Source organism: Meriones unguiculatus, chromosome 1 (assembly GCF_030254825.1).
Source record: "Meriones unguiculatus strain TT.TT164.6M chromosome 1, Bangor_MerUng_6.1, whole genome shotgun sequence".
Lineage (NCBI taxonomy): Eukaryota > Metazoa > Chordata > Mammalia > Rodentia > Muridae > Meriones > Meriones unguiculatus.
In genome coordinates this window covers 185,664,102-185,736,190 of record NC_083349.1, presented here as the reverse complement: position 1 = coordinate 185,736,190, position 72,089 = coordinate 185,664,102, and the positions used below count along the sequence as shown (strand labels likewise).

The 72,089-nt window shown below is 43.8% G+C and overlaps 1 pseudogene; it reads right to left on the bottom strand.

The window, feature by feature from the left end:
- Positions 1-16,662: 16,662 nt before the first annotated feature.
- On the bottom strand, positions 16,663-51,009 carry LOC132654591 (uncharacterized; annotated as a pseudogene).
- Between the last annotated feature and the right edge of the window lie 21,080 nt (positions 51,010-72,089).

Genomic DNA, 72,089 nt, shown 5'->3' with positions numbered 1-72,089 from the left:
CACTCAGGTACTCCTAAAGAGGCTGGACAGTGTCCTTAAGCTTTAATGAAGCATCTTCCTCTGAACCCTGCCTGCCACAGATTTTTATAGTTTATTTTTAGACAATTGTCTTCCATTCCAGAATCCCCAAGAATAGAAACTAACTGTAGGTCTTACAGGTAGTGGGAGTTACGTATCTATTTGTTGGTTGACTTGAATGAATGAGTCCTACCCTAGGGACAGCAAGAATTTTGGTGACCTCTTTGAAGTCTGGTTCTGCATGCAGTTGGAACAGGCCATCCAGAGATGTGAGCACCTGGCAGGTAGATATGTTGCCTGTTGAAGATGATGACATCGCACTGCCCTGTGTCAGTCACAGGACGACGCTTGCTAATACAGCCCTAGTCTCTAGTTGGTGTTTTCCAGGAGCCTGCATAAGGATTCGAGCTAACTCTTTAGACACTGAAAACCATCAGGACAGGAGACAGAGCAATAAAAGGGTTAGAAAATGCTAGGATGGTGGAGATGATAGAAATATCAGATTTTTGGGAGTCAATATGATGTCTTGGGAAGCCATTCAGTAGACTTTTGCTAAGCATCTAGGGAATACCAAGGCGTGTTAAAAACAGGAGTGAGGGCTGAGTTAGATAGTTCCCAACTTCTAGTGAGTGTAGCTGTGTATAGAAGACAATGACTTTATACTTACAATGTACTTTAAAAGAAGCCAATGAGGTGTTACCAGGGACTATAGGAGGGAAGCCATAAATCCTGAGTTGGGAAGGAGAAAGACACATCTAAGTTAAAGAATGGAGTGAGGGTTGTCCAGGGGAAAGGAAATGTTATGAGCTGGCTGTGTCTCCTCAAGTTCATATGTTAACCTTGAAGGTGGAGACTTTAGGAAAGGGATGAGGCCATGAGCAAACGGCTCTCTTAAAAAAATCAGTGTCTTCATGAAAGAGGCTTCAAGGAGTTAAGCAGTCCTTTCACATGGTTGGATCCAGCAAGAAGCTTCTCAAAACCAAGGAACAGGTTCCCATCAGGCTTTGATCTGGGAAACATCATTGATCAGGAGCTTCCCAGAGGTCTAGTCAACTGCGAGAAACACAAGTTTGATTTTACAGTTCACCCAGTTTTTGTAACAGTGTCTGAACTAATGAAGACAGGAAGCAAGTAGCTTCAGGTGCAGAAGGAAAACATCTGGCTTATTAATGGATGTGAAATCAGCTCTCTGTGAGGATGGGAAGGAAGGGTGAAATGAGTTTGGCAAGGTAATTAGGGACCAGGTCTTGTAGGACCATGCAGCCAGGAACAGGATTTAGACTGCCTCAATCCAATTTGAACCAAGCAGAAGCCCATGTGGAATAGCTTCTGTGTAGGGCTGCTTCTGGAAGTGGGGGGTCCGTACACCAGAAGGCAGTTCAGATCTCTACCTGGATCATTGCAGGATCACAACCCTAGGTAATGCTTCTCAGAAATCCTGGTTTATCTCCCCTGCCTCGCTTCCCACAGTTCTTAGGAGAGCGTGTATTGATCAATTCACAAGAAAAGTGATGTGATGAGAGGCTCATGGGACCCTAATCTGAATTTCCCCTACGAGCCATCACTCATTTGCTAATTCAGCATTCGTGGAAACACTACGGAATACAACTTCCACATTTACCAGTGTAGGAATGTATTAAGCAATCGATAGGAACTCTGACTCCCCGGAACTGTCTGCAGGCTCAAATATGGAGACGGTATCCATGGTAAAAGGTGAACCCCTGAACAGCAGGCTTAACATATCTCAAAAGGGCCTTGCCCGCAAAATTGCCTTGCTCTCACAGCCCAGTTCTGCTGTGTTCAGATCTGCATATCGCAGTGTAAAACCCAAGACTCCACAGAGAGTTTTGTCTAGAAGGGGGAAGGTTACAGGTAAAAGATGAAAGTAGGAAAGGGTAGCACTGAGCTTGATAAGACAACTTTAGCTTGGTGGTCTGTAATTGAGAGAAAAAAAAAAAGCAGGTCTTGGTAGACAGCCTGCTAGCTGAGGGTCCCATGGTTATATTTTTCAATTCTCCACATAGAGAAAAACAGAGGCAAAAAGGTATGAAGGAGAAATGAATGGGGGAGGGAAAAGAAGGAGGCCTTCCAAGGGGTAGAGATTAGGGAGCGTGGCAGATCATCAGCTGCATTCTCCCTATTGGCCCACTGCAAGCCATTATGGACCCTTTCCAGGGAGGTCCCAGCACCCGCTCTTTCCTCTGTCTCTCGAAGGTTTATTTGTACTCCTAATCAGCTTTTTCTGGAATGTTGTGTGGAAGATTAGGCTCCCAGGAAATCCAGAATGTTATTGGAATGTTGTAGGAAAAAATCAGGTTCCCAGAAACCAGTTCCTGTCCTCAGCAGATATTCAGGAAGCAGTGTTTGTAAGAGGCTTCCCAAGGACATTCAGTACTGGAGATGCCCTGCAGAGGGCCAGGGAAAGAAGCCTTGGGATGTGTGGAACAGACAGCATGGCCAGGCCAACCATAAAGAGGTTTGGATAATGCACCTCCACCTGTCTTGCCAGTTCAAAGGACCGGATCCTGAGATCATGTTCCGGAGGCTCTGATTAGCTAGGGAAACTCTGAGAGGTCCTCTGGAGAGGAAAGAAATCTGTCGAGAAGGCTGTCTGCTGCACCTTCTCATGCTGCAAGCCAGCCCTTATGTGGGGCTAGCAGCTGGCTTCCTACTTGGCAACACATCATGCACAGATAAATCTAGGTGTTGATTGTGGCCTCTGATCATGCAGTGAGCATTCCAGCCTCTCCAGTCTGCTCTGCATCCTCTTGTCAGACCCAGAAAGAGCTGGGTCAGACAGGCAGAGGTTTCCTGGAGTTTATCTCATGAGTGTAGCAAGATGAAGTAAATGTCTCTTAGAATAATGGATTCTGCAAAAATGATTCATTTACCCAGGTGAAGTACAGGGTGAGGCACTCAAGAGGCGGATTGGACAAATGATGCTTGCATGATGCCTTTTAAGGGGGGGATTCCAGTCCAAGAGGAGGGATATTCATGGTGGGGGCCGGAATGATAGCTAATGTGATAGGGTTGTCAATTCAACAGAATATTATCACCTGGAGGTGTTCCTCTGAGCTTGCTCATGGAGGATTATCTTGATCACATTACTTGATGCAGGAGGACTCATCTTCATTGTGGGTGGGACCAGATCTTGTGCAGGAGTTGGGGAGCTGAAGACATGAAGGACGTGAGCCGAGGACCAGCATACACTCACCACTTTCTGTTTCCTGGTTGTGGGTGTGGTGTGAGCAGTTGCTCCAATCTTCTGTCATCTCGTCTTCCTGCTCTGATGTATTGCACCTTGAACTGTGAGACAGAACAAACCCGTTCTCTCTTACGTTTTGTCTGTCAGACTATTTTATCACAGGAACAGGAAAAGAAGCTAGGATACTCAGGGAGGTTGCGTGCTCATACTCTTTTCTCTTCCTTCCTCCCCTTTGGTACTCCTCAAGCCTAGCTGCTCTTTCTATGGCCATGAGGTATCTAGCCTATAGCTCTTTTTTTATTACATAATTTTTACATGAGTAGTGGCCATAACTTTTACATGAGCAGTGGCCAGCCTCTTCTCTGCCCACATCAGGGGGTGGAGTTCTCTCTCCTATGACATCAGTGCAGGGTTCCTATGGGCAAGCCCAGCCCCATGGATTGGTCCCACCTACCTGCCATGGATTCTTTCTCATAGACTGGAAGTAGAGTTTGGTGGATTCTGGTTTTTTAGTTTTGGGTGGTGCTAACCCCTCCTGGGTTTTTTGACCTTTAGACTCCTGAATAGTTTTACACACTGGCAAATCTTTTTCATTTGAAGAAGATTCAGTTTTTCTTCCATGAGGGATTCTACGCTGGCTATGAGTTATAGAACCTTCCAGAAATAATCCTCTATTAGTCTTTCTGGAATACGCAGACGTGAGCATAGGAAAATTGGGCTGTGAGGGCAAGGCATTTTTGTGGGTAAGAGATTCTTCAAACCTGCCAGCAGGTGGGTCACCATTTACTCAGGATACCATCTCCCCATTTGAGCCTGGAGACAACGCTGAAGCCAGCATTTGTTTTTATTGGTTGAATCCTGGTGAATTAGCAAATAGTGATAGCTCCTAGGGGAAAGTCAAGGTAGGATCCTGTGAGCCCCTGGATATATCACTTGTGCTGTAAGCTGACCAGTACACAATGGCTTCGTGTTATGCATGTGCTTTTAGTAGACTCAACAGATTTCCATCTCTTGATACAACACTGAGACAAACAACCTGACTCATAGTTTCAGAGATTTCATTCAGCCCATGATCATTTGCATTTGTGATAGCATATTTCATCATGGTGGAGAGGAGAAAGAGAAAGGAAGGGGCCAGTGTCCTAACATTGTCTCCTGGAGCACGCTCCCCATTGGCCTAACTTCCTCCCATCAGGTCCCACCACTCATAGGTTCTATCACCTCCTGGTAGAGTTGCTGGCTGGGACAAATCCTTTAGCATATGGGTCTTTGGGGGACACTTAAGATCCAAGCCATAATACTACACTGCTGATTCATTCGAATTAAACTTATAGCCAATGGCACAGCACTGCATGCCCGAACGGAGTGAGCACAGCACACTATTTCTCTGTAAGCACATCTCAGCCTTGGGAATAAAAGAGATTCCTTCAGTGCTACACTTGGGGCCCATTTTAGACAGAAAAATAGCCTCCCCAAAGGCACAAAACTACATGTGCTAAATAGACCACAAAGAAGACCGCATTTGCAGTGAGAGGCCTGAAGCCAGAAAGAGTGTCTCCTCCAGGCTGGCTCTCAGGTAGAAAGAGTGTCTCCTCCAGGCTGGCTCCCAGGTAGGCCATGCACATCTCTCTGTGGAATGTGCACTGCTCTGCATAAGCCCCGAGCAAGTGTTGGTGATGTCAAAGTAGAAGCTTACAAGGAACAAAGTCGGATTTTCTGCCCCAGGGATATCTGGAGAGGTGAGGAATGAGGCCGTCCTTGTTCTTGCAGGGTCCCTATCTGACTTCCTGGGAGCAACTCAGGACATAAGGCCTGCAGACAGTCCTCTGCCCTCTCAGCTTGGGTTCCAAATGAAACATTTTCATGAGTCCAGCTCCTTGGCAGGTGGAGGAGTGACCTTCAGCAAGGTTCATCTTAATACTGAAGGCACAGAACACTGGTGGCAGCTATGTTTGTATTGTGAGAAGATCGGCCCCTTGTACTTTGGTTCTTTTTGAACAGTTGCTAATAATTTTGCACTCAATTTCCATTTAAATGGAAACATTAACCTCTGGGGCCTACAGAGGAGCCTAGAAGGGGCTCATAAGTACAGCTCTTATCTCCATGGCTCAGGGTGTCCCGGGAGTCAATGCAAACATACTTCTAAATCACTCTTTCCTCAGAGAGATGGGGGTGGGGGCATCTAATTTCTGTTTCCAAAGATCTTCGTCTTTATCCTAAAGAGTAAAGTTCCATTTCTCATTTTCTCAACTGCTCCAATGTCAGGAAGTTCTTCTTTAAGTCTTACCTGCAGTCCTTCTGGTGGCATGTATGCCTTCTTTTGCCTGGCTCATTTGTTAAGGAAGAAAATTAAATTTACTACCTGAGCAGAGAGCCGTGCCTCCAACGGATGGCTGGAACAAAGCCCAGAATCATCCAAAATGGTGGTTTTGTTGACAACAAAAAGAAGAAGCCAAGTGATAGCATGTAAAACAAACAAAAATCCATATCTTTATTCCTCCATTTTATTCTACATTTTTTTTTTTTTTTTTTTTTTTTTTTTTTTTTTTTTTTTTGGTGATGAAGAAATCCCACTCAGTGTCAGATTCCATCAGTGAGGAACCTGAGCATGGTACCCCATCTTCATTGTCAGCTTGGCCGGACGTGGCATCAGTAGGAAACATACTGCTAGGGGCATCCTTGAGGGCATTTCTAGAGAGTTTTAACAGAGGAGGAAAGGCACACTCTGAGCGTGTCTGGCACCATTCTGTGGACTGCTACCCAGGGCTAAATGCAAAGAAGAAAGCCAGCTGAGCATCAGGCCCTCTCCTCTCTGCTTCCTGATGCCTGATGCAATGTGCTCAGACACCTCTTACGCCCGATGCCATCTTTTTCCTACCACAGTAGACCCGTGGCCCAAATCATAGGCAAAAAAACCACTTCCTTCCTTGATTTGCTTTTTTTCAGGGCATTGAGAAAACTAACTAACGTACTGGGAAATAAAGTTACCTCAAATCAATTAGGAACTTATAGGGATGGAGCCCTGGAGCTGTTGGTCTTCTCTCTGCAATGAGTAGGAAGTTCCAGGAGCTTCACTGTTGGTGATGGTAGTGATGATGGTGGTGATGGTGATGATGGTGGTGGTGGTGGTGGCAGTGGCGAGTATGGTGGTGATGGTAGTGATGGTGATAATGATGTCATTTAGAATTTAGCTACTTACAGTGGAGCCTAAATCCTCTAGTTCTTATTTGAAGATTTCAATTTTCACTGGCATTTGCTGAGTCTTCAAAGATGATACAAAAGGCAGCTGGCTTACTTTGAGTTTTAAGTCCTAGGTTCTCCCTTACTTTTGTTCTTCTTAATTGGAGATGTATCTCCACCCAGGCAGAGTACAAGCCGAGGTGGACTGCCTTGTGCATGCACATAGGTGGGCAGTGGGGACTGCACAAGCACACGCTGTGGGGAGGGTGGAAAACGGTGGTGTTTCATCATGTAAAGTGGGGACCCTGAGGTGCTCTGTCCAACCAGAGGGGTTTTCCTATTCATTTGCTATTGTGGGTGTCTTCCTCTCTTTGCACAAAGGTACTTTGTAGTCTAAAGCTATCTTCCAGGAGCATACTCGTGGTCACCAGATATTCCCAAGTGCACGGCAGGGGTGCCAAACCAGTTAGCTGACCCTGCCTGGTCTGCAGTGCCTTCCTCTCTCCCAGTGTCCAGGTCCTGCAAAGGGAGAGGAGACAGGTGTGTGTGGGGATTGGTGTGAGTGCATAGATGAGGGGGAAGATTGAGAGAATAGGCAGAGACGCTGTTAGCATCTCATGGAGCACGTGGCCTCCCTCTTTCCAGTTTTCCAGTCGCCCTCTCCCACCTCCTTCCCCTTCTTCCAATAATGAAGGAAACAAGTGGTTCTTTGGTCAGCTTTCCATTTTTTTAAAGAGGCTCATTCTTCTCTCTCTCTCTTTTTCTACTTTCTGTCTGGGTTCTAAAAATAGCTCCAATTAGGGGAGTCTGCCCATCATCCCTGGACTTTCTTTTTCTCATCTTCATTTAAATTCTGTTGGTTCTATCTCTTGTAATTTCTGGCTGAGTTAGAGGAGCCTCTGCAGATGGTGAGAAAATATGTGACTCTCTCTCTCTCTCTGTGTGAGCATGTGTGCAATTGTGCAAATTAACAGGTGCCTCTGTAAATGCAGGTTCACATGTGGATATGCTCACAGCATGTGTACATGCAAACCCATGTAAGTGCATGTAGGTTTCCTTTTCTTACATTTTCATGTGCAGATATGTCCGTGTCTGTGATGTGTATATCTGTGCGTTCTTGTGTAGATGTATGCATGCCTGTTGCATAGGTGTAGTGTTCACGTATTCTTTGTGTTATGTGGCACACACACACATTACAGCTGTGCATGGGATTTTGAGAACAGAGAAAGGCATAAGAGTGTGGACCAGGTGTCTGCACCTTTGTACTCACTCATCGATCCTCCCAGAATCTCTGAATGCAGAGGGCCCTACTTCTAGGTGGGTGAGTATGTCAGATTTGCTCTCCATCCTTCTTTGTGGGCTCTTACTATCAGGAAGCAACTGATGAGCACAGCAGTAGGTCTCCTGTACATTGGCTTTTCACTGAGCGTGGTAGGTGGTGGGGAAGCATGGTTGATGGAAGAAAGGCCGGGGTGTTCACATCCCGCCCCACTCACACAGCGCACCATGGCTGACACATTCCTTGACCACGATATTTCCAAACTGACCCTGTCTAACAGCTGTAATTTTAGCACTTCGGTCACTGTCTCTTCCTCTCTCCCTCTAGGTCACTGCATTTACCCTTAACTGCTGTGCCCCACTCATGTGCTTGTAAACCGTCTTGGTTAAACTTCCTCTACTAACCTGAATGTAAGTGTGCTGTGTGTTTTCTGCTGGCGTCCTGACTGATGCAGGGTTACCCAGTCACTTCACCTCTAATTTCTGTGGAAAAAAACAAAACAGTCCTCCTCTTTCTTTTCTGGATCATATATCGTAGCATCTATGGAATGAATGATGATTAAGATTATCGTCCCCAAATAACCCCTCCCAGGTCTTAGGTGGGGAAGTCTACTTTACTATCCTGTAAGAGCAATGGGACCTTAAGAAGGCGTTTCGTCATAATAGTCATTTTGTGTTACCTTGGGTAGGCCATGGTGCTCAGACATTTTGTCAAAAACTAACCTGAATGTTGTGAAGGTAGCTTTCAGATGTGACATTTAAACTGTTCGATCATGTGACTGGGTCCTCTTTAACTATCCCTGGACCTTGAGGACAAAGACTAGTGTTTTCAGAAGTGGCCATTAGAACTCAGGACTGCATAATGAATAAACGTTCTGGTTTTTCAGCCTCCTCCTGCCCTGAGCAATATGCATTTGAGCAGAATGTCCTATTTCTACTTGCGTCTCAGTGTAAAAGGGAGTACACCCTCCCCCCAAACCTCCTGATTTGGGATTTTGTCCTTCATTGTATATAAAAGAAAGTCAACATTGTTGAAAAAAAAAATCTCCATTTGATTCTTAGCAAATCTCAGTGCATGGTTCTCAAAGAAGGATACAGTTAGCTTGAGACACAGCCCTTGGGTAAGCTGAGGCTGGGAAAGATCTGTAAGAAAGATGCTTCACGTGGTCCCATCAAATCCACTTGAACTGGTGCAGAGTTCATGGATGTCCAACAAGCAACTGAAACAGTGTGGTAAACTTGTTAGTGTTCAGTGTTTGCAGAGGCAATGTTCAAGCTCTGGTGAGGAGAGTGGGAGGAAGTGGAGACAAGAGCAGCTGTTGGGGCTCATCTGGAGCTACTATGTATAAAAAAAATTACTTCAACCCCACTCCACCCCAAAGGTGTAAAACTTGCCTCCCAAATTCTTCCTGATTGGCAAATAAATTTACGTACACCTGGGCTGGATAGGAGAGAGGTAAGCGGAGCCTAGATGCCCAAAAGAGACCATGAGGAAGAGAGAGAGGAAGGAAGAAGAAAGGAGTAAGTCACCATAAGCTAGCATAATCAGGAGGAGTACTTGGCCAAGAGCAGCTTGTTCTGAGGATCAGCCTGATGGAGCAGAAGCTGATCAAGTGGAACACGTACAAGTATTTATGGGAATTTTGGCTAGGGAGTAGACAAGATAGCTTAGAGGGTTAATATCTGCCCAGCCCCAGTACATTAAGGTTTATTAAAAAAGAATCTAAGTTTTCCATATCTTTTATTTATAAAGTAGCAGGTTAAAAGTAACTGCTCCCTTAATAATTATATGACTCAATATTAAATATTAATCATTCTGCAATCAGCCATTTGTGTGTCATGTGTACTTTGGCCTGGTCTACACTTGCACTCCCCAATTCTGTTCATAATGAGTTTGACTTGAGACCATCATCTACATACATTTGACCCATGACATTTTACTTTCTTTCCCCTTTCTTGGGAAAAGAGCAAAGCACTAATATTATAAATTACCTCAAAGAATCCATTTCTCCACCTACACTGTACCAGGTAGGTATTAGCAAATGTTTAATGCAATACATGAAGGGAAAAATGGATAAGCAAGAGGGAAAATTGTCAGTTCTGCAGTCCAGCAGCACAGAAAGATTCTTCTTCAGACACTACAATACTCTTATCAAACCAAAGCTTTATGTAAAATCTGGTGCACAGAAACAGCAAACCTTCAGTTGCTCTGATCCAGGGAGGTAAGAGGAAACATTGAACCCTGGGAATTCCCAGATTTGAGTCTTTTTTTTTTTTTTTTTTTTCTGAATCTTCTCCTTTCCTGTCCTCTAAGTATTTAACAAATGGATCTGGGGCCAGGGAGGGATGCTTCACAACATTTTTGGATTGCTTATTGATTTCAAGGTGCTGATGTGAAGCTGGGCCTATAGCTCAGAATAATGCACCCTAATACGACACTGTCACCATAAACCAAACATGGGATGCCAAACAAACAAACAAACAAAAAAACCCTTGTGAACATTGGTAAGAGTAAAATATAGTAAAATAACCAAATGATAAGTCCTAAATACTCATGACTTCATTTAAAAAAATATAATCTATTTACTTCTTACTAATGGTTTTCAATAACAACAGGGGAGCACAATTCCCAAAGCATTGGTGATGGTGCTTTCAGATTTCTCCCTAGCTTCTCTAGTTTGTCACCACTGCTAGAACACCTCCTTTGAAACCTAGGGCACCAACGCACTTTGCACGATGAGTCTGTAATTTCTCTATTTCCAGAAGAGACCTGAGAAATTTATGAATGACTTCCCCCGGGTTGGAGAGCTGGAGTGTCCTCTGACCCACTTCCTCTGTGAAATAGAACCTGCCCATCTCATCTTCAGAGACACACAACTAACCTTTATTCCACAACTTCCTTTGTGCCTAGATGAAGCACATGACTAACTCTGCAAACACAGTGTGGATTTAAATGATGTGGCCACTTCTAGTCCTTCAAGATTTCCCTCAACTTGCCCTTCCGCATGCTTGTGTGTGGTCTGTCCTTTCGTTCTCAGCCACGTGGCAAGAAAAGAATGTTCTATGGGACCCTAGAAGTTGGAAGAGTTACATTTAAGAAGGAACGCAGTTACTTAAATTACTGCATAAGAGCCAACTAAAGACAATGCCTAAGCAGAAACACTCATACTGGAATTTTGAAAAAATTAGAAATAAGCTATTTTTGCAGCATCATTGGAATTTGGGGTTGGATGCTATAGCAGCTAATAACAGTGCTTGACTGAATAACATATATTGGAAGTAAATGGTACAAAACAGTGCTACTTATTCGTGGGGTAATATTTTAAAGGGAAATAAGCAAAGGGTGATGAGGGTAGGTGGATAGGGAATAAGTTATCTGTAGGAGGGAAGGTTCGGGGAAGTTTGATGCCAGAGTGCAGAAAAGTAATGAGGTGAGTGAGTCCTCAGGACCATGGCGTGACTATGAACATGACTGATAATAAGTGAGATGAACACTGATAACTGGTTTAGTCAGAACTCCTCAGGTGCAAGTAACAGGCCACAACAGAACTCTTAGGCTGCTACATGAGCCAGCTTAGTCTCAGAAAAGGGACTTTACACAAGAATATCTTTTTTAAAAAAATTATTTATTACCTACACAGTGTTCTTCCTGTCTGTACACCTGCATACCAGGAGGGAACTGACAGTTGTGAGCCATCAGTTGCTAGGAATTGAACTCAGGACCTCTAGATGCTCTAGAAGCACAGCCAGCACTCTTAACCTCTGAGCCACTCTTAACCTTGCCAGTCTCCAAATTTATTTATTTTTATGTATATCAGTGTTTTGCCTGTACGTATTTCTGTATAAGGGCGTCATATCCCCCAGAGCAGGAGTTACAGACAGTTGTGAACTGCCATGTGGGTGCTGGGAATTGAACCCAGGTACGGTGGAAGAGCAACCAGTGCTCTTAACTGCTAAGCCATTTCTCCAGCACACAAAGAATATCTTATGGAGGTCAAAGTCAATAACTTTCAAGGAGCCTGGAACCACAGGGCCATTGTCACCATCTCTTGTTTCTATACCCTTATATGTCTGCTTTGTGACAGGTATTGACAAAAGAAAAACTCTCACCTCAAAGGAACAAAAGAGATGGTTTATTATGGAGCCAAATATGTGTGCCCATGGCCCAGGACACAGACTCAGGTATTTCCCAAATATCACACTCCAATGAGAGCGCCTCATGTAGTGTTTATAGAAAAACAGGTCAACACAGTTTTCAAATATATTGGTTTTAGTCAGTGTTCTACTGTTGTGAAGAGACGTCATGATTACAGCAACTCTTATAAAGGGAAACATTTAATTGGGACTGGCTTACAGTTTCAGAGGTTTAGTCTATTATCACTGTGGAGGGACGTGGCGGCATGCAGGCAGACATGGTGCTGGAGAAGGAGCTGAGAGTTCTACATCTTGATCTGCAGGCAGCAGAAGGAGACTGTGTGCCACAATGGGCATAGCTGGAGCATATGAGACCTCAATGCCCATCTCCATGTTTACATACTTCCTTCATCAAAGTCACACATTCACCAACAAGGTCATACCTCCTAATAGCACCACTCCCTGTGGGCCTAAGGGGGCCAATTGCATTCAAACTACCACAGTGGGTATATCATTTAGGTAAGCTGGTTACAGAGAAACCAGGAATACTGTACTATAGGCCTTCCTTGCTTTTTGATTTGTAGGAAGTAGGGGTCTATTTGTATATGCTGAAGGATTTATCTGATCAGCAGAAGACAGCAAACAGCTATTGAGGCAGCTAAAGGCAGCCCAAGATAATTTGGCCCCAGAATTACAACTCTCCAACTTCTCTATATGCATAGCTTCTTTCTAGGCACTGTGTTTGGACAGACCACCTAAGTCTGTAGTAGTGGGTGAAAGGTAATTATTTCCCAGGTCTTGGATTCACTGTAACAAGTCCAGCAGCAGAGGCTGAGATGTCTCTCTCCTTATCCTGATTGTACACAGCCCAAATCAGCTCTCCTTGGATTAGAACACCAACACCCCAAAGGATAGGCCTGACACTGGTTAGCATCCACTCGTGTCTGTTCTGCTATAACTAGAGGTGAAGCTGTACAGTAGGAGTATGGCAGCCAGGGAGGGACCTTCCCTTCTCCAGACAGTTGGAGGCCATTCTCTGGGAAAGCAACGTGATCATTGACTCTAAGGCTCCTGGGCGTTTCCCCAAGGACAAAGGACCTATTAGAGGCAGGTAGGAAGGGTGTGTCTATATATGCACTTATATCTCTTAATCCACTAATTAGGCGACTCGCTTCAGTTTCCTGAGAAGTAAGGGACAGCTGGCAGAGAGGGTGGGGTGTTGGCCTGGAAGTCTTCCTCTGTCTCAAGGGGACCTTAATAAGGGAGACAGGCAAGTTCTACTTTTTTTTTTTTTTTCAAGTTCTACTTTCTAACGAGAGTATGGGACGTGCCAACTCAGTGCTTGATGGTTAGGTGGCTCAGGTAATTTCTTCCCCATTTTCCTCCCGTGTTCTCGCATCCTAACTCTTATTTTGTCGTCTTCAAAAACAGTACCACATCAGAACCTGAGGCAAAAAGAAAACAAAAACAAAAACAAAACAATACTGGCCCCATCTTTGCTTTTCATGAATTCAATTATTAATTTTGGCTCTAAAAATATTTCGTATTTTAACATTCTTCATTCTGTTTATGATTTTGAGTCCTCATGTTTGAGGTAATTGGCTTCACTCTGCCCTGGTACTGGCCTTCCCTGTCAGAAGCAGTTAAAAAGTATTTAGAGATATACCTCCTTCTTCAGCAGCCAGCTCTTCCTGACTTTAGGTTAAGATTTAATTTAAAGCTGTTTTGAAAAATGAAAAGGATTTTTCCACTTAGGCTTATCCATGCAGACATCATTGCTGAAGAGTTACCTAAGAAACTAATAATGGATGCTGCTTCTGAGAAGGTGAAGTAGGTTTCAGAGGGAGGAAGGGAAGACGATTCACCTAAAGAATATTTTAAACTAATTAATCCTTTGCAGAACTGGGTTCAAACTGCAGGTCTTGCATAAGCTACACCAGTTCTCTACTGCTGAGCTATATTCCCAGCCGATTCTTATTTAAGAAAAATAAGGAATAAAATTTCCTGTTTACAAAAGTGTTACTTCACTGCTGAAATATTTGAAAATACAGACAAAGTAGGAAACAGAAACAATATACATTCCCAATCTTACCATACTTTCAGATCCTGTGAACTTATTGTTCTCATTACATATGTAGATTTCACAAAGATACAATGTATTCAAAAGTTTTTTTTTTTTTTTTTTTTGTGTGTGTGTGTGTGTGTGGACTTTTCTCATTTAAAGATTGTGAACCAATTTCTAAGCAAACACATTTGTTTTTGGTGGTGGCCTACCATCCATCATGTGGATGTGTCACAACTCGTTTGACAATTCTGATGACCAGTTCTTGTTTTTAAATCTTACTTATATAGTCTCTCATATATTACATCCCAACTGCATGTCCCCTTCCTCCTTTCCTACCCTCCTCCATCTACTCCTCTTCTGTTTCTCTTCAGAAAAGGGCAAGCCTCCCCTGGATATCAACCAAACATGGCATACTAAGTTACAGCAAGACCAGGCACCTCCTTTTGTATTAAGGCCAGACGAGGCGATGTAGTATAAGGACAAAAGTCCTGAAAGCAGGCAAAAGAGTCAGAGGCAGCCCTTGCTCCCACTGTTTTGAGTCTCACAAGAAGTCCAGGCTGCTCAGTGGTAACATATATACAGACTGTCTAGGTTATACCCATGCAGCTTCCTTGGTTGTTGGTTCAGGCTCTGAGCCCCTCTGAGGCCAGGTTACTTGATTCTGCAGCTTTCTTGTGGTGTCCTTGATGCCTCTGGCTCCTACAATTCTTCCTCCCCCTTCTCTGAAGGATTCCCCAAGCTCCTCCTCTAATGACCAGTTCTTAATGGTTTTTAAATGGAGACATAACCATGCCCTCTTCTGTATGTACCATTGCTTTAGTAGAATAAGTGTGGACCAGTGCATGCTGGGCCCAAGGGAACACACACACACACACACACACACACACACACACACACACACACACACGGTCTTTTTAAATATAAACTGCCAAGGTACCTTTAAAAAGCCTATACATGTTTATACTCCCACTGTGTGTCTGAGTCCTATTGATAATTTTAAAACTTAATCTTGGTGGGCTGAAGAGAAAAATGAGTCGGATACAGAAAAATCCACATGACCAGAAAATGAGTTGTTCTCATATTATGGTAAAAAAAATCTTGTTCCTCATAATGCCTGTCCTGGAACATTGGAGACAGCATTGATGAACACCTCTAAGCTAAAATCTGGACCATAAAACCAGGAACTCAGAAATAAAGGTACAAAAATGACAGTGACCCCTCCCCCCCTTCGCCTCCCTTTGGCAGTGGCAACATTGAGCTCTGATGGACTGGGTGAACCAACAAATCTCTTGTAGTTATTTTTCGAGTTGCTACGATAAAATACCCCGACAAAATCAGCTGAAGGGAGAAAGGGCTTCTTTTGGCTCACAGTTTTTGGGCACAGTCCACCGTGGTGGGGAAAGCAAGGCAGCAGCAGGTTGGGGCAGCTGGCCAGCTTGCATCTGTTGTCAGGAAGCAGAGGAGGAGTGCAGGCACTTAGCCAGCTTTCCCTTTTCCATGCATTCCAGAACCCAAGCCTAGGGAATGGCTCTGCCTACTATTCGGGCAGAACTTCTGATTTTAATCACCTAGTCAGTACAAACCAGGGGCTAGCATGATCTAAATAGTCCCTCATAGGTATACCTGGAGGCTTTTTTCTTAGGAGATTCTCGATTCTGTCAAGTTGGACATCAACAGTAGCCATCAAAATCCTCCCTATTTACACTATATCTTATATATAAAGTTTGTTCTAGATTCCTGCCCTTCTCATGACGTTTAAACACTCACAATCCTTGGCTCCTCAGGATTATCTAGACAATACAAAACATCAAGTAGTCTTTCTCGCTTTCTTTCTCTCCTTCTGGGTGTTGAAGAAGACATTCTTTCCAAAGCTTCAGCCTCCTACTTTTCCAAGCCTCAGTTGTAAACTCCACGAATGGTGATCATCTTTACTAGGAAACTCACTGCTGAGGAAGAAACATTGCAGACTATTGCCTTTTCTCTCACAGATTCCCAGGGTTCCACTTGCCTGTTGTCTCTATTAATGATTCTCCAGGTTTTCTTTCTCAGGGGAGAGGATGTACTTTAGGCCTCTCATAACTGTTTTGTGGTTATCTTAATTTGGGGGTAATGGGAACAAGGCACAGGTTTCACCTTGGGCATTCTCCTCAGGGAGTTCTCTTCTCTAGGGATTCCCCTCAGGAAAAGACAGGCGTGAAGGCTTTATCATGGTTCACAGTTTTAATAAGGTGCCAGAGGAGTGTGATGGGCGACTTCATGGGACTGAGAGACAACCAGCAGATTAGTCAAGTACAGAACTGGCAAGATCGCAAGGGCTCTGACCTAATGAATGCATGAAGCCCTTGATGGACTAATAATGATGATGATGATGATGATGATGATTGATGATGTGGGGAAGTGATGAAAAGTAGGAGGTAAGGCCTTGTTCCAGGAAGCTGATTGCTGGGAGGAGAGATTTTAGTGTGTGCGTGTACATGTGTGTGTGTCTATGTCTTGCCCTAAACATTCCCTGTGCCTCCTGAACACTACGTTGTGGGCTGCTGCTCTCTGCTGCAGTCTCCCCACCCTAGTGGACTGACATTTCTGAAACAGTGAGCCAAGAGACACCCTCCTCTCCTTAGGTTATACCAGCCATTCCGTCACAGGAACACTAAAAGCAACTACTACAGGCACTTGAGGTCCAAACAGTCCTGCACAGCCCTTCTTTCCAGCACAAGCTCGCTCTGGTTTACTGAGCATCTTCGGCAGTAGACTGTAACTGAAACTTGTGGAAGGGACTTGACTAAAAGCCTTGGGTGCTGTTCACCCTTGGATTGCTTGACTTGTTCTGGTGGTACATAGCCCCCGCAAAGCACAGGCTGTGTATTTCACGCTTCTCCTCTGACATCCTACAATCTCTTGCCTCAGGTTGCTTACAGGCCTGATCTGGGCCTAGAAGAGAAAACAGAAAACAGAGGATGGGAGGTGGAAGCTTCTGTTTCTTCCTCCTGTTCACACATTAGTACAATAAGAAGGTGTCTTCTTTCTTTTTTTTAAAATTGCTTCATGTTACAGGTGTTCAGCTCAGATAAGCCATTTGAGTGAACCAAGGAGAATAGAAACAGGCTGGGGATGACTGACATTAGTCCCCTGGTGTCATTTCCCAGCATCCTCTGATTGTCCTTGGAAGGAAGATGTGTCTTTTTGGCTCCTTATTACCTCACTGTTTTTCAAGCACATCCTTATCTTTCACTTTAAAAAATGTTGAAATCATCAGTTAAAAGAAAGAAAGAAGTCAGGTGTAAAAAAAAAAATCAACCAAGGTGAAAACACTTGGGCAATTCCTTGCAAGTTCTCATTTGATCTATATAGAATTGTAAATGGGTCCACTCTGCTCTTGCTATTTTCTTTTATGGCTAGGTCCTTTTTGTGGGGACCCCTTGTCCTTTTTTTTCCTAGGTCAGACTCTCCCATCCAGCTCTTCCAGCACTCCTTACTGTCATAGCTCTGGAAATACATAACGGATGGTTCAGGAATATACTTTTTTCAAGAGAAAAATAAGCAATGTAGGGTAGGTGCCTTTTCCTAGTATATGGAAAGCATTAAGTTAATGGATAGAATTTCCCCCACCTTAAAATTTATTCTCTTAAGCCTTTGACACTAGCTACTCCATTTATCTAAAATACAGTCTAGTTTTAGATGGTGTCTGTTACTGCAAACATTTTATGTTGGGCCAGATCGTGTTTCATAGGTCTGTGTCTTAGGAAGCATTATGAGAAGCACAGCCATAAAGGGCATGTTCAAGTGAGACAGGAAAGAGCATGTGTAGAGTTCTTAATACAAGTGAGGCACTTACATCTAGGGAGGATGGTAGGTCTGTGTCAAGTATAGACTTATCTAAACCTCCCATTTCCCTCTAAGCAAGCATAAGCAAACTTGCAGAAGAGCGGTCCATTTAGTACTCACTATCTCAGTTCCTGGCTGTATCCCAGTCAGTCATCTCTTCTTTTGTTCCTCCCTGGTCCTGACCATGCAATGACAAGCAAACTTTGGACTTACCATCATTACAAATGACACAATTTCCCAAGTCTAATATCTTGTTTTCTAACCTACCTATTGCTCTGTGTCTTGGCCACTCACCCCTTCTGTTATTAATGTTCAGATTCAGGGCTAGAGGGATGGATCAGTGGTTAGGAGTGGACACTGTTCTTGCAGAGGACATGAGTTCAGTTCCCAGCACCCATGTCAGATGGATCACAGCTACCTGTAGCTCCAGATCCTGAGGATATGATGCCCTCTACTGGCATCCATGGCACCTACACACACACACACACACACACACACACACACACTAAAATATTAAACATAAACATCAGATTCACAGAGCCACTTTATATGGTTTAAACGTGACTGTCCCCTTGTCCTCATATAGGAGTTCAAGACCTAAAGTATATGCTAATGGTAACAAGTTGGTAGAAAGTTAGTCTTGCTGTGGTATTCAAGGGTAAAGTCTTTGGGAAGTGATTAGATTTGGTCAGTTTATTGGAATAGATTCTCCATGGATAAATTTTTATGGCATTAGAAGAGGGAGAAAGGCCCACATTGACATGGAGATGTCTGTATGATCCTGACTTGATATGGAAAGCTTATGGCATGTTGCTTAGCCTCCAAAACTGTGTTCTGGGTAAATCAGTTCTCTTGATAAGGGAGCATGCCTTGAACATTTAGTTACAATAATGAAAGCCCTATTGATATAACCACCTTTTCCTTTCTCATCCATTTTTTACCAACACCTTCTGCTTTCTTTCTTTCCTAGGCCAGATTAAATTCTACCATCTACCTGTATGCTGCTATCACTACTACTTTCCACTCTTTGTTCTCCCACAGGCCAGCTTGTTGTAAAACTCCTTTGGGGGCTTCTAGGTGATGCTTTTCTTCTCCAGGTGGCTCCTGAGCAGCTGAGCATCATCAAGGGGAAATGTCACAGGATAAACCACCTTTTAAGTTAAGTATGGTGATGATACACTTCAGGATGTCACCTACCACTTCCTGGCAGCTCTTCTGTGTTCTGCTTCAGTCACTCTTCAATCATTTCTCAGATTTCCCTCTCCCTATGAGGTCCTCATCCCCTTACTAACACTCACTCTCAGCTGATGACCTCCACCATTTTCAGAGGAACAGAAGCTCTTTGGTGCTCACTCCCCACAGAAGCTTCAACTCTATTGGCATTAGCAACAACTCATCTCTCTCTCTCTCTCCCTCCATCCTTCTCTTCCTCTTTCCCTCTCTTCTCTCCTTCCTTCCTATTACAATGGAAAAAGAATTTCTTGTGTATGAATGGGCAATTTTTACATCTCAAAGACTGTATCTGTCTCTGGGTCTATCAATAACTTTTCCCACTATGGGAAAAGTTATCCCACTATGGGGATATAAAAGTTATCCCACTAACTTATCCCACTATGGCCAGGTGTTTGATGAAAAGCAACTGAAAGAAAGAAAGGAAAGAAAAGAAAAGAAAAGAAAAAAGAAAATAAAAGAGAGAGAGAGAGAGAGAGAGAGAGAAAGAAAGAATAAAGGTTTGTTTTGGCTCATGGTTTCAGGGACACAGGGAGGAGGAGGTGACTGATCATATTGTGCTCAGAGGCAAGGATGGTGGGAGGGGGTGATGCTCAACTGACTTCCTCCTTTTCCCTTCTTAACCAGCCCAGTACCCTGTCCTCTGTCCTGGACTACCCTCAGCACATTCTGGGTCAGTCTTTGTCTTCAGTTAAACCTCTATGGAAACACCCTTAAATACCATCAAGAGCAATCAATTAGGATAACTCACCACCTTCAGACCAGCCAGTGTTGGTAGCACATGCCTTTCATCTTAGCACTTGGAGTCAGAATCAGGTGGATCTTTTTGAGTTCGGGGCCAGGACAGTCAGGGCTGTTAAACTTAGCAACTCTGTCTTGAAACAAACAAACAAACACCATCAAGATCTATATCTCCTTGATGAGTCTAAATTCAGTCAAGTTGACAATACATATTAACCATCACCTTGGAAATCATTAATTTTTCTCACTCTGCTGAATCATTCTCTTTAGGCAAGCATGCTCTGTTACGGCCCAAAGTACAAAGAACCAATATACAATTGAATGCAGCCCATCTACTGTCTACATTGGCAGGTGGGAAAAGGAGTTGTTTTAATCTCCAACCTCATGTTTATCCCTCAGCCCTCTCTCCTCTGGCTGCTCTTTCCATATACCACTAGACTGTGTTCTCAAGGTTGCTGCCAGCATTTTGGGGGCCCAGATGGTATTCATCTTGATTTCTCAGCAGAATCTGACACTACTGATTACATTTCTGTCTTGAAACATGAAACTCTTTGTGGAGCCTGTGACCTTTTGGTCGCTAGTTTTCGTTCTACCCCACCATCTTCTCTCCATTTCCTTTGTTAGACTGCCTGACTCTAAATGCAGGGCCTCTTTGAGGTTGGATCACAAATCTCTTCTTCCTCTTCCCTATGTTCTTCTCCATAGCCATGCACTCTAACCATCGTAGCTTTACTTCTCCAGCCCAGCTCTGTTTCCTGAAGTTGCCATATCTCCCATCTCCTCCCTAATGTTCCACTGACACCCAAATGTTCATCTGACTGAGACCCTTTCACTTCCACAGCTCTACTTGAAACCGTCCTTGCCTCATCTGCTCTGTCTCAGTAAATATCACTTGCAGTCATCTAATTACCTACACTGGAATTCTAGCCCTGTTCTTCATTCTTTTCTCCAGCCACAACCTATCCAGTGCAATAAAAAACTGTCAATTCTATCTTCTAACAGATTCTGAACTCACTGGTCTCTTCCCACTGCCTTCCCCAATCCTCACACCCCTTACTTCCCAATGAAATAACTGAAAAGCCCTTCAAATGGGCCTCCTTTGTTCTACACCTGAATTCTCCACACAGCAATTCCAGCACCATTTAAAACCGTGTTATGTCATGTCACATATTGTCATGAAACCCTTCAGTGAGGTGTCACTAAATCCTGCTACTTCCTTCAGCTAACACACATTCTGTGAGTGGCACATACTTCTTTCCCTTATGCTGGATTACATCACTGCCTTTCTGTTCCAGGAACCTATCTGCACTTAAATACACCACAGGGGGCTGGCGTGAGGGTGGCTGCCTACAGTCTAAGCATTAAGGAGCCAGAGGTGGGAGGATTTTGAAGGCTGTTTGGAATATTGTGGCAAGTTCCATGGCAACTTGAGGTATGTAGAGAAAAATGCTGCATAAACAAAAGCAAATAGAGAAACAAACAAACAAAAACCCTTCCATAGATGCTTCCAAATATCAGCAAGGTCATCTGCTCAGATGATCTTACGTGGTTTCCTCATAGGGCTTCTCAGTTTTGCAATGAGACTGTATTAGTTCTCTTTCTTACTACTATGCCTAAACACCCATCAAGGAGCTACTTGAGGGGACAGTCCAGCATAGTGTGGAGATATGACAGCCAAAAGGTGAAATGACTGGTTTCAGGGCATCTGTAATCAGGAAGCAGAGACAAGTGAATCCTGCAGTTCTTCAGGCTTTCTTCATTTCTCCTTTATTCAGTCCAGTCCCACAGCCTATTGGATGGTGCTAGCTGCATTCAGGGTGGGTCTCCTCTTCTCAGTCAAACCCTTCCAGACACATCTCCACAGGCACTAGGTGTCTGCTCGTGGTGAGGAATCCAGTCAAGCTGACAGTGAAGATTAGCCATGCCTGTCTCCAGTTCAATGTCTTCTTTAACTAGTTTTCTAAAGAACACACACTCTTTCCCCCATGATCTACCTTAGTTAGTCTTTCATGGTTTTGTTTCATCGTGTTTAGTAAAATGCAGAGGGCCCTTTAACTCTTGGTATTGTTTAGTTTATTTTCTGTAATATTTCCTAGGATTAAAATTCTATGAGGCCAGAAGCCCTTGTCATCTGTGTTCCTTATCATGTCCCTATGCCTGGCATAGTGCTTGACTTCCAGGAACATTTGTAGAATGGATTGATGAATAAATAATAAATGTTAATGAAGGTGCACATTGTATCCAGCCCATTCAGTGCATTTAGTGGATCTCAGCTCATCCTCAGAGCTGAGCCTCTTTCTTTGTGACCCACCCAGGAAGTATTTAACTCTGTCTCCACTGTGAGATTGGAGTGCTCTTAAAGTAGCCAGTTGAGGTTCTTAGTCTCAGGTTGTGTATTGCTTTCTCCAAATCCGAAAGTCACTGTAAAGCAGATAACATGGCTTATTTGAGAAACAAAGGTTATGAAGAGAGACATCCTGGGTTACACTGCTGCCCTCAGATGTGCACCAGTGGGCAAAATAAGACCTCCCCGGGTCCTTGACTTCTCTGTGTTGTAAAATCAGCAGCGCAGAATCAGCTTAATCTGCTTTCGAGGGCTTGAGTTAGACTTTTTGCTGTTGTGACAAGCACCTGAGAACTACAGTCTGGTGGAGAAGGACTCATTTAGCTCATAGCCTCAGAGGCTGTAGTCCACAGGCCTGGGCTAGCAACAGGATAAACCCTTCAACAGCATAGTTCCAGCAATTCACTCCCTTCACCTCGGCCCCACCTTCCATGGCTATCCACTTCTCAATAGTCCATTCAAAATTTGGAGCCAGCAACTGACCAAGACATTGAGATCAGCGCCTTTGTGATCTAATCCCTGGAAAAGCCTTTGCAGACACATCCAGAGGTAAAAGCTTCACAGATATCCTAGCTGTCTCCCAGTCCAATCAAGTTAGCAATCAATACTAACTACTACAGAGCCATGGTGGCAACTGAGTGAGATAAATGAGTGGAAGATGTTTGTAATCATAAAATGTTGACCAAACGGTTTCCAGAAGCGTCACTGAACAATTCTTGCCAGGAAATGATAACTTGGTTTTCTCCCAGAATTGACTTAAAGCATGACTGTCTATGGCTCCTGGCTGCTTCTAGGCCTGGATTTCCTTCCTGGACCCCCAAGGTGCCCCTTCCTTCGCCTCTATAGTGAACACATGAGATACCTTTGCTCCCTAAGACACACTTCTGTCTGAGGGACTGATGGAGTTTGGGGCTCAGCAGCCACTGGGTGAGAAGCGTGGTCTTGGTTCACCTGGTGGTACTTCCTCTTGCGGGGGTTGGGGGGAAAGCCCAGGGTCTTTGAACAACATGCCACACCTCTGTTAAGCATACAGCTACCACCTTTGGCCCTTACTGAAGGGGATTTGGAGCCATGAAAGTTCAGGCCCTGCCTCCATCAGCCTGGCCATTTAACAGGGTAGTTGGAAGCTTTGATTATCTGGCCTTAACTCCTAGAAGAGTGTTGCAGTTCTTCTAGAATACCTGCCCAAAGCCCAGTGTTCAGGGAGGAGTAGATTATGGCGCCTTACACAGATGTCCCCTTACACACCGACCCAGAAGATTTTGGTCCCCAGGCTATAATGTAGTAACCTCAGCAGTGGTATCTAGGAGCCTTCATGACTGTGGTCATTTCCAGCCTGGCCCGGGCTCAGTGCTTCAGTTGTGTCACACTCTTGCTCCTTCAGCCCAACTCACTCCTGCCACCGTCCCTTTGCCTATCATTCTTTCTCCAAACCACCTACTGACCAGAAGATAGGAGGTCTTAACAAATCTCTTTATACACTGAGTCCTCTCATTAGAACTCACACCTGAAACAGCAGGAGCGCTTAGTGCAAGTGGTTCGTGTTGAGAAGTTCCGTCCTTCCAGGTGGGAGGAGCATTCTGCTCCACACACCATAATGCTTCTTGACCTCAGTGGTCTCTCCAGCGGGAAAGCTATTTCTCCACAGTGACCACAGGATCAAGTTTACATCCCATGACCCAGCATTAAAGGTCCTTTACACTGTATCTCGGCATTCTCTAGGCATTTTGCCTTCCACACTGTAGGTCCTTAGTCATTGTTCACTAAGTGTATCTCCTTTTCTGCCTCAGTCTCTCCATCCTCCAAGAAGCCCTTAGGATGCCCGTCTTCATTTATTTGGCCCAGGCTGTTCTAGCCCAGACAATTGCCACCTACACTGCACACCATTGTGTCTTCTTTACTGTTTTTCTTCACTATCCTAGTTGGTGTGTGTGTGTGTGTGTGTGTGTGTGTGTGTGTGTGTGTGTAAGGGAGGGAGGTCCTTTCATTTTTTTCCCCCAATTCAACTAGACTTTAGGACCCTTGAAAAGAGGACTGGATTTTTGCATAAACACTTGAGAATATGTTTGGGGACCAAGACAAAATTGATCTCAAAATTTATAATTATCAATGACAGGTTACAGCGTCTTGATCAAGTTGTTTCTTTCCTCTGGGTTTCAGTTTCTTCACTTATAAAGTAGAGATCGTAACTGATATCCTCCCTTAAGACATGGAAAGAAAACATATGCAGTGTGATTAGCAGAATGCCTAGCTTATAATGAGTGTCCAAACAAGATACGAGTAATAGTTATACTTAAAGCCTTCCTTATTCTACACCATACATCCGAGAGAAGACGTGTAGATATTCATTATCTAGCAATTTATGTAGAGTCACACCAAGAGTTTTGTGTAAGGGGCCTAGATGCATAGTATGGTTGGAGCCAGTGTTCAGGTCTCCTGGAGCTAGCTGGGTGTGCTGTGTGCTCTCCTTTCCCTATGCTGTAGGTTAGATTAAGGAAGACCTTTTGGGAAGAGGAAGGAAAGAAGAGGGAGGAAAAAGTAAAGTACACTGAAATAAATTTAATAATACATACGTCCTTAGCACTAGTTTCCTCTCCTAAGTTTGTCCAACCCTTTGACATTCAATTTGATTTTGTCAATTGGGTCACATTCATGGCTATCTTGGGTTGCTTTTGACTGAGGCTACAGCTTGGATATACTTGGATGATAATAAAAATGATGAAATCCACAGGAAGATAGATATTTAAAAAAACTTAATAGAAGGAAAGCTATTTAAACAATTAGATCCACCTAAAGGGTAGCACGGATTACCCCATAATGGCCCTTGATCTCTAGCCATGAAAGAACTCTAATCTAGCCAAATGGCTATTTGCTAGGGTAATTATGGAGCAATATTTTAAATTAGATAGGAGACTAGGTCAGGTGACATCTGATTCCTTCCAACACTATCAGTCTAGTGTCAGAAGGCAATATAAAAGCTGACATGTCCCTGTGGCATCAGATCCTGCCACAGTTTTCTACCCAACCCTGCCACCGACCAAAACCTTCTCACAGTCAAAGGCTCCTACTGCAGGAGTCTAGGAGACTGGACAATGTCCTAAGATTTTTTTTTTAAAAAGAATATTTAGTGTAATGGACTATGTCAGTTATCCCTGGCTTGGGCCGGAAGTTCTAGGACCTGTTTTAGTTGCCACCCCCAGAATGGCCAGCATTATTTCACCAGCATTAATTATACCTATATCACAGTTCCTAAATCACATTTTTGGCTGGTGGAATCTCCCACCTTCATCCTTTTGGCAAAGTTTCATATAGCTCAGGCTGGCCTTAGATTACCTATGTAGCTGAGGATAACCTTGAGTTTCTGACTTTCCTGCCTCCACCTCCACATTCCAAGTGTTGGGATTAAGGTGTGCCACCATGCCCCATTTGTGTGGTATTGAGATTTGAACCCAGGACTCCATGTGTGCTAGGCAAGCACTCTGCCCACTGAGTGATGTCCCCATCCTCCTGTCCTTTTTTCCTCTCCATGCCCGTGTCTGGCTTTGTGGGTGGCCTTCAGCTCCAGCCACTGTCACAGGGGTATCTTCAGTATGGAGCACCAAGAATGGAACTGTAGGGGAGGCTGTAAGGCTGTAAGAGGGATGGGAAGCTACTTATAGGGAACAGAGTATGACAAATAAGAGACTCTGAAGGAAATCAATGATGGAGGAGACACAGACACATGACCTGGGTTGGAATTATTGCAGACCCATCAGACTTTTGCAAAGTGAGACTATAATTTAGATGGTTCATGTTGTCACCAGGTTTCCCATTCCCATTAAGCCCTGCTGTCTGTCTCCCCTGGGATAGACTCTGTCCAGTAGCTAACTGAAAGGGTCAAGATAGCGATAAATTAATAAGGTCAACCCCAACCCAGAGGCTATAGTCAACCTAAGATGGCCTCTCATCTTCTCCTCAGCCTAAGGTGCTGCCTTGACAGAGCGGTGCTCACTGACAAGGCATGCAGAGCACTGCTGCATGGCCATAAGACTGGGGACCAAAAGGAATGGGTTTGAACCACTCACGGTATGCCCGATTAGCTTTGTGACTTTGGGCAAACAATATAAGCACTGAAACCTCCTCATGTGTAAAATGAGAGAGTTAAAGCACATGCCTGCTTCATGCATAAGACTAGTCTGATTGTGACAATGGGAGAAGATGGTTGGAAGTTTGTATAATAAGATCCTATGTGAGTGAGGGCCTGTGGGTCTCTTCATTGGCCTCAAAGGGCTCTGAGCCCAGCAAGACTCCAGGAGATATCTAGCACCTGTCCATGTTTTCTTTTTGTCTCAGGTTAGGACTCCATTCTGGTTCTGTTCCTGTATGCCACAGCCCTCAAATGACATGCTCAGAGAAAGCATCAGGTACTGCCAGATATGTAGCAAAGGCTTTGAGGCTGGTTTCCACCTCGTTCCCAGTTCCCTAGTCCCTACATCAATAAAATGGGAAAGGGGAAAGGACCCCTAATGAATAACCATGTGACAAATCCTTCTCTTGCCGTTCTCCATCCAGGCATAGGTTCTACTTATTCCCATGAAGGAACCAAACAACCTTGCAGTGCCTGTCATCTTCATTTTACAGAGGATGAAACCAGAGGTACAAGGAAATTAGACACTGATGAGCCTGTAACCTCAACTACTCAACTTAAGAGGCCAAAGCAGGGGGGGTCACGAGTTCAAAGTCAATCTGCGATACAAAATAAGTTCACAGTCAGCCTGGGTGACTTACTAAGATTCTCTCTTAAAATAAAAAGAGGGTGAGGATAGAGCTCGTCCTGAGAGTGATTGCCCAGCATGTACAAGGCTCTAGACAATCCCAACTACCAAACACACAGAACGCTACAAGAAAAAAAAAAAAGAAAGAAAGAAAGAAAGAAAAGAGAGGAAGAAAAGAATGGAAGAAAGGAAAGGGGGGAGAGAGATAGAGTAATTTGCCTGTGGTCACCAAGGCCTTGCAGCCAATGGGTAGGGGCCTAGATTTGATATGTTCCATCCATTTAAGCCCACCCCTGCCAACCCACAGACTACCTCTGAAGTGACCTTTAATTTCAGCACTGTACTGGAGGAGAGCCCTGACAGGCACCAAGAGCTAATCCTTCAGGAAGTGGGCGTGGTTCTCTGCAGCAAGGTCAGAGGAGAGGCGACGCAGAGCCTAAGGAGCTCCACTTCCTTCAGAGAAGCCCAGCAGGAGGAGAGCTTTGGAGTATCTATACTGTAAAACTGGGGTCTCAGTCATGGGATAAGCGATGTCTGCTGTCCTCCCTCAGCTCCTTTCTGTGCAGTCACCTCACCCACACGGAGTGCTGCACCTGGGGCCTCAGACTCTGAGGTCCAGGTGGCAGGACATGTCCCCATTGTCCTCTAGAGGGCCTCATGAAACACAGGCCATTCTACGGCTGGTGCTGTTCCCCCCCCCCCCCCAAGCCATGAATGTCCTCTCTATTCAATATTTTGAATATCTTTTTGTAAATTAAACTTAATGGGAGCGCAGCCAAGAGGGAGCTATTGCCTTAAATTGAAATAGAAATTAGCCAGAAGGAGAAAAATTGTCCCAAGAGGTCACAGGATGCTCTTGGAATCTTACTCCCACGTGGAGCCATTAGCAGGATGACTGAGTTTGTCTGCCAGCTGCAAAACATCCAGACGTCAATGGGAAATGAGATCAGGTGTCACAGAGGCCTCAGCTCCTAACTATTGAGAAACCTTTGAGGGCTATCTTGGCTTTTCACGTTTAGTCAAGACATTTCTTTTCAGATATGCTTTATGGTCAGGTACTAAGATATCATGAAAGCACCCACCAGTATGCTTGGCTGAGGAGACGCTTTAATTCCTCTTTCAGATGGGAATCAGGACTGGCATGTCTATAGAGAGGGTTTGCTGTGTTCTTTTAGCTAGGAATGGCTGGGGCTGGCTTGGGACTGATGTAACTCTCATCTAGAACAAAACTTCTTTTGAAATAGAAGTTATCCCCAAGGGGAAAAAATGTCCCAAGAGGCCACAGGAGGCTCTCAGAATCTTATTCCATGACTAAGTCTGTCAGCTGGTTGCAAGAACGGGAAGTGAAGCCCCTCCCTCTGCTACTCTTCAGAAAGGACACTGGGCTCTCAGCTGTCTGGGCATCTGGAATACTTCAGGTGGCATTGACACTACAGCTGGAGAGACAAGTCTGATACGATGATGGTTATGATGATGGTAATGTCTTTCCAGTCTGATGTTCCTTTGGGTGTTCACAGAGTTCTCCTCATGTGCTGACCAAGTAGGATGTATGCTTTTTCCATATCCAAAGGCTTGCCACCTGGCTGCCCAGCTTGGGAATGGGGTAAGGGTTGCTTCAACCTTCTGGCTGCTGAGGTGGACATTTGTCAGGACAGCTTTTCAGTTGTTGGCCTGGTCTCTACACCATCTGTGTCTCTTGCTGTCTGAAAGGAGGCTCTGGTGTATTTGTGTGCACCTGTTTAGTCAGTAGGTCCTCAAGATTCCCAAGGAAGCTGCAAAGGTGGCTTCCAGGGTGGGGGTGAGGAAAGAGAGAAAGTGGGGAAGGAGAAGGAAGGTGGGGAAGGGGAGGAGAAAGGGAGCGGGGGACGGGAAGAGGAGAAAGGAAAACACAACATGTGGTAGGTAGTAGTAGCTGTCAATCTTCACTGTCAGCTTCCTGGATTAAGGGACACCAAAGGCATTAGTGAAGCACACTTTTGGGTGTGTCCCCCCTTTTTAAATAATTAACTAAAGGAAAGAAGACCAACCCCCAGATGGAGGCACCACCCCTTGAGCTGGGGTCCTGGACTGATCTAGCTCATCTCTCTCTCTCTCTGTCTATCTGTCAGTGTATCTTTCTCTCTCTCTCTCTCTGCTTCCTGGCTGCAATTGTCATGTGACTAGCTGCCTCACTTCCTCAGCCCTGAAACAATGATTTTGTTTTGGTTAGGTATTTTGACACTGCAAGGAGAGAAGTACTCAATAAGTGCCCTCTGCTGTATTAGATTGAAGGAGGAAAAGTGCTTAGCTCCATGGTACCCCTCCCCCCCCACACCCCAGCTCATAATCCTTCAATGACAGCAGGCAAGATGTCATGCTGGGGTTTTGAGTTCAACAAATCTCAGAATGCTCACTCCCTCTCTGTAGCTAGACAGCACTGCCTCTGCACGCCTTCTTACAGTACTCATCCTTCTGGGTGGCTTATCCTGTGTGACCCTAGGAGGGAGCTGTTTATTTCTCCCATGAGTAGTTTTTAATAAAGAGAGGCTTGGAGCCAGCAGAGGCTTCACTTACAGCACGATGAGGTGGTCCAGGGCAAGCCTGCAAAGGAGTGGCTCTAGCATAGGGCACTTTTTCTCAGAGCAAAGGTGCTTCTAATGACACTGCCTTCCAGGTGTCCGTTGGGTGCTAGACATTTGTATTTAAAATTCTTTGCTAAGTGTCTTGCCCTCATGAATTTGAGTTCTGACCTGTAACCTGGTAGCTGTGGACCTTGGATAAGCTCCTGAGTCTCTCTGAACCTAGATCCTCCATCCTGCAGTGAGAAGACAGTTCATGGAGAAACTGAGGTGGTTACATGATCACAGCTTGCTCTCAAGGATCCCATTGGAGCTATTAGCATACATTCAACCTTAACAAATGGTGGCCATTTTCTAGGACCCACGCTTTGTTGCTGTTCAACGAATATTATTTTAAGGGAAAAAAAACCTTTTGGTGCTTTGCACATTGGAAGGGCCAAAACTGAAGTTTCTGTTATTGACGCTATAATTCATATTCTCAGTGATAATAGACTTCTCCCCTCCCTATCAGCCTAGTGTGATCCGTGGGCCCTAGTGGACCAACTTATTCATTTTCTGAGTCTGGCTCTATACTGTTGGATGACTAAGGAGAAAATTCCAGGCCAGTCACTGGGCAATCCCCTGCTATTCACATCCAGAATTGTCCTTGGCTGGCCTCCAGTTCTTGTGATAGGGCTTCATCACATAGGCCAAAGCCATACCTCATCCTTGAAGACTGCCTAATCCCAAAGGTCAGAGGTAGCTCTCAACATTGTCTGCACCTCTGTGAGAGTAAGCAAGTGTGCCGCTTACCCTTCACTGTGAATGTGACAGGATTTGGAATCACCATGGAAACAAGTCTCTGTGCCTGTCTATAAGGATTATCCAGATTATCTTAGTTGATATGGGAAGACCCACCCTAAAGGTGGATGTCACCATTCCCTGGGCTGAGACCCTTGACTGAATTAAAAAAGTAAAAAGTAAACTCAGCACAAGTGTTCATTTCTTTCTGCTTCTCAACTAGACACAATGCGACTAGTTGCCTCCTACTCCTGCTTCCATGGACTGTACTTCCTTTTACTGTAAGCCAAAAATAAACCCTTCACCCATTAAGTTGCTTTTGCATGGCAACAACACCAGGAACTAATGAATTAAGCTGAAGGGGAGTCTTACCCTCTTCCTTCCTCCTGAGAGACCACATAGGTCTGCTCTGAGGAACACCGTCTCCTCAGAAAAATGTTTCTTTCCGGTTTCCCAGAGGCTTTTGTGCAGTATCCTGACACCAATTCAAACAGCACACAACACTGCCATCTTATTTCATCATATAGAATTTGGTAACTTGACTGGTCTGTGTAAATCCTGTTAGAAGCCACGTGGCATAAAGGGGAAGGCTTAGGAATTTGCACCAGAAAACTCAATTCTGACACTCAGCTAGCAGAGTGATTTGGGGAGAAATCATTTCACTTAACTGTGTCTCTGTTTTCTCCCTTTGGTAAAATGGGGATGATTGTCAAATTAGATAAAAAGCCATAGAAAACTTGCACACCTTCCTTCATGGCTCAGTTCTGTTATTTTCCTAGATACTCAATGAAAGGAAGAAAGGAAAACCCAGTAAATGCCAAGTGCTTTTTTTTTTTTTTTGCATTATTTGTTTAATAAACTTCTTTGTTTTTGTTATGGAGATAAGGAAAGGCTGGCTTAGCTTAATGTTACTGCTAATGTCAAACAGCTGATGATTAGAACATTTGAATTAAAACCTGTTTGATTCTAGAAGTGGGATTTTTCTACTTATAGTAGGGTGAACAGAAATCCCCCATATATGCCTACAATCCCTGGGACCTGTGAATGTTACCTTATATGGCAAAGAAGGATTTTGCAGTTGTGATCAAGTTATGCATCTCCAAATGAAGAGGACAGTTATCCTGGATTATCTGATGGAGCATGTGGAATGGCAAGGGTCTTTAGGAGAACAGAGAAGGTCGTGTAGACAGTAGCAGAGGTTCAAATAGGCTGAGCTGCTGGCACTGAAGATGGGGGAAGCAAGTATGAGCCCACAGATATAAGAAAGACAACTCTGGGAGCCTGAAATGCAAGAACATGGATTCTTCTCTGGCAACCTGGTTCTGCTGGCATCTTGACTTCTGGCCAGTGACTCTGATGTTCAGCTTCTAGCTTCCAGGGGTGTAAGAGTTGTTTTATGTCACCAAGTTTGTCATAATTTCTGTAGCAACCATAGGAAAATAATATCCCTCCCATCATCCTGTATTCTTGGTTCATCATTTTATATTCTCTTTGGCCCCTCAAAGCACCACATTTTAGCTTTTTCTAGGCTTTCTCAGGCTTTGGCCAGTTCTTCCCAGTCTAAACAATTGTCTAACAGCTGCTTGACACATGCCTATAATGGGAAGAACCTTGTGTGAAATGCCTTGAAAGATGACAAGGGGTGGGAGATCTTCACAGAGCTTATGTGTTGTTTGTGGTATGACCCAAACCTCAGTTGCTTCAAATATAAACATTTTATTAATTTGCATAGTTGATGAGAGTCAGGATTCTAAAGGCTTCTTGACAAATGGCTCTAGTTCAGGGTCTTTCATGGATCTTCCTTCAACGTACCAGCTGGGAGTTCTCTTAGCTGGGAGCTTGGCAGAGTTGAAACATCTCTTTCTCTTTTCTTTTCTCTTCCCTCACATTGTGTGAATGTGTGTGTGTGTGTGTGTGTGTGTGCGCATGTGTATAGGTGTGGGCAGAGAAAAATTTGTATGTGATTCTTGGGAGTGTGCAACTATTTCTTGAGACAGGGTCTTTCGCTGGCCAGGAGCTGATCGATCAGTAGAGACTACTGGCCATAAGCTCCATCTCTGATTCCTCACCACTGGGAGTATGTGCCACCAAGCACACAAGTTTTACATGGGCTTGGTGGGCGGTGGAGTGTCGAACTCAGTTCCATATGTCTGCAAGGCATTCACTTTACTGACTGAACTAATACCCCAGCCCTGTGGAGGAGCTACTTTAGAGATAGAAAAGCAAAAACAAAATTAAACTAGGACTCAGCATTGGAAAACCCATTTCTTAGGTTTACTTCAATCTCAAAGAAATGATTCATGCCCTGTTGGCAGATCTCAGGTCCTTGTTTATTGGAAGACATCGCAGGTTCTTATGACCTGAGCCTTCCCAAGAGGCTGCTTGAGTGTTTTCAGACATGGTAGCTGGCTTCTATAACAGAAGATGAGGCAGGGAGGGGCAAGAGAAGAAGAAGGAAGAAGAGGATGAAGTGGAGGAGGAGGAAGAAGAAGAAGACCCCAAGGAATCACAAGATACAAACCCCAAAGTGAAGAGAATAGTCTCCACTCTTTTTTTCCTTTTCTCTGTGTAGCCTTGGCTGTCCTGGACTCACTTTGTAGACAAGGCTGGCCTCAAACTCACAGAGATCCACCTGCCTCTGCCTCCCTGAGTTCTGGGATTACAGGTGTACGCCACATGCCTAGCTGTCTCCACTTTCTAAGGGAGAAGAGTTCATGGATATACTTTAAACCCTGTGGAACAGAGAGAAGAACAATAGGAGGACAATGAAGAACTTTCTAGTGACAGGCAGAAGACAGTGAATCTGCCTAGGAGCTAGGACCAATACACAAAGGGTATAGACTCCAGGGGTTGGCAAATGAATCTGGGCATGTACTATGATGAAGAGGTAGGACGTTAGAAAAATAGGCACAGCTTCTTACAAAAATAGTGAAAAGCAAGGTGTGCACCGTATAGACACATTTTGAATATGGATGGATATAGAGAAGAGAAGAAAATTAAAATCATCTGAAGAGACAAGAGGGTAGGAACATGAGCTTGAACAAGATAGCACCCAGAAGCATAGGCCTGTGGATTCCCCATGGGAGATACAGTCTTTAGGTGTGAGAGACTCTATTAAATAGCCTCTATTAAGAATCTCACACTACAATGATTGTTCCCGAAGAGGCAGATGAACGCCGGCCTGGACCTCAGAAGTAATCTTTAAGAAGGGAATGTGTGTGTTCTAGGAGAAGGCTGGGAGATGGGATTTGCAGGTGGCACTAACTTCACAGAAAGACAGAGGGTGTGTGTGTAGGGATGTTGGATCCTAAATGATGTTGGGGACTGTGTGGTGGAAGTCAGCTAGGAGATTGCTAATGTTAGGGGGTGAGGTTCTTCTGCATACAAACTGAACCCAAAGTGACTAGGGTGTAAGTTCCTAAAAAGGGACAGATCCAACCATCAGCCCTCCTTCTCTTCTTCAGTGAACTGGGGAAGCCACTCAGACTGCCAGGCTGTACTGAACTATTACATATATAGTTTGACCTCACCCTGTCAAAGATTCGGTGAGATGTTGTGATCATCTTATCCCAATAAAGTTTTGACTATTTGGAATGCAACGCTCCAAATAGCAGTGCCTAAATACATAAAGCTTTGTTCTCTCACAGGCGAGAAGCTCAGAGCGAGGCAGCCCAGGGCTGGTGTCTGGTACCTTCAGGCTCATTAGGACCCATGTAACTCTATCATTCTGCGATTTTTGCCTTTTATTCTCCTGTTCCTCTTGTAGTCCAAAGTAGACACAAAGGTCTATTCAGGACACTGAAGTTATGAACTGCAAGGAAAGAGAAAATAAGATTCAATTTCCAGCCAAAGTAGCTTCTGAAGCAGCCTCTCTAGGAGTTATATTCAGTATTTTTTAATTCTGTCTCATTAGTCAGAAATGGTTCTTATGGTCATATCAGGCAGCAAGAGGGCTAAGAAATTTGGCTCTATACATTTCTGTTCCAAGAAAAGTTTGAGCCTGTGTGAAGGAATCTGGATGTGGGTGACTTGCAGCTAGCTTCCCCATGTCCCTCCCGCTCTTCCTCTTTTTAAATAGGAAGCTTAGAAAGGCCAACAGGCTGAAGGCCACATGTTGCTATTAGATGAGCTAGCTCCATGGTTTTAGATTCAGGATGCTTGACTCCAAAGCTCTAGGGTGGAATGTGAGTGTGAAAGAGAACACAGGAGCTAGGGTATGCACAATCAATATGTAGTGAACAAAACTGTCCTGGGAGTGAACATATAAGGGGTTAAAACTCAACAGCACCTATGGCGAAGCTAAGTGTAAGTAAGCTCAGAGCCATCTCTTCCTCCATTTGTAGTTTATTCCCAGAGAACATCTTCTCCCATGTAAGCAGACTAGTGCGGAATAAGTCGATGGACTGCCAGATTGGGGCATTAAGAAGGTCTACTGGAGCCGTTCTTGCTAGAGGCGAGGGGACAGGGGACAGCTGGTTTTGTGTGCTGGGTCACTGTAATCTCTAGGAGAAAGTGAGGAAGAACAGGGGTGTAGGGACCAGAGAGCATGGCCCTTTGTTCCAGGCCGCCCAGTTTCTTAGCCATCTGCCACTGGGAGGGTTCCTTTCCTGTTCTTCAGCACTCTCCTCTTCACCTGCTCTTCACTCCCTGCTCAGACAGCGGGTGCCTCCCTTTTACTCACCTGGCACCCAGGGACAATGTAGGTGGAAACAACACAGTTGGATGTCTGATAGCGCTGGCTTCATCCCCACCATCACTGTTTACATGGACAGTAAACAGTGAACCTCCAGCTGAGCCTCCAGCTTAGAGGAAAGTCAGAAGTTTGCTGTAGCACGTTCTGATGGATCTGTTGGCTTATTCTCAGCTAAGCCTTCCCTGGGTCTTTTTGGGAGACTGTCTGGGAAATTTGGGGAGTTGAAAATGGGCAGCTCTGCATGGTTTGTTTACCTAATGGCAAGGTGATTGACCTTGAACCTTTAAGCCACTTTTCTATCAAAGATGCACCTGACTTTTCTACCTCCAGTCAGCTCACCTTGGATAATTTTATGTCTTTGGAAGACAATATTGAATGGTTTTGAACACAGGTTCTCAGTTTTAATCTGCACATTCTATCTTAATTGGCAGATCTTCTCCTAAAGCACCCTGTTTTAATCCCTCTAAACCTTAATTAGCTGTAAGCCTGCAATTAGCATTTCAGGGCACTGTGGTCTCTCTACTGCTGCTGAACTAACCATCAGGAAAGAGCCTGTGAAGTTGCTTCCTTGGCCTTGGACTGCGATGTTTCCCTGAATTTTCTGCTCTGGAAATAATGATGGGCATTTGGTCCTGGAGCCAGGATCTCAAGTGATATCTACAGGAATGTGTTCAGAGTGAGGCTTGGTGGAAAGAATGTGCCGATGGCGGTGTGGAATGTGGAGTCTTGGACAAGGCACCAGCTGTCCCCCATCAGACCAGAGCCTCCACAAGTGGGCCACAGCCTTGTATTTAGAGAACACCCCAGGGGCTTTGAATAATACTCCCCTTATAAGTGTTTTTAAAGGAAGAAAGCTGACAAGCTCCTCTAACCCTACCTTACCTACCCCCACTCCCTTCAGCCATTTGTGTCAGCTAGCACAACAGTCTTCACCTAGAGCTCAGTCTCCAGAAGTTCAATGGTGATACTTTGCAGAAGTTTTGGGCATCCACCAGCTAATCACCAGGGACATTTGTATGTGCTGTTGCTTATGGTCCCTGTTCCCTGTTGCTTAGATGGGTGGAAGTGGCCATTCAGAGGGTTATACATCCCAAAGATACTGTGCTTCTTACCAACTGCCCTCAAAGGCTCACTCCCATGCCCTGCTACTTGCTTGCATTCCAGGGAGATTTCTGCTGCCTCTAGGGCACATTCCTACCGCCTTCAGCAGGCTTCCAGAGTGCACCCTGTCTGCCACAGCAACCGGATTATAATGTGAGGGTGAGCAGATGTGGACCCCAACTGTCTCCATCCTCATGTGGGGCAATTTTGAGACTCAAAGGCTCAGGATCATCCAGTAACTGTTTGACAGTTTTGTGTCTTATGCTCCTCATTTTCCAAAGCAAAGGAATGTCTAGTTTGTCAGGCTTGCCGTAAATATTAAATGAACTAGCACATGTGCTATTATGATGTGAATGTGTGATGTCCTTTACAGGCTCACATTTTGAATATTTGGTATCTAAATTGTGGAGCTGTTTTGGGAACTAAAACTTTTCAGGGGGTATTGCAGAGTGGGAGGAAGTGGGTCTTTTGATTTATAGCCTTGCCCTTCCTCTAGCCTTTTCTTTACTTCCTGTTCTGTCCAGATGCAAGCTTGCTTCCTCTGCCACAGAGCCGCCTGCTGCCACATTTTCCTTGCTCTGATGGACTGTATCCCTTCAAACCATGAGCTGAAATAAGTCCTTCCTCCCTTAAGCTGCTTCCTGCCGTGCATTTGCATCAATGTCTGGCACAGAGCAAGCTGCTGACACAGTCATGACATTTCACCGTCTTAATCAGTGGCACTGCCTTTCCTCCACAGGGCGGCAATCCCTCCCTATGTTGTTTCTGTGCTTCTTTCTTGCTTCCAGTCTCATAGCCAAGTCTGCCATGACTGCCTTCTAATATCTCTTCTACCCATCGGTGTTCTTTAGCCTTTACAGTTCCATTTTTCCCTGGACTCTAATGACAACTCCCAGCTGCTCTTCTTCCTCTACGCATGTTATTCAGTCACTCCTCTTCCACATTGCAATTCAGATGTTTTTGTAACATCCATCTTCTCTTGCAACTTCCCTGCCCAAACCTGTTAAAGAACACACTTTCTACAGGAACATCTGTAAATGCGTCTCCTTAGTACAAAAGGCCCTATATGACCATCTCTGGCATGGCTTCTTTGTTGTTATATAGAAAAAAAAATCCCAATCATTCAATTTTACCAATGAAGACTCAGGAACCAGATGCTGGGGTAAAAGCCTACTATCTCAGAGAGGCAAAGAAAGAATCCAGCTGACCTTCCTATTCAGCTCAAGTTCCAGAAGGAAAAAGCCCTTTCTACTCAGCTCACATGCAAAAAGGAAAAAGGCTCTTTCTCCTTCTCCACACTGTCTTAAATACTCTTCAACTCAAAGTCCCTCCTTTCTGTTTACTCCCTGTCAAGAGTTCTGCCTCTTGACCTAGAGTTAACTTTTTAATCCTGTTTACAGAAAACTCTTGGATTAAAGCTATGTTCTAGGGCTGAGCCACACCACAAGTACTTGTTTACAGTAAACAGAAAGCTCTAGGATCAAAGACTGAGCCATACCACAATTAGAAACAGGTTTTTACAGTTCACAGTCTTGGGGTTCATAATGGGATCAAATATTCTGCACCACTTCTTCCTAGCCACCAGCTTTATATTTGTTTATCTTACCTTACATAATACATAGGGCCATATTAAGCCACCAGCGTCTTTCATACACATAAGGCCTTACACGTCGTTGTGCAGCCTGAGACACACTTCCAAGCTCTCTTCACCTGGACCTATTTGTTCCTGGACTCAGTTCGGATGTTTCCTCCTCTAGGAAGACTTCCCTAGATGCCTGATAGATATCCAATTTTCCTTTAACACTATATTAGTTAGGGTTTTATTGCTGTGAAGGGACACCATGACCACGAACACTCTTATAAAGAAAAACATTTAATTGGGGCTGGTTTACAGGTTCAACATTTAGGCCACTGTCGTCATGGCAGGAAGCTTGGTGGCACACAGGCAGATATGGTGCTGGAGAGATAGCTGAGAGTTCTACATCTGGATCCACCGGCAGTAGGAAGTGACCTGTAGCTAATGAGTTTGACTTTGAGCTTTTGAGACCTCAAAGCCAGTGATACACTTTCTCTAGTAAAGCCACACCTATTCCAACAGGGCCACACCTCCTAATACTGTCACTCCCTATGGACCTGTGGGGAGCATTTTATTCAAACCACCACAAGCATCATTTGTTACCACTCCAGAAAATGAACTATTTGGTTCTCCTGGTAGATGGCAAAGTTTCATACAGTAAAATTTGAGTCTAATTCACCTTTGTCTTCAGAATCCAGCATAATATTTGGCATGTCATCTGTGTTCATCATATTTTTTTCACTTGAAATGTGTGGGGAGATAGAAAGGCTTGCAGAGGAGGCAGTATACAGTCATGGCTTAATATTGGCTGCTAAACTGAGATGACAGTTTAGCTCGCTATCTAGGGTTATGAGCTCAAAAAATACACACACCGCCCCCTCAGGGTTTATTCCAATTTGTTTATAAAAAGTTTCTGGCTTTCAGTGTCTTTCATTGTTGCTGTCGGGGCTGTAGAGACATTTACTGTGACCTTGTTATCCAGAAATCTCTGCATGGCTCCCAGAGGTTTCCGAGGGCTCCAGGGCTCACAATAGACAAACAGATTATCTGTGGACTGGGGCTGGTGGAAGACTGTTTGGATAGGAACTCAAGAAACCCCAATCAGGCAAGCTCTCTGCCTGCTGAACATGCTGTTTATTGTTCTGGCCTCCGGGTTTGGAAACGCCAGGCAGCAGGCTTTTTCAGGCCTCTTGGCTTCACTATGTGGTCCAGAAAACCTCAGTGGCCACAGAGCGTGCTTGGAAAAGCCTCCTGTCCTTGGCTGTCTCTGCAGTTTTGGGACACCATAAGCCACTTGTTTTTCTGATCTCAGAACATTGCCCAGGAGTCACGGAGAGGGCAAGTTCAGGGTCTGATGGGCAGGCCGCTGGGACAGAGTAGAGTCACATGCACCCTGGAGTCTCTATGTTAGGGGCTGGGTGCCGGGCTGGTCCGCTGAGGGGGATGGACAGGTAGCCTTCTTCAGGTTATGGCACAGCCTTTGGTACTGCCCTTTCCCACAATCAAAACCTCAGCCAATGGCTGACTTCATTTCAGACCCTGGAGGTCTGGAATCATGCTTTTCTTTCTTTTTTTTTTTTAATGTATTATATATAATTGTTTTTTCCAGAAATGCTATCACGAGGCCATATGTGGTAGGCAACAAAATAATAAACAAATTGTGGTGGTCTTTTCCCTCAAGTTGGACAGGGAGAGCAAAATAAGCATGGCTGGTGGGTGCTCTAACCTAGCTTGTAGAGGGAATTTTCTATGTGTAGCCTACTTTTCCTGTACCCAGAATTAGAGGCCGGACTCAGACGGTGGGCAACCCCTCTACAGTGACACTAGGTAACTAGCTGCCAGGTGCTCCCAATTAACACTCTCAGCCAACAAGAGATGGAAACCTTGTAGGGCTGGAGACGGAGGGAGCCTGGCATTTTTATCTGAAAAACATTTTCTTTTCCTTACTACTTAACCTTCTAGAAGATTCCAGGCTGGATCAGAGTTCACACTGGTCTTCTCTTTAATCGTAGGCGTTGGGCAGGAAGCTCACAGATACTGCTCTTTGATACAACAACAAACAAACAAAAACAAAAACTAACCAACCACCACCACCACCACCACCAACAACAACAAAAACCCAAAAAAAACCAAAAACAAAAAAATCCAGAACAACAAAAACAACCTTATTTGCTCCTCTTGAATTCCAAAGTCCAGAGCACTGTAGAGGTGGAGAAGGAAGTTTGACATCTTGACATCGCTGCGGCATGGGAGAGGTGCTCTTTAAAGGCTGCAACCTACACACAGGAGGGCTGGAAGCAATGGTTGCAAACAGGCCCTTTTCATAAGGCTGGAGAAGCCAGCCAGGCTGTAATTAGCAGGACCCATAATTGTGGCATAAATAAGAGCTGAGGCACTGACAACTATTGTTATTGAAATGTCATGTTTTGAGTGCAAAAATACAGTGAAAATGTAGGGAAGCTGGGTGATATTAATGTATGCAAATATACTTTAATTAAAGCTCAGCCACCACTGGCTTTAAGTAAAGGGCTTGATTTAAATACTTAAGCAAATATTATAATGGCTCATATGACAGGCCGCATAAATGGTAAGTGACACTGCAAACAAAACCAGAAAAAACAAAAAAACAAAAAAACCAACAACTCCCAGACCTCTGTGTGTGTGAGGTGTTGGCCTCAACAAACAAGAAGGCCTTCCCAGACGGAGGAATAGCTGAGCTGATTTCTGGATTGTTTGGAGTTTGTGGGAGCCTGGTCTCTGAGCGTCAAGGCCTTCAGTGAGAATGAGGGGAGCAATGGCTACACAGGACCAAAGTGACCTGCTGACCCATTGCTGTGCTGGTCACGCCGTGCCACCTATAGGTGGAAGTTCTGTTGATTGCAGTTCCAGATTCTCTAGTCTCAGCTCTGGGCTCTGGGTGTGTTTAATTCTCAATATATGGCTGTTGAGATGAGCATCTCTGCATTTGTGACTCCGGAATGACGTTCACTGAGGAATTTCAACAACTGCTGATGGAAATCAAGGTCTGCGTCCTCTCTAGCAAGCTGGTAACACTGCTTTGTAAGTGTACACACAGTCTCTGCCTCTGTTCTGCCGGATTCCCAGCAGTGAACCTTCACACACAGACTGAGTCAGCATTCACCTTCCTGTGGAGGATGCCTGCTCATTAGTGAGAGCCTCCTCACATCAGTCAGCAAGGGCAGAGCTCAAGAGTGTGGATTCTCACTCTGACCTTCAGTTTTGTGGAATTCAAACATGCCTGTGGAGAATCGTATAGTTTTCTATGCTATAGTAAGTGAGGATCACGTCCATGGAGGTAGAAGGAATCATATATGAAGTCGATGGAAGGTGTGTAACAGGAACTCAACATATATAATTTTAGTAATTCCTAATGTCAGAAACATTATAAATATCCAGCCATATGTAATATAAACGTATAGCAATTTGAAGTCACATTCTGAGTGGCACAAGAGAAATCCTTCAGTTCTTCCTTTGACAACCCCTTTAGAGCAATCCTTCTGGTTACGGATCCACCATTTTCCTTTGATCTGATTTGTCTATGCCTCTTATTTATTTGTTTGTTGATCTTTCATCATGTATGTTTGCATGTCCACATGTGTTCATGTATGTGCAGGTGCACATGCAGGTGTTGTGTGTGTGTGTGTGTGTGTGTGTATTAGGGAACAAACTCAGGTGTCTTCCACCTCGGTTTTGAGACAGGATTTATCACTGGCCTAAAATTCTCCAAATGTGCCAAGTGATCTATGCAGAAAGCCTCAGGAATCTGCCACTTCTGCCATCTTAGAGCTGGGATTACCAGTGTGTACCACCACACCCAGCTTTTTAGTTTATTGTAGGTTTCAGGGACTAAAGTTAGATCCTCATGCTTGGCAAGGCAAGTGCTTCACCAGCTGAGCCATCTCCTTGACCCTCAGCTTCACTTATGAAGAATAATTTTTTTGTTGACCGTACAATGATGTGGAGGACAGGACGGTGGCAGAGGAACTGCACTCCCCATTCTTAACATTTGTCCAGAGCTGTTAGCAATCATCAGCGGGAGAGATTGGCTTCCCTGGAGCTATTCTTCCATGCGTTCCCTTACTGGAAATGTAAAATTTGAAATGAAGTGTTGTGGTTTGGAGATTAAATGTCTCCAGCAGGCTCAGGTACTTGCATTCTTGCTTCCCAGTTGCTGGCACCGTTGTGGAATGGTGCAGACCCTTTGGAGGTAGGGCCTGGCTGGAGGAAGTGGGTGTCCAGGAGGTGGACCTTTGTAGCTCTGTCTTGCTTCTGGTCTCCTCCCTACTTTCTGCAGAGATGTGAGGTACAAAGTTCTAGCCACGTGCTGCCATGGAAACACCTAGGACATGCCCTCCTGCCATGATGGACCATATCCCTTCAAACCAGGAGCTAAAATATGTCTTCCCTTAAGTTGCCTTGGCCAGATACTCAGTCACAGCAACAACAAAAACAACAAAAGCAGCTAATATTTTAAGATTGACCAATAAAGGTGTTGGTTTTGCATGTAACTCAATTACCTAGGATTCCTGGCCTCTTAAATAGGTGTCTTCTGAGTCAGCCAGAAAAATTCAGCTTCATCCACTTTCATCATCCTAGCACATTTTTTCTTTTTTTCTGATTCAGAGGAGGAAGCAGAGCCAACAGAATCCAGAAGCAGTTTATCTTTACAAGAGAGGAAAAAAAATCAATTACATGATGATTTGCTTACTCACCAGTTGGCTTCTCTTCTGGATGGCAACTCTTCCCTGCAATTTGCTCGGCATTGAGCAAAGCTGTTGTGAGAATCTTTGATTTGTTTGTATTTTACGTCTATGGCCAGACGCTGGGAGAACCTGAGGGAGAAAATAAAGAGGAATTAAAAAAAAAGGGGGGGGACAGTGAACAACTGTAGAATCAAATGCAAACAAAACCAAACCCTTCGTTCACATCTCATTCCTTAAAGAGCACGGAAGAGATTCACATGAGAGAAGTTAATCCCCCTCAAGGGAAATGGATTTAATTAAAGAACAGTCTTGCCCCCAAATTTGAAAAATAATCAGTGCGTGGTGCTACACACACACACACTCACCAAACAGACAGTGGCTTGTTGGAAATAATTGACTGAATGAAAGAGTCCTGCATATTTATTACCCAGGGTTCAGAAGCATGCTAGTGGGCATGCGCGCATGTGTGTGCATGTGTAAGGTTCTTTCCCCCCTTTTAAAATTCTACATGGACTAATTCTGAACTGTGCATATTTTACTGTTTCAATTAGCAAAGATTATTATTTGTTTTTCTTTCTTTCTAAGTGCTTTGGCAATCATTACGCCCAGGATGACACAGTTTTGTGGGCCACTTTCTCATTTGCAGGCACTCCCTGAACGAAATACAATAATAAGCCGTAATAAAATAAAGTTGGTTCATTGGAGAAGACCGGCCTGTCCTAACAGACAGGCCATTAAAGGTAGGCTGTAGAAGGGGATCAGTGAGCAACCATCATAAATGGATCATCAGGCAAATTAGCAAAGCATTTACTACTCAATGGTGGGAGAATGTCCTTTCCAATAACTTCCCTAATGCCACTCTAATTGGGTGGAGATCGGCCGTGGCGCAGCTGTGCAGGCCATTATCTGAACAGCCACTCGGCTCAGCTTGCTGGGACAGCGCCTTCCACACAGAGCCTCCTCTGGAAGTTAGAGGCCTTGAGTAAGCAGGCGTGAGCACCCCAGGCAGTTGTGGACTCCCTACCCTGTGGATGCTTACAGAATGACTAAAATTTGAAGGGGGGAGTGGGAAAGCCTGTGACTAAGAGGACCCCTAGGAAGGACTGTTTCTATAGAGCCTTCAGACACCAGCCTATATGGTTCTCCGTGTCCTGATAAAGGGGAACATTTCTACTCTGACAGCTAGGCCTTTAGGAATGAAGTTGGGGAGGCACATTTTTTAAACCTGTAGATAATTAGAAAGGCAGTCCTTGTCTCCCATTACAGTTATAGTTCCACAGACATTCATGTGATCTTCACATCAATGTTGGGGGTAGATTATTATTATTTTCATTTTTAGCTCAGAGGAAGAAACTATCCCAAATTTTTTTTTTTAAATTATTAACTATTATCATTATCACCACTACCATCCCCCAAACCATCTCTACCATCACCATCATTCAAGTTCTCACTATACAGCTCTGGCTGGCCTGGGACTTGATATGTGGACTAGTTTGGCCTAGGTCTGCCTGCTTTTGCATGCAGAGTCCTGGGATTGAAGGTGTGTGCCATCATATCTGGCCTAGAACCTGGGATTTGAACCCCATTCTTCTTACCCAATGCCCAACATTTTTTGCTGAATAAAGACCTTTGTAAGTCATGTCCTTCTCTGTAGCTTTCAAAGTCCTCCCAATTCAGTGTTTCTCCCATTCTGCCACACACCTAGCACCCACTCTTGTTCTGTTCAAATTTTTGGATCTTTCATCAGTCTAGGTTAACTGAAGATGAGGATATAGGATGGAAATCAGGGGCTGTCAGAATTAAGCATAGTGCCTAATATGTGAAAAGTATTCCATAGTCAACAAATGAATGAGTTACACATTAAAAAAGCATCCCTATGGTCTAAGTATGAAGTCAGAACTATAGGAGGAGGTAGGAAAGGCAGCTAACAGTCAGGTAAACATTAGCAAGGGGGTTGTGTTCATTTTGTTGTTGTTGCTCTTAACAAGTTCGTGGGATGAAGAACTTAAGGGAGGAAGGCAGTGTCTTTGCTCAGTATTTGAGAGAACACTGGCTCTTATGGTGGGAGAGGCATGGTGGCAGGGATGTGGAGTGGCTGGTCACATTGCAACCACAGTCAGGAAGCAGGAAGAAGCAGAGTCAGTGCTCAGCTCCCTTTTATTTAATTTTCTTAAATGTGTCCAAGACTCCAGCATAAGGGATGATAGCACCTCAGGATGGGTCTTCCCTCCTCAGTCAAACCTTTCTCAAAACATCCTCACAGACACAGTTATGCCTTCTAGGTTATTCTAAACATAGTCAAGTTGACAATGGAGATTCACCACAGCATGAGTGACACAACACAAACCGAAAGAACCTTTGGGAGGAAGGTTCTGAGTGTGGGAAGAGTCCAAACTTCAAGCTTTCTCCATAGCAGGACTGAGAAAGTTGGGTGCTGAGTGAGTTCTGAAGTTAAGAGGAAGATGCTGTGGCCCGGGCCCTTCCTTTCCTGGTGTGGACCCTCAGGGCTTGGAATCTAGATATCTTAGAAGTGACTCAGTCAACTCCCTTTTATGCCAGTGTCCTCAGTCTCCCTTATCTTGACGAGAGTGCTCATTTTGTTTGTTGGTGCAGTGACAGATTTAAAATCAGGACCCGGTAGAAGTATGTGGGTCACAATGACTCTGCTGGGATGCACCAAAGATTTAGCTCATCCTCTTTTGTTTACGTGGAGAAAAGTCCAAGGTAATTTCTTTAAATATTCTAGGCTTTTCATTTACATAGGAGAGTCTTAAATCTCTGAAGCCCCCCAGCTTTGGCAATTCTATTGGTAATAAGTCATTCAGATGTCATGCCATCCTTTCTGTAATTGTGTGGGCAGAAGTCCTATTGAAAAGTACAAGAACTTCATGGCAACATAGTGCCAAGTCCAGAGCGTTGACCACTAACGCTAGCTCAGTCGGGCTTCCTGAATTGAGTATGTATCCCAGTCCACTCTGTGCAGCATGGCTCCTGCCTGTTTTCTTTGTCTTTGCCACCTTCTCTTTTGCTGTCTTTTACCTTCTCACCGACCTCTGAGTGCTGCTTTCTCACTCCAACCTAGCTAATCTTCCCCATTGTTCAGTCTGAAGCCATCAATCAACCAACCCCAAATATTCTCTTTTCTTGACACATTTCTAAGGATTCCATTCTCTGGACTTAACCCAAGCATCGTTCTTCCTCAAACCTTTCTTTTCTACTTCTTGGGCTCCAGGGAGGCATTGGTTTTCTTTAAGTTTTGTTTTTGTCTTTTATCTTGGGCAGAAGCCTCTGTCCCTTATGCAGATGAAATAATTTTTCTCATTTGTTTTCATCCACAGATGTCACTATCACACACTGTTTCTTCCTCTTTTTTTTTTTCTTTTTTTTTCTGTGTTGGTGATCTGGCAACTGAAGGCTTGATCCTGGGCTCACTGTCCCCTGAGGGCTACCTAATTTATAGAGGCAGCAGATGATTTCCCTGAAAGCCTATCTAGATTTAAATTGCAAACCAGTCAATCACCTGCAACTACCTCCCTCGTCAAACTCTCACACTTGTTCAGGCTAATCTCAGAAGCTGGTAGTCACAGTGGGCAGAGAAAAAGATCTCTAGGAGGTCTCACATCCGCGGTGAATTGTTCATGCACAGAAGCAACAGTCATGGAACGACTGTCACTTCCACACACCTCTGACCAGGACTAGTCATACCTACTTGCATGCATAAAACCCCAGGAAAGGAGAGGCTGTTATGACATAGATTGCATGTAAGAAAGCTGACCGGGCAGGGCCAGGTGACATGAATGATAGAGAAGCGCCTCTAGTTAATCACGGGTGTTAAAGGCTCCATAGGTAATGCAGAGAGGAGATGGAAGGTTCTTCCCATCAGACCTGCCTTAGGATTTGACTCAGGAAGCAGGAGAACTGATCTTGACACCTAGGCAGGTTGACCAAATGGGACAAAATGAAAAGGAGGATGGTTTCAGGCCTGACTCACTGTCTCCTTCCTGTTCCTAACTCTCTAGCTTCAGGCCCTCCTCCTCTGAATGTTTTCATCCCAAACACAGTTCTAGACTGTATCTGTGCTTCCTAACACAATGGCAGAGCCTCCTGCTCTCAAAATTTACTAGCTAAGAATTATTATTAAGGCTTAAAGTGCTATTCTAGGAATGTCTGCATTTTAATAACTTTGAAGTCTTTGAAAACTCAGTTAATAAATCTTCAATAAGAGGACTTCAGGCCACAAGTGAGGATACAGTTGTTTAATGAGAACTCACTCTGTGCTCATTCCATTTTGTAGACTGCAGCAATGAAGAACAAAGCCTCCTTTAGTGGCCCAGGTGTCTCCAGGGGAGAGAGACAAGTGATCTGCAAATAAGTGACTCCAAAATTTTTTATATATCCTTTGAGAATTTCATAGATCTAGGCAATATAGTTTGCTCATATCCATCCATCCTCCTCCTCTTTTCCCTCTTGTTCTCCCAACACATTTCCCCCCAACTTCACATCTTTTTTTTTTTTTTAATTCTTCATAGTCAAATTAGTATTGTCTGTATATTCATTGGTATAGGAGCATTCACAGGGCCAGAAGCTACCTTCCAGGAGAAAAATTATTCTTCTTCCCCTAGCAGCCATTGACTGCCAATAAGTCCTCAGCTAGAGATGGGGCCTTGTGTGCTTCTCCCCATCCGCCCCGGAATGTAGACTGGCCTGATCTCCTCCTGCAGGTCTTACGTTGCCAGCCAGGGCTGCTGTGAGTTGTGACTCCAGACTATCAAGTGCCATAGAGAAAAATAAAACAAGAGAAAGGGATTTGGATGTGCTAGTGCACATGAGTGTGTGTGTGTGTGTGTGTGTGTGTGTGTGTGTGTCTGTGAGAGAGAGAGAGAGAGAGAGAGAGAGAGAGAGAGAGAAAATGAGAGAGGGAGAGAGCGAGTGAGTGAGAGAGAGCTGTATAGGTAAGTATATAGGTCATTTAGTGACATTGCCATGATTATAAAATACAAAGTCTCTTTTGAGGACTTCCATTCTAAGCATGGTATTTCATGGTTGAAAGGCTATATATCATCTTATGTTTTGTCTCTGGTGTTGCTGGAAGTGATCACCAGAGGGACAGGGCTGAGACTTTCAAACCAGCCTGGGAGCCACTCTGAGTACCTCAGGAGGGCTTCAGACCCTGAGTGAGGCTCTGTGCTGTCCTTCCTCTGCTATACACATCTTGCTCCTGAAGGGGCAGCAGGCTAGTCTGAGGGGACAAGATGGAATCAGGCACCTATGCTGTCTCTCAGCAGCCTGATCAGGCAGTCATCTTGATTCACTCAGGTGGATGAAAAATGACAGTAGAGTTTCTGGCATCCCAAACAGCTCAGCATTTGCAGGAGCTCAGGCCTCGGGACACATCTCCTGTTTGCCACTTCAGCTTCAAATGAAAGCCAAACAAATGAGGCAGAGCACATAAACACTGTTCTCCAGAGCAGGCCCCTTCCCTGTAGACATGTACAGACATCTGAATTTCCCTATTTTTCTTTTTTTTAAAGGAAAAATAGCATCTCCACCCGAAGCCATTCATGCATCTTAACTTAGAGCTGAGCTGACAAAGAACATCCTTCCTTCTCTCTCTGTACTTATCATTCTCTTGGGCTGGCGGCAAGGTCCACTGCTCAAACAGTTAATTATTATTATTTTTTTTTTTTGACACAGCAGTGGCTGTGTTTGGAATTCTAAATATAAAGGATGTTGAGTTCTACATTTCTGAGGGAAACTTGGGGTATCAGCCAGGTCATTCATCTGTCAGATAGTGAGCTTGCAATAGTACATGGTGGGAGGGTAGGCGACAGAGGGAGGGAAGAGAACAGATGGAAGGTGGAGAGGGGATACAAGGAAGAGTTGTGGTGGGGTGACTTTTCCAGACAAAATCCACCAATGGAGAAAGAGCTCTAATCTGTTGGTGATAGCAGCAAATAAGACGGGTGGCTCTGGCTCTGCTCATCTCTGCTGCCAAAGGCTGAGAGGCTTAGGTGAGTCCTAGCTGCCATTTTTGCTTCTTTGCATATTTCTCTTCCAAAACATGGTCTTGTGTATGGGTTAGATGTCAGCCTAAACATAAGAAAATGAGCATGCTCTTCCATCAGATCAGGAAAAATGCATTTTACTGATATAAGGTGCTTTTATAATTGCTTTTGAGGAGTTTTACCATTAAAGTGTTAGGGTCCCAGATCTACTAATTGTTAATTCCAGGAAGTCTTTGGATTAGATGAGCAAATATATAGAGTCATAAAGCAGTAAGAGTCAAGAAACTGTAGGGGTCGTAAGTCCACTTCCCACCCAGATGAACAATCCCTCTTACCTACTCCTCCGAGTTCTGCTTTTGTAAGTGTCTTAGACCCACAGGCAGTGTCTTTCTTCCCTTTTAATCCAATGTTTTCTGGAGCAAAACGAGAGCACTGAGTAGGCACACAATAGACATTCTCATGGATGAGCGTGACGGTACACATCCCCGCAGTCATGCCTTCAGATGGAGTCAGAAGCGCCAGCGGCAAAGATTGACAGTGCAGTTGTTCATTCTTGGCAGTTCTAGAGGTCAGAATGTTTTTCCAGACCAGAGCTAAAATGGAACAGCTTAAATTCCACATGCTTTGGGGGGCTTTCGTTGAGTCTGCTAGGGCCCTAAAGAAGACCAAGAAAAACTCATTGTTTTAATTTTTTTTTTTTTTTGCTCCTTAGCCACTTCTGCTTCCTAGTCTCTTTTCACATTGCTCCTTTTTCATTTTGTTTTTGAAAAGACATATGAGCATTATTCTTAAAATGTGATGTCTAGAACTATCCAAACATGATTTTGCTTGCACACGGTTCAGAAGAAAATAGATACTACAATTCATACTTACTGGGTCCTGGTACCTCGATGGAGCACTATGTCCATTGCTGGATCCTGGTACCTTCATGGAGCACCAAGTCCATCAGCTCCTTCCCTTTCATTAAATTAAAAACCAGCATGTGAAAGGAAGGTCACCATCTCTGCTTTACAAGATATTAAAGCTTGCTCATTCATTGTGCTAGGATGGCAGCGCTGAGACCTGATCTCAGACTGTCAGGCAGTCTCTCCTCCATCCAGCAAGTACATTACACACCTATTGTGTCCATGCTGGTGGATGTCCCTGTGATAAAGTGACTCAGGAGTGAGTCTTTCTAATGCACCAAGCTGCTATTTGTGACCCATGACCACAGGGCTTGCTGTGGTAAGCTGTGTTTAGTTTAACACAAGCCCACTCTTGTAGCAACATCACATTGCAGTGTGTGCTGCGTGCCCTCTCCACTTACTGTTGTCTCTTGGTGTCTCTCTTGGTTCCCATAGACCTCCACTGTGAGGCAAGGTGGCTTCTAGAGTGCCCGGCCTGGGATAAACACCAAGCTAGTACCTGTGGAATGTTAAATCCAAAGTTATGCCTTTTATGCCTAAAGGTGGAATTTTGGGAAAGAAAATAGAGTAATATCAGTCATGGAGTGCATGGCTTCCTCACTGAGAAGAAAATTGAGCCATTACTGGTCACTGCTGGGATGACACAGTAGTTGAATGAAACAACTTTGTGTCTAGTGGGACACTGACTTTTCTGGCCTGGAAACCATTGCTCATGAACATGTATCTCAGCTACTCAGCAGCTACTGTAATACTTCTGATTTTCTTCCCCTCTGAACCCCAAGGTATTCTCCAGGATCTGAATTTTGGGTTTTGTGACTGTGTTAAATCTCATTCATTACTTAAAGCCTATTACTGAGTATGGGCTTTGCAGTTGTTATCCTTGACCCTGACCCACAGCAAATGCTAGCAGCTAAACTTGATTAGCCTGCTTTCTGAGTTTTGTTTGTTCATTATTTTAAAAAATTTTTAAATAAAAATTGTATTTACTTAAAAGCATTCAAAATGCAAAGAAAACAGCTACTTTTTAATTTTTTTGCAATTACAGAGTGGTATTCAGTTAACAGAAAAACAATTAGCTTCATATAAGCTTCATCACAGACAACTGAAGATGTAAAACAAACAAACAAACAAAAAAACAAAAAAAAAAAGCCTACTTGCTACATATATAATTAATGTACTGTGCACCAACAACCTGCTTTAAATTTCCATGCCATTTACAACTATATCAGACAAGGTTAGTGGCCATTGAAACAGGGCTATCTAAAGACACATTCAGTAGTATGTTAATTATACAAAGCAAGATACTATACAGTTTAAAAGCAAATTTTACACAGCCTTACATTTCAAGTTTTTTCTTTAAAAGGAGTGAGTTGTATACAGGGGTTGTAAATGCTTTATAAACAAGAAAAAGAACTGTGTTAGAACCAACATATTCATCATCATCATCCTGTTCCTCCTCTTCTTCCTCTTCCTCCTCCTCATCACCTTCCCCTTCCTTCTTTTTCTTGCTGTTTTCAGCTTTGACCACCCCCTTTCATGGCGCCGGGTTTTCCTTTAGGACTGTCGGCAGCAGTGTCCTTTTCGGATTTCTCCCTCAGCTTGGCAGCCTTCTGTTCATAGGGCTCCGTGTTGTCCACAGCAGTGTTGTTCCACATCTTGCCTAGGTTCTTTGCAACATTACCAATGGATAAGCCAGGTGGTCTTCTTTGATTTTTGGGCAGAGCCCAGAACAGAACAAGAAGAAGGCCAAAGAGGCCTCTTGGGTGCACTGGGGTCCTTGAACTTCTTTTTGGCCTCCCCTTTTGGGAGGATGTAGGTTTTCATTTCTCTTGCATAACGAGCCTTGTCAGCCTTTGTCGTGCTGTCAAACTTCCTCTTTGCTTTAGCAGACATGGTTGTTTACCTTTCTGAGACTTCTTGGAGAACTCTGAGAAGCTGACAGAAGCATCCTGGAGCTACTTGTGCCCCTCCCAGCAGATTTTCATAAAGATGCATATGAAGACATTCTGCCTCTCTGCTTCTTAGGATCTCCTTTGCCCATGTTTAATTGATTTTCATACATGAGATATAGAGTCACCCAGTGAGTGTCTGGCTATGCTGGCCCCAATGTTCGTCTCTATGGAGCTCAATGTACTGCTGTTTGTGTTTTTAATAATTGGTAAAACTATTGATAAATATGGCCAATGACAGAGTCCCAGAGTACATGGCCAGAGGGAGGCCTTTAGTGAGCTAGTCAAAATTTTTCTAAACAACACTCGATCTGGCTCTATTCTGTTGCTTATGTTTTTAATGTGATGACAAGGGTACTATAGGAGTCATTGTCAATTTCTTGCTATCATCTACAAACTTCCCAGGAGAAAATAAGATAATGTTGCTTAGAGACTTTGAAGAGAAGGCGGCTTTTGCCAATGGGACCACCACTTTAGTAGGAAACTCTCTTCAGTAAACTATTCTGGACTTCTACTGAGATTCAAGATTTTTATTTCTGAAACTTTTTGCTCTTTTGGCAGAAGGTCAGAATAACATTCCTGTTTCTTTTATTAGCTTTTCTGATAATCTAATAAAACTGTGGACCCTTTGTCTAACATTTCACTCATACTCTCAGGAACCTCAGGCCCCAACATTCTTGATTAAAACAGCAAAGAAAGAGCTGGAGAGACCTCAGCAGTTGATGGATACTATGTACTATGGTACATTATCCAAAGATGGTGAAAGGCAGGAGATGGGGTCTAAGGGAGGGTGCAGGTTACTGAAAGGTGGACCTTGAGGGCTATTTCTTTTCTGGTTACTTCCTGTATTACCCATTTTTATCTGTTTCCGCTTAAAGAATTCCCTTCCCCTTATCATGTGCTCTGGCCATCAAAATGGCTTTCCCAAGAGCTACAGACTAAACTCTTAGAAACCACAAGTCAAAATAAAACTTTCCCCCTTTAAATTGTTTCTGTCAGGTATTTGGTCACAGTGATGGCAAAAGTAATATATTGTTATGTAGTTCTACTGGAGCAAGACAGGGTGCAACTTTTGATAGCCATTGTCCTGTTGCTGAACAGAGTCTGTCCTGTTGCTGAACAGAGACCTGAACACGTGTTTGTAATGTCTGTGGTGGCTTCTGAGCTTAGACTCTTGCTTATGGCTCCATTTGTAATGTCATCTTTGAGCATGCATCTGTAGCACTGAGCTTCAGCTCTTCTGAGGCAGTTAAATATTTACATATACCCATGCCCACACATATCTCTTTTCTGTCCATCAGAAACTAGCCTGCAGCTTCTGCTGCCTGGAAGGGCTGAGCTATTTTGGAAGTGAACCAATTAAGAACAGCAAGGCCCTGAGGCTGATGGGAGACTCAGCAACCACAGATCCTTAGAACATACAATGCTGGAATTAAACTGACATGTGTGAGAAAAGTGTGAGCTCTTGATGGGGACAAAGCAGTTTCCATGTCTCACGTGTAAGTACATTTCTGGTATGCTTTTCCACCAGAAGGCATTTGAATACTGTTATTAGTTATTGTGGTTGAAAGGTGAGGTGAACACAGGGCTACTTCATACATGATGCCAACTGCTTACTATGCTGGAGGAGTACAGTCCTGATTAGTATCAGATCAACCATTATAAAAAGAATAATAATAATAATACATAGCAGTACTCTGTCCATAAGACCTAACATCCCTATCAAACACATACTTCGATAATTCTTTGAGATCAGTATAGTTATTGGCCATATTTGTGGACAAGGAACTAAAGCTCCGGAAAAAGAAGTGATTTACCTAAGGTTCCATGACCAATAAGTGAAGGAGCCTGAGTCTGAGTCTCAGACAGACAGGGGAGGCAAGCATGAAACTCATATCTTAATTAGTAGCTCACATTTTAACAAAAGAAATTAAAAAAAACCTTACAATTGGTAATCTAGAGGTGGAACATGGGAGACAGGGGTAAAGTAGAGGCATTCTGGTACTGAAATTTGTTTGCAGAGATTTATTGGAAGAGAGTCTGTGGATGATCAGGTGTGGGAAGGGAAAAGAAGTTCCAGGAGAACAAAGGTGGGGGTGGGGATCCATAAAGTACTGCTAAAAGGGTAGGACTACAAGGAGAGGACCTTGTACTGGCTGGTTTTGTGTCAACTTGCCATAAGCTAGAACCTTCAGAGGGGAAGGAGCCTCTGTTGAGAAAATGGCTCCATGAGATCCAGCTGTAAGGCATTTTCTCAATTAGTGATCAATAGGAGGAGGGGGGCAGCCCATTGTGGGTGGGTCCATCCCTGGGCTGGTGATCCTGGGTTCTGTAAGAAAGCAGGCTGAGAAAAGCATGTGGAGCAAGCCAGTAAGCAGCACCTCTCCATGGCCTCTGCATCAGCTCCTGACTCCAGGTTCCTGCCCTGCTTGAGTTCCTGTGTTGATTTCCTTTGATGTTGAACAACAATATGGAAGTGTAAGTCAAATAAACCCTTTCCTCCCCAACTTGCTTTTTGGTCATGCTGTTTCATCATAGCAATAGAAACCCTAATTAAGACAGACCTGTTTGTAGTCCTCCAGGGAGGACCACTAGTGAGACATCTGCACCGCACTGGTGAAGCTGCATTCTGTAAAATCTACAAAACAACAACAACAACAAATGCATATGCTGCTGTGGGTGATGGAGGACGTTTTTAAAAGTGAAGAAGCTGAGGTCATGGCTAGGAGGTTGCACCACTGGAATAGTGTTCACAGTATGAGAGCAGACTACACTGAGCAAGTCTGCATGTCTGCAGGAAGCAATGCCTTCTGGGCCTGAGCCTTTGTGGAAGCAGAAGGACTCCTTCTTAGAGTGGGCTTAGTTCTGGGCCAGGGAGCAGGACCAGGGTGTAGACTGGGCCTAGACCCTTCCGCTGCTGGTTATATTTGGGCAGGCGCAAACTTCATTGAGAATTGCAGGGTCCCAGTAATTTCTTTTCTAGCCTGTGGTAGAAATTCTCTCATCCTACCTGAACAGAGGGCACCCAGGTTGGAATGATCTTACATGTAAGCAAAGTCCTAGAAGATGAGTGGGCTTTTAATAGACACACGGCAGAGGCAAGTGCTTCCTGTCCCTAGGAAAACAAATGTAAGTATGAACTTGAGATCCAGCAATGACAGTGTGATGGTCTACAAACCTGAACTTCCCATGGACACTCTCACAGGAGCCTGTCAGTCACCCCAAATAAATACAGCCTGAACAGCCTCCCTGTGCCAGGCAGCATAGTTCCAAGGTGAGTCTGCTCATTTCCTTTCTAGCCACTCTGGAGCTTGTCTTATACAGACAAGGCCATGGGCGCATAGGTGAATAACTGATAGCTCAGTTGTGACTGTTTTATAAAGAGGCACCAGAGTGTCTGTCTGGAGATGAGTCTGGGAAGGATGTTGACTGAAGTGAAAGGAGTCACAAAGAGGAGAAGACAAGGATCCTGTCACAAGGTTCCTGGGGAGAGTCCATTCCTCAGCATCTGGTCTTATGCCAGTTGGTACGTTTATTGAATGATCTCATCTCCCAGCCAGACACTCACAGAGCAGGACATAGCACAGATGACCACAGATGCAATGGCAGGTTTGGCAAGCTAAAGGTAAAGCTAGGCAGAAGTAGTTTGGAGTCCAGAAACACAGTGAGCCAACAGATTCTTCGTGATCTGGGACAGTAAAGACCCACGACAGAAGACAATAAAAGTCCATTTCCCCCTTTCAAACATTGTGTGTTTCTTACGATGCTCTTAAGCACCTGGGTGCACAAATGGACAATTGCTTTTTTTTCCTCTGCCCCTGATGTTTTTCCTGGGTCTGGCCTGAAACAGGTGGTGTGTATCCATCACCTTTCCCATCTCAGCCACATCAGGACTTAGGCTTCAGAATTCAGAACTGTAGGTAACAGGCTAGCAACTCTGTTTTCTTTCTGGAACCCTTGAGGTCTGGAACAGATGACTTCTATATCCAAGACTGAATGTCAGTGGGCAGGGAGACTAGGTAGGATTTTCTTCTGCCAACTGGGCAGAAACAACAAAGGGATTTGGTGATGGACAGCTGCGCATTAGCACTAGGCTTCTGGGGAAATGCAGTCTACCATGGAGCTGTAACATATATCATCTCTTCCTGAGTAAGAAGAAGCAGTTGGACCTCCTATCTATTAATCACATCTTCCATTAATCAGGGTAACTCACCATAATTGTGATTACAGTTGGGAATCAATTAATGTTCACCTTAAAATAAAATGTAGAGAGGAAAGCAATTAATATAATAGAGTTAGAGCATCAGAACGACACAAATGTTATTGACAATTATGAACCATGTCTTGCAGTGTGAGGTCTGTGGCTCTTTCACAGAAAGGTTGACAGTGAAAGGGAAAGACAAGGTGAGCCAGGAACTAAAGCCCACTCCTCTCATCCCTGTCCGATGAGAAGCTGTGTTCCTGGAGCTTTCTGGCTACGTCATCTCTCCCTCATGGCTCAGCTGCAGCCACTCAACCTCCAAGGATGGAGAGAAACAGACTGAAAAGGGGCCATGCTTTCCTGTTCCTTACCACCCAGGAAACAGTCTGTGGTCTTTCAGACTTGGATCTGTTTGGTTGTTGGCTTGGTGGGTGTCATTTGGAAGAAATTTATGAGATCAAATAGGTTTGTCCTAAGCTACACACAAAGAAGCACTTTAAACTCATTCTGAACTTACCTTTGTGGTGTGTGGTTGTGTGTGGTGTGTGGTTATGTGTGTGTGTAGTGTGTGTTATATACACTGTATGTATGTGGAGTGTGTGAGTTCTATTTATGTAGGTGGTGCAGGAATGTGAGTATGTGAGTTTTTTTTTCTACTGCTGTTTGTCTAATTCCCTTGAGACAACATCTCTCACTGAACCAGAAGCTTTCCATTTTTGACAAGGCTGACTGACCAGCAAATTCTGGATTTGCCTGTTTCTTCCTGCCCACTCCAAAGGCTGAGGTTACAGGTACATGTACCTGCCTGGCTTTTTTTCATGGATGCTAGGGATTTGAACTCAGATCTTCATGCTTGTACCAAAAAACACTGCTGCCCACTGAGATATCTACCCAGCCCAGCTTTTTTTTTTTTTTAAGATAGTTTGCAGTGTCTCAGACTGGCATCAAACTATCATAATCTTGCCTAAGCTTCTTAAGTGCTTGGATTATGGGTATGTGCTACCAACATGTGCAACCATATTGAATTTTTCAAGGAAACACTTTTACCTTTCATACATCCCCTACTTTTTAAGAAGAGATTAAAACAACTGTGGACTTTTTTTTTTAAGCCGTGGAAAGCCAGTGTAAGTGAATAAATGACCTGCTAAGGTCACACGGTGACTCAAAGACAGGAAGAAACCCAGTACACCACCTTTCCACTAGGTCTACCCCATAATAATCATGGTAACACAACTCACCCTGTGGCTATTCAAGTTCATAGCCAAGTGAAATTGTCCCGCTTTCCGTATGAAATGCTTCTCCCGAGTTCGGTCCCTCAGACCTAGAACTTTTTGCCAACACTTGAGCAAAACGGTACCGTGTACATCTTCATCTGGAAGTGCTCAGAGGATAATTAAACTGACCCTTCCTTTCCAGACGAGAGAACTGAGGCCCGGGGAGAGGGGTGGGTAGAGTGTGACCTGCTCCATATCCAGCTTTCGATGGAACCTTCTCAGCCTCGCTGGGCAGGGAGCTGTGGCAAGGCTGTAGTCCCAGAGCAAATGAAGCCACAGCAACTGAAACCGAACACCTCACTGAAATATTCGAGTAGGTACAGCCTGTGTGGTTGTATATTTAAACATGTGGGGTCCCTCCAAGTGTCTTATCTATCTACAGGGCTAACACAGGCTCATTTGCCTACCCCTAGTGTTGTTTATTTGGCTTCTTTCTTAAGCTCCCTGGAAAGTCCTTTGATAATGCTCTGTCTCTGAACATTTATGTATCTGCCTTCAGAACAGCCATTTGTAGGTGATCCTGAATTCTGCCACTTTTTCCCCCTGTGGGAGACTCTTTGTATGCATCCAGGGCCTGGAGGCTGAGACCTGGGGTTTCTTGGATTGAATGATACAGTTCATTCAAAACTGGCTACAAACACTCTGATTCTCAGCCTGGAGGCTGAGACCTGGGGTTTCTTGGATTGAATGATACAGTTCATTCAAAACTGGCTACAAACACTCTGATTCCTTCCTCCCTGCTGGGGGCTTCTTCCAGTCACTCTGGTCATGCCCAAGGTCCAGAATAACCCCCTGCAGTAGCCTCAGGGGGAAACCTGGGTTGTGTAGGCAAGAATCTTACCCACCGTAAATGGTGATTTTGGTTCAGAAGCACTGATGTTCTGTACTTTTTCCTATTTAATCGATGTCAAGGCAATAGACATTGCGCAGGGGAATACCCAAGAGTGTCTGATCCTTAATCCCTAACTAGTGGGCCATCCTAAGTTCTGCTGGCTCAATTAAATATGGCTTCTCTGAACATGGATACATACTTCTCCGTTGGCGTTAGAGCGGCAAAGGCCTCCAAGTCCACTAGATGGCAGTAGTCGGTTAGTCATATAGGCAGAGGTTGCCTAGAGAAGCTATTCCCTGCAAAGCGGCCACACTCCAGCATTTATAATCAAGTCCAGAATGTCTAAATATAAAGATACTTTCTCACTTCCTGCATTCCCCAAAGATTACTTTCACTCTTTCTAATTATTATTTAAAAATAACAGCTACTTTGGGCCAGACCATGCAAGACTATGGCAGAAAAGAAACAGTGGCATCCAGGCCCGAAGTGCGGCTGGAGAATTCAGGAGTCAGCACAGGACCAAGTGGATTCAGCTGCTGCCTCCTCTTCCAAGCACAAGGTTTCTTCTGAGCCATTTCTAGCCACTGCTGAGCAAGCTTCCAGGCCTTCAAAACAGGGACCTCATCCAGACCATGAGACCTAAACCACAATTTACCACACAACTGTGCTGAGAACTGAACCAAACCCTAATATTAATTTATGGAACCACAAAGCCATTACAAAGTTGTGTTCTATTTTCCTTCTCGAAAGAACGGTAGAAGGATGGATGAAGGCGGGGGTGGGGGTGGGGGGAGGAAAGGAAGTCATACTAAGGAGTGATTAGAACTGAAATCAAATCTAGCGCTGTGGAGCAGAGGTTGCAGGACATTCTCTGAATTTGACCTGAACTGAATGTCTATTTCACAGCCCTGCTGCCCTGGCTTGAGCCATGGTTCTTTGAAACAGCCTTGATTTCCTCTGAAGCTGCATTTAACACTATCCTGGCCTTCACTACTAGAGCCTCACAGTAGACTTGTGTGGAATTGCACCCCCAGAGAAGCCTTTTACACAGCGACACCCCGACTCTTTTTATGATCTCCTTATTAGGCTATTTTCATTTTGGTCTTGGTCATTTCTCTAGCAGCCAGAGAGTCTGGTGGTTGGATCCCAGATTTATCTAAGACACTTGGCTAAAATATAAACAGTGGTTTAGAGAAAGGGAATCTGCTTCATGTCAACAATAAGACTAGGCCGGGGGCCTCCGGGAAAGCTGAATTGGATGCTTTATCCACTGAAGAACATCCCTGAGGATTCTGGCCCAGGCTACCCAGCGGTGGGGGCCTGGCTAGAGAGCAAAGTCTCCCAGTGAGGTTTATACTCTGTCTCGAGACCGACTCTTACCTGAGTGAGCTGGGTTAGCAGGGAGGGAATCTAACATTTGGTTCATAACCATTTGTTGCCAACAATGCAAACCAATCACATTTTAGGTATCCATTCACTTAATCTGTTATTAATTGAATAACACTCTGAGGACCTTGAGCAGTGGAACCAGGTTTTATAAGGTTTGGAATTTGTACAATTCTGGGGTAAAGAGGAGCTATATGAAAATGAAGTCACAATTCCAAGTATAATATTAGACAACAAAGAAAATATTGATTTAGAATGACACAGGGTGAATCATGCTCTTGTGACATGGCTCCAGCCAGGGAACCTCAGATCTCTTTCTTCTGAGTAGAAGGCTAGGGAAGTATCCTCCACTAGCTCCCAGACTGCCCCGTGACTCTGAGGGACCTTGTGTCAATTGGCCAGGGGCAGAGTTAACATGGAATCGAATTCAATTGTGAAATCGAAACTCTTCAAAACTTTTGATTCTCATGGTTGGACACACACTGGCTACTCCAGCGCCCAGCACAGAGGCTGTGTAGGAGGACAGTGAATTCTGGGGAAGCCTGAGCTACTTAGCGAGCCTCTGTGTCAACAAGCAAGGGCTGTAAACTTTTATCAGCTCTTGAGATGGTGTGTTTCCATTACAGTGTGCCATCTCCCTCCGTCACCAGACTGCTCTGGGGGCTCTGGTTTCCACCTGGAGACCGAGAGAACAGAGTTACCATTGGTTTGAGTTAAAAACTCCACAAGCCCTTTGCCTAGTCCTGAGACCAAGGAGAATCTTTAAGGCAAAGCAAAGGTAAAGGGGCTAATTCCCCAGAGGTAAGCCTCCTAATTTATTTCAACTCTGTTTGATAGGCCGCAGGCTCCATTCCTGTTGTTTGAATCACACTCTATCTCCTAGCCTGACTTTGAAGCTGAAGCAATTCAAGGTGTTGGGATTACAGGTTTGCAGCACCTTACTCAGCTACAAGCTTCACATTTGCTTGTTGACCTCTGAATCCCTGAAGGCTTCAATCTTCAGCAAGAAGATGCATCCTCAGGAAGGGACTCCCTGAGAAAGGCTTCCTGGTTGGCAGGTCTTTCTGAGGCAGTGGGCTATTTGGGTTAGTTCTGGACAGATCCTGGGGCTTCCAAATGTCCATGTTCAGTTTTTCCTGTGGAGGCCTTTCTCCTTTCACCTTTGAGTGCCCTTTTTCTGAAAACTGTCTCCAACTCCTCCTTCCTTTCCTAAGGAAACCTTCCTCTCAGTGCAAAGCTCTATTGTTAGTCATTTGTGTCTTAGGGTGAATTTAAGTAATTTGGTTTCTTCCTGCGGGGTGAGCAGCAATTCCCCATTAAAGGAACAAAGCTCTAACCTTCAAAGGAATAGGAAGTTGGGAGTGGATAAAGGGTGACCTGAGCTGCAGGGCAGGGATGGAGAGAGACTGCCTGCATTTTGGAAATGATAGCACAGAAGCAGCTACTCCAATGTTTGTAGAGGATGGGAAATAGAAATTTAAGATGAACTATTGTCCTGCATTGGTCACTAGATCCTCTGGTAGATGCTTTCAGAAATATTATTTGTTCATAGAAGTTCTGTAAGGTGGGTATACAACTTTTAATAGATGATAAAGCCAAGGTGTGACTGACACATGGCTGTGCCTTCTCATGAATATCTGGTATATTCTACAGGTTTGTAAAGCATTCAGCATTAGGCCCATTTCTTTTTTTAATAGGAAACCTGATACTCAGACCTGTGAGGTGACTTTCCTAAGGTCCCTGTCATGTGCAGTGGTAGGTAGTTTGGAAGTTCTACACTGAGCAAGCGACTTCTAGGGTTTTAGAATAGAATGGCTCACCGACCAAATTGAAGTATTTGGAGCTCAGTTCACTGTACCTGTTTAAAACACACAGCAGGGGCAAGGAGAGAGGGGTAGGTTAGCTCCCTTAGGAAGGGAGGGGTACAAGGAAGTGGAAGACCATAACTACTTGAATCCCATTTTTCACAAGCTTATCTGCCTCCCTCCTGTCTGTTGCATCCTTGCTCCCTGCTGATGCAATAGGCCTGAAGAGCAGAAGGTCCCCTGGCCAAAGCATAAAGTTGAACTATGAAAGGAGGGTCATCACTGCCAGAACAAGTATGATTGAACAGCTCTCACTTGCCAGTTTTCTTTCCTGACATTCAGGGATGTTATGTCAACTTCTTATAGAGCATGAGGGACCAAAATGAGATCACATGGAGGCTCACAATGGGTAGCTGATTTGGGGGGGGGGGAGGAACAAGATTTCAGCTTAGAGATCATAGTTTTCTTCTCTACAACATTTGTTTGACCTTACATTCTATTTGCTCCATATTTCATTAGCATGCCTCACAGATCACTACTTTCTTATTTATAACTAGCATGCCTTCTGAGGTCTTCCTACAACTCACAAGCCACCTCCTTACTCATTATCGATACTTCACATGTTTCCTGTGCTTTGTTCCTAAGTGACTTGCTTTCTCTCTTTGCTGGTTTAATTATCTACTGCCGTGTAGCAAAATGGCTGAAAATGTTGAAGCTTAAAATAACAACTCATATGTTTTTGATGCGTATATATTTTAAAATTACCCCTTGAGAATTTCATACATGCGCACAATGTGTTCCAATCATTTTCCTCCTATTTCTCCTTCCAATTCTCTCCTCATCTCCCAAACCCCTTCTAAACTTCCTGTTAGTTTTTGTAAAAATATTTCACTGAGCTCAATCAGCGAATAGGTATAGGGACATCCATTAGCACTGCCAACCTATCAGGGACCTTCAAGAAACCCATCCTTAAAGAAAAGGAACCTTCTCTTTCTCCTAGCAGCTATCAATTGTCAATAGCTCCCCAGCTGGGAGGAGGGCCTGTGAACTCCTTCCTCACTCACACTGGAATACTGACCAGCCTGATCGTGCACAGCTGCCAGTAACCTTCACGTTTTAATTGTTCACGGTTTCTGTGGGTCTGGAAGTTGGGAGCAGTTTGGGAGATATTCTGGCTTAGGGATCCTCAAGAGGTTACAGTTATCTGAACTTAGGACTGGAGGATCCACTGCCAAGATGTTACAGCAACAGCTGGGAAGCTGGTCCTGATGGCAGAGGTTCTCAGTTTCTTTGAACACAAACTTCTCCATAGGGCAGAATTGGTGTCCTCATGAGATGACAGCTACTTTCCCTCTTCCAAGACAGAGCAATGTCTCTCTTCTATTACCTGGAGAGCAAACATCATCACACAGGATAGCCCTGTCCAGTATGATATAGTATATATGATACAGGGGATCAGAATGCTCCTGTCATTGGAGTCATCTTGAAGACTAACTTCCATAATGAATCCTAGGTAAGATGATGGTCATCTGTCCTTCTTAAGACTGTCATCATTCAGCTCCTTTCCATAATCCTGCAAACAAATTGGCAAACTTGCATTACCATCTTGTACATAGTGGTGGTATCCATCATCAAAACTTTCCTCTTCCCCAAGCAGTTCCCTTTGGAGGCTTTAAGTTTTAAGATTTTCAAATGCTGCAGTAAAGCAATTATAATAGTGGGAATCATCACCATTATGACCACCGAAGAAGCATCCTTCTCAGAGAATTATACAAGGCTGGGGTGATGGCCCAGTTGTTAAACAGCTTGCCTTGAAAACATGAGGATCTGAATTCAGGCACCAGAACCCACATTAAAAAGCAAGGTAAACAATCTCAGTCCTGATGTGACTTGATGTGCTGGGGTGGGTTGGTTGGTGGTGGTGGTGGGTGGCTCCCTTTTTTGAGATAGGGAGAAGAAAGAGGGAGGGTGAGACCGGGAGGAGAGGAAGGAGGGGGCTACTATTGGGATGTGAAGTGAATAAATAAATAAATTAATTAATTTAAAGAAAACAAGAAAAACAGTGGTGATGATGGCAGTGGCATGTGCTTGTAATCCCAGAGGCAGACATAGGTAGACCCTTGGGGCACACATACACAGGCATACACAGATACAGACTTACACAGACATATCAAAAGCACACACACACACACACACACACACACACACACACACATACACATTGGGTGGGGACGTTATGCATAAGATCTTCACAGAGCCACCAGGAGGAACTCTAACCCATCATGCCCACTGGAGAAGGCAGCTTTTACCTTTTGCTTGGCCTCCTCTGAGTGTCTCTTTTCTTTTATTCTCTGGATATGAGAATAAACTGAACAGCATCTAGAAGTCTTTATTCCAAGACATGAGACCCTGTGGTACCTCTGACACATAGGCAAGTGAGAGCAGCTTGTGTTTTAATCTCTTGTCCTCATGGATCTTGACCTCACATGAAGGCAGTATTATTTTTATCTATGCTGTTGGCCTATGTGGTTTCTCTCCTATGCTCACATATCCCACCTCTTCTAATCTTGGGGGTGTGGTGGCACGTACAAAAGGAACACTATTAATTCATTCTTGATTTGCCTCAGAGCATCAGTTGGCTGACAGTATTAGGAAAATCGGCTGTTTAAAGACGGTGATGATCTGTCACACAAGCAGGGCTCATTCAGGGTGTGATTGGCTTGGCTAAGACCTTCTAGGATTGCTTGACATTAGCCAAGCCATATCATAGCTATCTAGTGTGTCCCATATTACTATGACAGTTCTTTACGCTTTGCCAATGGAAGAAAGACTGAGAAGCCTAGGGCCAAGGTTGGGATATGCATAAAATTAGATTTTTACTTATTTACGAATTCTTTCAGGAGCAGAATGGAATGAGTCTCTTCAGAAGAGTCATTCAGTAGAAATCTAACCATTTTTGTCCTTCAATTCCTGATACAGTATTAGAGTTGCAATGTAAAACGTCTCCCATAGGCTTGTGTGTTTGAACATTTGGTCTCCAGCTGGTGGTTTGGGAGAGGCTGTGAAACTTCAGAGATGGAACTTAGCTAAAGTACACAAGTCCCCAGAACAGGCATTGAAGGCTATAACAACCGCTGCTTCTGATATTTGCTGCCTGCTGTGATGAACTGAAATCTCCTGAAACTACAAGAGTCAAATAAACCCTTCTTCATTTAAGTTGCTCTGTCAGGTCCTTTGTTACAGCCCTGGAAAACACAATCAACACACATGCCTAACTAAAAAGCACAATGCTTATAGGAATGATGACATTTTGAGCTTCATTGTTTACTGGAAATAGCTGATTGATATTATTTTCCCTACTGTGACAGCTAATCTTATGTGCTAGCTTGACTGGCCAGAGTGCTCAGATACCAGTTCATATGTACAGTATTCTGGGTATTACTTTGACAGTGTCTTTAGATGACTTTATGTTTAAGTTGGGAGACCAAGTAAGCTGGTTGACCTCTCTAAAATGAGGAGGCCTCATTCAATCAGTTAAAGGACTGATCAGAACAAAGAGGTGATCCTCTCCTAAGTGAAGAGAATTCTTTCTGTCTGGTGACCTTCAAATTGGGACGTTGATTTTTCTCCCACCTTTGCACTTGTATTGAGATATTAGGTCTCAGATCTACCAGCCTTTGGATAGGAATGGCACCAATGGCCCTCCTGGCTACTAACTCCTCAGATCTAGGAGCTTACCAGACACCACAGTCATGAGCAATTCCTTATTACAAACAACTCCTATTGGTTCTGTTTCTCTAGAGACTCCTGCTCAATCAATATACCCTCCTGTTGTTTGGTCCCTGATATCATCTCCATTCTAGCGATGTTCTGTCCTGTCATTTGTAGCTTTCACTACTTCCCCCCCAAAATAATAGCAACAGGATTTGAGAATCCCAAGAACTTCACTCTCCTTCCCTGGGTCACCATATAATGCAATGGGACCCTGTTTATCTTCATCTAACTCCAGCTCTTTCCCACAAGCCAAGGTAGGACAGCAAATTGAATGTGCCTTCATTTAGGGACCATTTGACAATCTTCATGAATATTTGACAGGTAGGGAAATGGCTCCCTGGGAGTCCAGGATCCAGGGATCTTTATCTGGATCTTGTCAGGTGTGAGACATTACACTCTCAAAAGTCTACAAAAAATACAAGCTCACTAGTGTTTACTGACACTAGGCTTTTACCCTTGACTTATCTCTCCACTATATTTTATGCAGGTCATTTTCCTTTGAGTTGGGCCTAAGCAATAAGGGTTCTGTGTATTGTTTTGTTTTCTGTTTGCGTTGTGGTACTTACTTTATTCATTTATTTATTTATTATTTTTTTGAAACAAAGTCTCACTAAATTGCCAGGCTGGCCCTCAACTCACTAAGTTGTAACTAAGACAGGACTTGAACTTATGAATCTCTTGTGGCATCATCTGGAGTAGCTGATGTTATAAGACTGGCAAGGACTCCCTCTCTTGAGTGGGAGAGAGGCTGATGGCTTTGTTCTGATTTTTTCTTTTTTACATTTTAGTTAATTTTTATTAGTTTGTATTAATTGCACAAAGGGATTTTGTTGAGGCCTTTCTATACATGCATTTGGTATTCTTGGATCATATTTACCCTGTTATTTTTTTTCTTCTTCTAACTTCCTGTTTTTCTAGTCCCCTTCTATTTTCTATCATTTTTTCCCATTTTAATTTCCTGTCTTTGTCCCTTGTCTTCTACAAGAGAAAAAAATGTAGCTTATTTCACCGAATATGATGATCTTCAGTTCCATGATTTGATCTGTTGTTCTAACCTCTTCAGCATCTATCAGTTGAACCATGTGTGATATACTTGCTTTTTTGCTTAAAGTTTACTCCTCAAGGTTCTGGCGATGACCCCTGGATTTCTGAACTTGCAAACTCTTGCTGACCACCTTTCTTCTTCAGTTATCACCCATTGAAAATCAACCTTGAGACACTCCTAGAAATCTTATTAACACTAAGTACTTGTGTGTTAACCAGTGGACCTATCTGCTTTAAAAATTACCCAAATTACACTTGCTTCAACTTCTAGCGTTTTGCTTAGACTGTATCCTATCTTGTCTAAAATATTCTTAGTCATTCCCCAGGTGACAGGGTATAAGTGGGGACATAGTATATCTGGGTCATAACATCTCTCCAGAAATATTTTCCACTTCCGTGAGATGGTGGCATCCTTTGCCACCGAGCAAGAATGTTCTCTCAGGGGTTGTGATTGTAACTGTCCCATTTTATTGCTTGCTATGAATGAAGATGCCACCAACCCTGTTTACTGATAGCTTGGCATGATTCAAATAACTGCACAGGGATTGGGTTACCTGGGCATGTGTGGCCTGAGACATTTCTACGTGAGTATGTGAGACAGGTTCTGGTGCATTGTCCTTTAGTAGGATGGACTGGTGAGCCTGTGTGGGAATTACCAGGGTTGACTGTTTGTCTGTTCTCTGCATTTCTGCTAGCTGACTTCTGCCTTGTGGATAATGGCCTTATCTACTAGGCTTCTTAGCAGGAAGACATTTTTCACTAAAACGGAACTATAGAAAGAAACTAAACCACCTGGACAGGGTCAGCATCTAAACCTGGTATCTCCTCCTCTTGCCACTTTCACACAGATGCCAGAACTCCAGTTACCTCATCTTCACTGTCAGTCTTTCCCCCTACCCCAGGACACAAGAGGAAAGAGTGGTGATAACTGCTAGGGAGTCTCTTCTATCCCCTCCTTCTGTTGTGCGAACAGCTCTTTGTGTGTGAGTGTGTGTGCCAGCTGACAGCATTGTGAGCTCCCTCCTGCATGCCCACAGCAACCAGGGGTGCTGTCTGTTGACTTTATGGAACTCTTTTTGTCATGTACATAATATCTGCAATGTGACAGCATATTTGTTGTACTGACCACAGAGGATGTTTGATCAAAGTTGACATTGACTTTGGGGTTGTTTGCTTGTTTGTTTGTTTAGGTGGTAGCAGCCACTCTATGGTTGTAGATAATGACACCCCTGTAGAGCCATGATGCTTTTGGCAATTCTGAACTTGAGACTTCCTTTTCGTGTGAGCATGTGGGCGCATGGGTTGTGTGTGTGTGTGTGTGTGTGTGTGTGTGTGTGTGTATGTGTATGTGTGAGTGTGTGTAAGTCACAGGATAACTTCAGGTCTCATTCCTCAGTTATCGTCCTCCTTATTTTTGGAGCTGGGGTCTTTCATTGACCTGGAACTTTACCAAGCAGGTAAACACAGCTGGCCAGAGAGCTTTTAGAGATCTGCCTGTCTCCACCTCCCATCTTGATGTCAGTGGGATTAAAAGGCCCACACCATCAGCCTGGCTTTCACATGGTTCTGTGGAACAAACGCAGGTCCTCATGCTTGCAAAGTCAATGCTTTACAGACTGAGCCATCTCACCAGCCCTTAGCAGTCTTTTTGCCCAGCCTGTGTGAACACAAGTTCCCAGAAAGAAATTGCTGCTTCCACTTACCCTTCTGCAAGGCGTATTAGCTGATTAGAACTTCAATGATTTTAGAAAGGTTGGAATGTTGCAGGTCCTAAGTCTTATTAAAATTTGTCTCAGGCTGTCTTCAGCTGCCTGAATAACCATTTCTTACCTACGGCAGGTGTCCGACCTTAAACATTGTAAACTAATAGATAAAACATTTTGGAGAATATTAACTTGACAAAACCTAGTTTCCAGCAACCCAAAGGCTAAGAGTGTCGTCAGATAGCATCCCAGTCCCGAAGCTGAGGTTTCTTTATGCTGCTGTAAACACCTACTTAATGTTTCCACCAATGTTTTTGGAAAGTGCCTTGATTTATGACTTCCTTTGTTCTGTTACTATAAGGATTTCATGAAACTGTTAGCACATTGGAATTTGGGATGACCTGAATCTGTGTTCCCAGGCCATGGTCACTCATATTTGGCTCCAAAATAAATGATCTCTCATCTCCTTTGAAATGAGTTTTTTTTTTTTTTGACACCTACTACTCTCATGGCTATTATTGCTAAAAAGACTTTCAAAAGCCAACCACATCCTCTTCTCTACTCTGCCTTTCTCCCTGTTTCTGTGTTATATGTTACCCAATTAGCATATCTTCTGAATGGCTTCCTTTGCCACTGAGAGGTCCAGAATCTGGGTCACATAGTAGAAGACTGGGCTCCTATTTTTGTGATTGACTCCTGTTACTATCTGTAGCCATGAAGTCCCAATAGCTGATTGGTGACAGTTGTGGGCCTGTGCATATCACCCTCATTTCCCTATATGGTATATGGCGTGACAACTTCTGCTTTTTCCTTTTAAGGATATCTTTCCATTTTGCACTCTGCTGAGAATTCTGTTCTTTGTCTTTGAGCAAGAGTTTGTATATATTTATTTTCTTCTACTTTAAATTACATTATTATTTTTGTCATTTTTGCTGTTTCTTGGTATTTAGGAAAGCACATTCCATCTGCCCTCTTGAATGAAAAAGGTATTTGATTCTCCCTTTCAAACCTAATTCTTCCCTTTTTCATTGCACAGTCTACCCTATCTCTATTCCCTACCCTACTTGGCTCGGAATCCCTGTTTATATATGCAAAGACTCATTGATATGTCCTACTAAATAGTAAAATGTATATTCCAACATTCGTCTTTGGCAGTCTAGAGTAATTGGCAAGGGCTTTGAAATTTCCATTTTTTCCCTTCATCTTCTTCCATTAAATCTCAGCCAAGGGAAGAAAGCCATGGAGAAAACTTTACCCTTTTTAATATGGATCATATATTTCTGAAAAGGCAACCATAATGGCTTCAAGAAACAATTGTGGAGCACTTGTTTGTCAAGTATCACACTAAATAAATCATAAGCACAAATTCAGTTTTTGCAGTATCCCAAATGCAGGTATTTCACCTGCATGAGCAAGTGAGAAAACTAGGACTGATGGAGGATAAGTGATGGGAGCTGGAGGGATGACTGAGAGGTTAAGGGCCTTGACTGCTCTTGCAGAGGACTTGAGTTCAGTTCCTAGCACCCATATCAAGTAGCTTACAACCAGCTTCAGACGAGGGTTAAGTGGTTGCCTATAGCTGCTTAGCTGTTGATAGACAATCGCAGCATTAAAATTCATGTGTGTATACCTTTGAGCTTTTTTCACTGATTCGTTAATGGTAACCATTTTAGGTTTTGTAAGCCATGTAAGGTTTTGGATCTTTCTTGAATATGAAAGTTTAAAAGCTGCCTTAAATTGCTAGGCTACAAAAAATCAAGCTGTGGACCATATTTGACCTGACGGCCACAGTTTTCCAGCCCCTGCTTTAGAACATCAGCTGGGTCCACCACAGCCACAGGTATATCCAGACAGCCCTATTGTCACACATGAGCACATGAGCACCATGAACATCAGACACATTACGGTCAATTATGTGTTAGAGGATTTTTTCCTCACCATGTATCCACTCTATTTCTGCATTGGGAATCAGACAGGACAATGGAACTTTCTGTCTTTTAATATCCTGGCATTTGTCACACTGAGTTTTTGGGAACCTTGGTGAAGAGCTAATGAGCTCTGTGACATTTTCTCATCCAAAGCTTTAGGTGACAACTGCTTTGCCAGTTACTGCTCACTAAGAGACACTTGTGCCCGCGAGAAGAGGAAATGGATCCAAGGTTTTCTTTCCTTTTTATCCTCTATTGATGGATAATCATTTAACATTTAACAATGGGCAAAACCAAGTTGGTAGGCTGGTCATAGGTTCAAACTCAGAGATGATAAAGGCCTAAGGTGAACGAGACTGAGAAGAGTACAGCAGGCTTAAGGAACTGAGGCCACAAAACATTAAGAGTGTGCGGAACCGAGGCGAGTCTAAGAGGCCATGCCTGAGTGATGGTGGAAGATGGCATTATAAAACATAGGATTCATCAGCAGAATCACGTGTTGGGAGAGGGGACAAGTCAGGTTCTGCAGCAAACGAGTTCATTCTGTGGCTTCTGCAGCTTTCACCTGGAGTCAGATATCAGGACAGCAGTGTAAAATACAAGTTCGCAGCTGAAGGAACTGCTAGACTAAAGAGGTTGAATTTAGCCCCAGGACAACTTGCATCTATTGGGAAAAAAAAAAAACTGAGCAGAATTGAGTCTTCACAAAATCCTAATTTAGGAGAATGATTTTGGAGGAGGAAGAAAGAGGCCTTGCAAACTATGATGGTGCTGTTTCCAGGGATCCTGGCAGTGATCCGGCAGAGGCTGTGAGCCAGCAGCAGTGAGAACATGATAGACAGATGCTAAAGATACTTTGCCTGGAGAATTAGGTAAACTTAGAATGTTTTAAAAAATAGGTTTTTTTTTTCTTTTAAGTACAGTATTTCCCCCAATATTTTACTTGAAAAATTTTAAATTTGGCCTTGGAAAAATTGTGTAGTAAATATTAATATAATTTTGACACAAATTGACCATTAATACTTTTGCCACATTTGCTATGGATATTCTTCTAAATAATGATATTTTAATTATTGTACTAAGGAAATTTAAGTGGGATACAATAGACTTTCAAATATCTAACATGTTCAGATTTCTGTGATTACCTTAATGGTGTTGTTTTTAAAGCTATTTTTAAAAAGCGTTCATTCTATGGTCAGGAATTCCTATTATGCCTTTTTAGTCTTTACCTTGGAGCCATTGTCACTGATCAATAGATAATTATTTAACGTTTATTATGGAATACTGGAGAAAGACAGTTTATTTAGGAGGTCAAGGCAGAAAGATCAGAAGTTCAAAGCTTGCCCGAGCTACAGAATATTTGAAGGCAGGCCTGGGCAAGTCAGTGAGACTGAAGGTCAAAATAAGAGAAACCAGCAGCACAGGCTCTAAGAGCAACAGTCAATAAATGGGACCTCAGGAAACTGAAAAGCTTCTGCAAAGCAAAGGACACCGTCATCAAAACAAAACAAGAGCCTACAGATTGGGAAAGAATCTACACCAACCCTTTATCTGACAGAGGACTCATATCCAGTATATATAAAGAACTAAAGAAGCTGAAAAGCAGCAAACCAAGTAATCCAATTAAAAAATGGGGAACAGAGCTAAACAGAGAACTCTCTGTAGAGGAATATCGAAAGGCAGAGAAACACTTAAAGAAATGCTCAACGTCATTAGCCATTGGGGAAATGCAAATCAAAACGACCCTGAGATTTCACCCCACACCCATCAGAATGGCCAAGATAAAAAACTCAAGTGACAACACATGCTGGAGAGGTTGTGGAGAAAAGGGAACCCTCCTCCATTGCTGGTGGGAATGTAAACTTGTACAACCACTCTGGAAGTCAATCTGGCGCTTTCTCAGACAACTAGAAATAGTGCTTCCTCAAGATCCAGCCATACCACTCCTAGGTATATATCCAAAAGATGCTCAAGTACACAATAAGGACAGTTGCTCAACCATGTTTGTAGCAGCTTTATTTGTAATAGCCAGAAGCTGGAAACAGCCCAGATGCCCCTCAACTGAAGAATGGATGCAGAAACTTTGGTACATCTACACAATGGAGTATTACTCTGCAATGAAAAATAAGGAAATCATGAAATTTGCAGGTAAATTGTGGGACCTGGAAAGGATCATCCTGAATGAGCTGTACCAGAAGCAGAAAGACACATACAGTATATACTCACTCGTATAGACATATAACATAGGATAAACCTACTAAAATCTGTACATCTAAAGAAACTAATCAAGAGAGAGGACCCTGACTAAAATGCTCAATCCCCATCCCAAAAGGCAAAGAGGGTGGACATCAGAAGAAGAAGAAAACAGGAAACAACCTAGAAACCTGCTACAGAGGGCCTCTGAAAGTCTCTGCCCTGAAGACCATCAAAGCAGACGCTGAGACTTATGGCCAACTGTTGGGCAGAGTGCATGGAATCTTATGTAAGAAGTGGGAAATAGTAAGATCTGGAGAGGACAGGAACTCCACAAGGAGAGCAACAGAACCAAAAAATCTGAACACATGGGTCTTCCCAGAGACTCATACTCCAACCAAGTACCATGTATGGAGATAACCTAGAACCCCTGCACGGATGTAGCCCATGGCAGTTTAGTGTCCAAGTGGGTTACATAGTAATGGGAAGAGGGACTGCCTCTGACATAATCTGATTGGCCTGCTCTTTGATCACCCCCCTCCGTTAGGGGGGAGCAGCTTCACCAGGCCACAGAAGATGACAATGCAGCCACTCCTGATGTGATCTGATAGACTAAGATCAGAAGGAAGGAGAGGAAGACCTCCCCTATCAGTGGACTTGGGGAGGGGCATGCATGAAGAAGGGGGAGGGAGGGTGGGACCTGGAGGGGAGGAGGGAGGGGATTATGGGGGGATACAAAGTGAATAAAGTGTAATTAATAAAATAAAATAAAATTTAAAAAACTGATTAATTCAAGTGAGTATGAGATTGAATGGAAATTGTCATAAACAAAGTTACTGGTTAAATAGTTAGGGAAGCTGAAAGGCTGTATACAATGCTGTCTT